Raw genomic sequence first — 72,089 nt, 5'->3', positions numbered from 1 at the left:
TCAACACACACACACACACATGTGTGTGTGTGTGTAGGTGCGGCTGCGCCTATGTTGTCAATTGTGTCGCTGTAGTGCGCAATAGCGGAATAGCACAGTGGTGAAAGGGTTCAGCGCAACACTTTTAGCCTGTGAGCCGCCATCGCCATCGGCAATAGCAGTTCTTGCGGATGCTAATTGCAGCCCCAAACCACTATTGCATCCACTATTAAGGTTTTCGAGAGAAATTCCTCAAATCTCTTTTTAATTTGTTGCCTTTTTAAGGTTATAAAGGTCAATTCAAACACTTTTAAGGGTAATGTTTTGTTCTTCATTCTGTTGTGCTCTTGCTCACAAACAATCGTTCCGTTCTTCTTCCTACATTAAGTTCAGTTTGTTATGTTGTTCAAAAAAAAAAAAAAGTTCAGTTTGTTATGTTCTACTTCTCTGTTTAAGTTTTATTGCTGTGTACTTTAGGTTCTTTCTTTATCAAGTATATTGATCTTTTTAACTTTGTATTTTTCTACTTTTTAGTATGAAAGCCAATCTGCAAGATACTCCAAGACAAAAGACATTTCATACAATCTCAGACATTACAAAAAACCAAGTTACAACTGCATCTTATTAAAAAAGAAAACTTATTGTCAAACTTAAAACAAGACAAGGCATATTAATTGTTTAAAATCACCAATCTCATTTATTAGTCTCTTTCGCACCTCAGCACAAATATTTACCTCTCTCAGGGTGGGAAACGGATTAAGTGATGCAAGTGCAGGACGCAATTTTTATCTTGACTGTCTGATAACAAATAAATGACTGAGATCGACTTATACTGAATTTATTGTAAAATATGAGCCATGTTGGGAGTTTGTTAGAATTAGTGTTAAGAAGTTAATTAGAAGTTAGTTAATAAGTTTGTTATGTGGTTGTTAAGAGTTGTTATTTTGGTTATGCTTAGAAAGTCTTCAAATAGCTCCCAAGAGTAGAGGGGAAAGATATCTTTGAATAATTAAATTGTGACTAGAGAAAGCTCTATTCAAAGGAGAGTGCTCCTTTGGAGTAGCCTTGATAGCAAGGTTATCATCTTCATTGCATACCTTCTTAACCTTCTCTTTCAATCTCACTACACAAATAAGATATTCTTCAACTGTTTCCAATCTTTATCTTCATCCATTCGAGTTTGTTTTACTTATTCCTCTAATCTTAAGATTAGAATTCTTGGGTTCCTAATACACACGATCTCAATTTAACGGTCAAGATCACTTATTGTGAATAAATGTGTGATTCACTTACTGCTATGTAATTTTGTAATTTAGGACACAACATAGTGTAATGGACATGTCTAAAGATAAATCATTGAATTCCTCATCTCAATCATTTGGCCCACACGACATAGGATTCATTTACAGATACACAATGTTTAATTAAAACGATCATAAACTAGACAAAAGAAAAGTAATTTGATTCAAACAAAAAAGAAACCAAACATGTTTAGTAAAACCAGAATCGCCTTGCTGAGCAATATCTAACTAAGCCATAAAAATGAATTACCTTTCAATCATTTCATATTTCATTAACAAATTCAAATTAGAAATGGACTTACCTTTCTTAAGACCAGGACAAACATCTTCACCTTTGATAACAACAGGAACATCAACCTTCAAATTCATACCATCTTCCGCCCAAACAAACACCAAATTCAAGATATTCCCACTCTCTTCATCCCTATGAATCTGCACAAACAAAAAACACAAACCCTAAATTCACATTTCCAAAATTCAAACAAAATTAAAAAAATAAAAAACAAACCTTTATAGGTAGAACAGTTCCACTTTCAAGCAAATGAGTGGATCCAGAACCAGCACGAATCTGAAGCGGGAAACGCGTCGAACAAAAGAACGGAGCTTCAATGGAGTTCAGCACTGCCTTAATCTGCCTTTTCTCAACGGTGAGAAGTTGCTTCCTTGAAGTGGATCGAGCTTCGGGGGATTTTTCAAGAAGGTCCTGGAAGAAAACGACGGCGGGGATTCGACCTTGTTTTCTGTCTCTGGCGGCGACTCTACTGCCGGTTATTTCCCGCGGGATTGCTTGGATTGTGTGGTAGTGGTTGCGACGGAGTGCGGATGAGGAGAAAAGGTTAACCTCCGTTGATCGGAGGTGGCTCGCGGCGGAGCGCCACCACTGCGCCATGATTGTTTTCTCCGTTTCTCTCTCTATAACGCGAAATGGGGTTTTGAGGTTTAGAGGTTAGGGGTTTTTGGTTATTGACCAAAGGAAAATTTTGTGCATTTCCTTTGGTTTTTAAATTTTAACCTAATTCTTACTATTATTTTCTTAAATTCATAATTTTGTTACAAACTACAAAAAGTCAATTTTTTGTTTAGGGTTATACGAAAATAATCTAAGAAAATATATTCGTTTAGATTTATATAGAACTTTATTTTGACTTCGATTGAATCTTTTGTAAATGGATAGTAAGATCGATCATCTTAATTAATCGGTCTTTAGGTTAGATATCGAATTAAAAAAATACACATCCCTTGGTAAGGTCATGAAACGAGTTTATAGCGAATAAGTTCGTATGACTAAAAAAATCTCGTTTGATAAACATCATTTTATCGTTTGCTACGGTTAGTAGAATATGGGTTCAAGGTGAAATGGATGAATTTAGCTAAAATTAGCTAAGATGCCTTTAAGGTGGAATGGATGAAGGTTCATAATGCATAATATATGAGTTTGAGATCTAAGTGGTTGCTTGAGTTAGTAGCAATAGTGAAACGGCACAAGTAGGATCATTAGCTCAACATAGAATTTGTCCTTGCATAGGACAAGGCTTCATACATGTCGTTGCCCTTGCCTTTTTACGCCCTTTTGCAATTTCCATGAAAGTTGTCATTTTCCTTATTTATTAAGGAAAAATATATTCCTTATCCTTACAGTGTACTATCAATCATTTGAGCCTCCTTTAACTTGAGTTCCACGCCATATGTTGAACCCACTTATGTACTTTGAACTTGACTAATTTTGTAGTACGCGAAGCTGCAGCTTTCATTACAATGTTGCAACCTTGATCTCAATAACATGAAAAAACCAATTGAATTAATAAAGACCTAAATAGACACATGTAAGGAGAAATAGGTCATACAATCACTTAAAGAACAATTGAGTATTAGGGGTAAAAGTAAAGGTAATAACCAACATTTTTCGTAGGTTATCAAAAGGAAAGGCACATGGAACTTTCCCTAAGCCATGCCTTTTCTCAGAAGAAATGGATGAAACCTTCGTCGAAGTCTCTAAGAACATGACTTCAATCAGAGCATCAGATGAGGTACTAAGAGGAGCATTTTCTAAATGAGACATCATACACTCAAAGAAAGGAGACGAAAACTAATGAGGAAATTACACAAGAAAGAACAAAGAGATGAATCAGAGACAATGAGATAGAAAAATACTTGGAAAATCATTTTGAGAAATCTCAATTTGAAAACGAGGAACAATATGAAAAAGAAAACATGGAGGGTTTATATAAGAATTTGAGTGACCGTTTAACAATGATCGACAATGATTTAGAATCATTCATTACAATCAAGTGACACGATCTTCCATCCATGAATCCAACGATTCAATCGCTTATATAAAAGTAACGAATGCATCAAACATAATTCAATTGATATGATAGAAACATGTGTTTAGAAGCTCATATCACGAAGTGACACAACCCTTGAGTAGTCACATTAGATAAACATTTAGACCTTTGCATCATCTTTGAGTTGCAAGTCTAGGGGTTGAAGGAACTATGTGAATACAATATCTCATCTCAAGAAATTTCATGTTAGTAAAAAAAATATTCACATCGGGAAAATTCAAAAAACTTTTTAGTTCATTACTCTTAGACCCATTAATCATTAAAATGACTAAGAACCTCTAGATTTTATGTAATGGTATGCGCCTAAAAGGCCCAAGCCAATTATTCCATAGAAACTAGGCCTAATAATAGGAACAACCGCAAGTCAATTTGATATGCTTATATCGCCGCGAAGCGTGGCGCAACACAAGACTATACCTCCTACTCCATTTCCATAAATCTCCTCATTTCTACATCAAGAATGCTTCAACATTGATGTGCTCCATCGCCATCAACACCAATAAACTATCAAATAATCACTAAACAATCCCTATTATCTAAGGATGCATTCATCTATTTCGAATTTAGTTGCACTCAGCAAACTGAACCATATCTTACAAGTGAAAATAGCAACAAACTCAAGTGCATCACTAGAATGCCTCATGATAAATAAAGGGTCTTCTTCCCAAGTATAATAATTAAATACTTTGCTCCCCCCCCACCACCAGAACGAGCACACAATCACTATATAAAAAAACCTTTTAGTGTGTTCCAAGTTTTGTATTTGGATAATTCTCTTTTCATTTTAGAGTGACAAAGTGTCACGATTTTGGTTTGGCTGGCCAAAACATTTTCTTCATATTTTTGGGTACGAATAAAACCTCAAAACTCTTAACAAATGTAAAAAAATTGATTACTTGTCATTTTTTTATAGATAAAACATATCACTTGACACAAATATTTATCGAAATATTAACGTCTCATTTTATACATTAGTGAAAAATATTGATCTCGTATTTGTATTAGTTCCATACAAGAACTTAATTTACTCGTGAATGATAATCCGTTAATTATTTAGGTCCTTCCAATTTTTTTATTTTTTAAATAAAGTTTTAGGTTTACGATAAAAACTAGTAATTGATTAGGAACAAACAATTTACTCGTGAATGATTATCTGTTAACTATTTAGGCCCATCCAATTTATTTATTTTTTAAATAATGTTTTAGCTTTATGATAAAAACTACTCCCTCGTCCCGTGAGCTTAGCTCAGTTGGTAGGGATATTGCATATTATATGCAGGAGGCGGGGTTCGAACCCCGCATACTCCACTTCTCCACAATTAAATTGTGTGAGCTCTAGCTACTAGGCTACTTGACAAAAAAAAAAAAACTACTCCCTCAGTCCCATAATATAAGAAAAAAACTCACTTTGTTTGTTCCAAAATATAAGTAAAAAAGATAAACTTTTATCGTATTTAATCTTGTTTTTTAAAAAAATCTTTTTTCCAAGAATTTTTTTTGTTTATTATCATAAAATTAAATGCAAATTACATTCAATTTTCTCTCTCTTTTGTTTTTTTCATAACCAATAGTCAATGAAAATTGTTTTTACATCTTCCTATAAAACTTTTTTTTAAAGAAAACACAACAAACTATACTCCAGATTCTTATGTTTTAATTTTCTTAATAAATGTGATTTTTTTTTTTGGACAAACATTTGTCTCGTGTTCCGAAAGACAAAACATTTGTCTCATGAATGGTTTGTATAATAAATTGTAATTAATAATATTATAACCTTTATCATACTTTTATTTAATACTCTCTCCGTTCCTATATTTAAGCACTCATTTGATTTTATTTTTGTCCCTAAATGTAAATTCATTTTCAAATTACTATATGCATTTATTATTATTTTCCTAAACATACCATAATTAATCCTACTAATTTGTCTTAAAATACAAAAAGCCAAATTTAATACACATACAAACAAATGACAATTTAGTAATATTAACACATAAAATAGACACATATAGGAACATAGGGAGTATTATAAACTTTTTCACACTAATTAAAATATTGTTTCATAAAAATATAAAATATTTATAAAATTCGTCGGTTGAAATTTTAACCTTATTGATTCCTTCTAGATAATTCTATTTCTTTAAATATTACTCCCTCCGGTCCTATTTACAAGAGAAATTTGAATTTTTGGATACATCGAATAATGTATGTATTTAGTCAAGAACCTAAACCAAATACATAAATTATTTAATGTATCTAAAAAAGTAAATTATCTCTTGTAAATAGGATTGGAGGGAGTATTATTATTATTATTACATTATTATTATTATTAATATTTATTTTATTATTTTGAGAAATTATTTATTTATTTTTGTCCTTTATCTGAATCATTGAATGATTATTCAAGTGCATTAAATTAATAAATTACAATCATTATTAATAATTATTAAAGGTAATTATCTATTTTTTTAGAAAAGTAATATAATTAATATTTTATAAGAAAATAAAAGTTATTTAGTATTTAATATTTTTCATATTTTATGTTATACATATTTTTTTATTAAATTCTATTTTCCATATTAAAATATTGTTTTAATAAATGATTGTTTTGAATTATGAAATTATTGCTTTTACTTTTACTTCACATATACGCCCATTCTAGAAGTGTAAAAATGATTTTTTTTTCTCATAATATTTTTATGAAATGATGGCTTTTACTTTTACTTCACATATACAGCCATTCCACTACCAAAAAAAAAACATATACAGCCATTCTAGAAGCGTGATATTTACCATTTTTGTTTGCAATAAAATTATTATATATTTTTTAAATTGCAACATAAAAATAATTATATATTTTTTATATTGCGAAGGGGGAAATTTTATTGGCTCAAGCCGTATTAGTGGCCATTTTACAACCTTCCTCGAGGATAGATAAACTCAGTTCCTCAAGGTTGCAAGACTAAGTTCTCATCTTTGAGATAAGTGATTATCTGTCATTGTGAAAAAATTAATAGAATTATTATTTCTATGTTAAAATAATTAATATGGTAGCATTTAATTTCTTCATATTTTATGTTCTATTTAAATATTCAATCAATTAATTTTTTAATATAATATATGAGTGAATATAATAATATTTTGGGAAAAACAAAACAAAAACAAGAGACCTTACATATTTTATACTCCCTCTGTTTCAAAATGAATGGCGTTTAAAGTTTTTACATGTATATTATGAAATGCATTAATTAAAAGAAATAGAGCTGTTATTTTATCAAATTATCATAATCAACCATTGGTTTGTTTTTCATTAAAGAAAAAATAATATTTTGGAAGTAGTGTACATAGTATTAATTGAAGGGTACAATTGAAAAGAAAAAAATTATTATTGCATTGGAAACCGTAAGTGATATTCATTTTAAAATATATATATTTTTTGGATAAAACGACACTCATTTTAAAATGGATGGAGTATATAAGTTTGACTTTAAATTATGAAATGATTTCTTTGAAATATTTACCTGATTGCTATCACTAATAATTATAATTTCAATTAGCATTAATATTTTTTAAAATTTATTATCTATTTTTAATAAAAAATCACTGAAATTAATTTCTGAAAATTTTATCTTATATTTAAATATTCAAATAGTTAACTTTTTTTTAAGAGTACATATTTTATATTTAAATTATGAAATGTTTGTCCTAGAAATGTAATATGAAAAGAAAAGAGTTTAATGTAAAGAATTGTTCGCATATTTGGGTCAAAAAATAATAATAAAAAAAGATAGCATTTCATTATAAATAGAGTATGAAGGCTTTCTTTGTAACATCTCATATTTAATGTTTCAAAAAAACATTTCATCTTTCATAGCACTTCTCCTTCTCCATAGTAAGATTCTTCTTTTCATTTTAAGATTTTTTTTTTCTCTCTTTTTTCTTCATTTTTAAAAATTTTGATCTTTGAAAATTGATATCCGAGATCGTTGAAAATTTTGATTGTTTCGAAATTCTTTAATATCGCATGACACTGTTAGGTCAAGAAAAAAAAATAGACAATGAATTTCGTTTTCGCTTTCTGTGTGTTTATATATTGTTGTTGTTAAATGAACTTATTAATTGAATTTGTTAATTTAATGTGCAGTAATAATGGCAAGAGAGATTATTCGCCCGTGCGCAGCATGCAAGCATCTCCGTCAGGAGTGCGACTCAAGCTGTGACCTTGCTCCTTACTTTCCACCTGACAACCCAGAGCGTTTCATCAAGGTACACTCTGTGTTTGGAAAGAACAATGTGTCGAATATGTTGAAAAAAGTTGATGCTTCACATCACGAACAAGCTATTGAATCATTCGTGTATGAGGCTGAGGCCAGGTTGAGGGACCCAGTCTATGGTTGTGCGGGTCCAGCAAAGGACCTTCAACGTAGGTTGAATGAAGTTCAAATGGAACTAAAGAGTGTGAAGAACGAACTGGCCAAATACCTCAATCCTCAGATTGTTGAATTTGTTCTCGGCTTTCCTGATTGTTTCGGCTTTAAGCCAAATGCATCTGCACCGACTATGACAATCGGTGCAGGACAATTGGCTTTTAATCAGCTGCCAGCTGCTGAGTTGACGACTCAGCAGATTCACAACTTAGAAGTGTTAAAACAAAATCTTCTTAGTGGCCCCGATGGTGATGATGGGTTGGCAGGATTCCATATGGATGTTAATGTTCCTGTTGAAAATGGTGGCATTAATACTAGCTCCCACCCTGTTGGTGGTGGTTCTGTCAATGGTAGCGGTGGCTCGACAAGATTCCAGATGGGTGCTGATATTCTTGTTCGTGATTCTGGGTTGGCAGGATCCCATATGCTTCCTGATGTTCCTCCTGCTGATGCTCCTTCTGCGCTTCCTTCTTCTAGGGCTGATACTATCGACAATGGTGGCACTAGCAACCAGTAAGAATAATAAGAGAGATATTGGTGTTGTAGTTGTTTAATATTTGGACATCTAAAACTGACATCAGATACCATAGTTTGATGTAGTTTTGGTTTTTATATTGTTTTCTCTTTATATTTACTAATAAAATCGACACCAATTCTAGATGTATTTTGTATGTTTCCATTTATCTCATAATAAAAGGAGAGATGATACATTGACACACTATGTGGCAACATACAATTCTACACCTCCCCAATGCCAATAAAAGATAATAAATAGTGCCAGCTAAAAAAAATGGAAACGTTCCCTCCGTCTCTCTCTTCCTTCACCTTTTTTTCTCCTTCCTCCTAAAACTCACCGCCGCCGGCCTATTTATTTTTCAACGACAGCGATTGAAACCGCCATTCTCTTCACCGGCTTCCTCGCCACCGTTCAACCGACCTTCCACCACCTCCATCATCTTTGTCCTCATCACCATCTCTTCATCAGTAGCCATCCCCTTCTCCCTCAAATCATCGGATCCAAATGTCTTCGTCCTCCACCATCTTCGTTGCCATTGTTCTATCGCCCTCCCTCCGTAATTTTCCGTGTCTTCATCATCGTCGCCGTTCACGGACTCACCGTTATCGTCCATGGTTATTTGGTCTTTTATGTCCACGATCTCACCGTGAGTTTCAAATCTGATGGTAGAGATAGAGAGTAGAGAGAACATGAAATGGTAGGGAGAGGAGGGGAATGTTTGAGGGTGGGTTTTACTGTTGCAGACAAGGATTGGAGAGGGCGTGTTTCTGTTACGGAGGAGGATTGGCGAGATTGAAAAAAAAAGGGTTTGTGAAATTACCAAAATACCCTACCACGTATGATATATACAAAAGTGGTATGGGAAAAACGGTGTGGATGAATCATTCCCCTGATAAAAGTGCTATAAGCTTATTATCTTGAACGCATGATGATAATTTACGTATAAGTTTTTTTTTACCAATATTATTATATTTACATAAGCTAATTATGAATGCACTTTACTAGGTGTAGTCGTAGTACCTGCATGTCATTAGTAATCGATAATATATATATATATATATATATATATATATATATATATATTAATGTAAAAAAGGAAATGTAGCATATTGTTATCTGCTGCATACAATCTTTAAGAGCACCATCCATTTGTGATGCCTAACTCAACCGTGAGTTTTGAAAGACTAACACAGTTTCTAGATTGTTTATGAATGCCAAGGCTTGTAGTACTTCTGCCTTCTACCAGCCTGCAAATTTGAATAGAAGTTTAGCTTAGAAAAAAAAGGAAGCACTTTATATTTCAAGTTTCTTTTTTTACAATAAAGGAGCATGCTTGAGATAGCCTCTTCAGCTACTTTAGCATGTCGTTTTACCAAAAATAAGGAAAATAAGAAACTTGCATATGGAATGTTAACAAAAAATACTGGAAATTATGAGTAAACCACCAAATTGATCACTGTTTTTGTACCAAATTATCAAATTGGTCTATGACTCTATTAATAACTCAAAATGATTATGTCTTTGTCAAACGTTTCTCAAATTGGTTCTTGACTCTATTAATTGTTTTGCATTTTAAGCCATTAATGTATCAAATAAGATCCAAAATGCATTATGCCATTAACCACTAAATAATATCCAAAAGAGATAGAGTCATTTGAATAGTGTTATAGGTTTTTTTTTCTTTTTTTTACTTTTGTTTTCTCTTTATTCTAAACTTGAAACTTTCACACGCATAAATTAATCAAAGTTAGTAGCCAAATGAAAAATACTTTAAACTTCAAACCAGTGTTAATTAAATACTTTAAACAATTAATCTATACAAAAATGGTCCATATTCAATTTTTTTTTCTTTGTTAACATAGGTTTCTGCATAATCCGCAGGAAAATCCTTAGGTAATTTTATGCGGAACTTAGTCCAAGGTAAATCCGCAGGAACTACCAATGTTTCCCTAGGATTTTTATGCGAAAATAAAACCCGCAGGAAAGTACTAGCTATTAGACTTAATGGCAGCAAAATCCTCAGGTATTCCTGGGATCTATTTTCTGCATCTAGTAGAAAATAAATCTGTAGGAAAAGCGGGTATTTCTCGTAGTGATATACCTGATTTACTTGAACAGAGGCATCTGCAGCAGTGAAGAGAACAATACCGCTGCATCTCTCATGTTTTCTCTCTTCAATACAAAAACTTCCAAAGCAAGAGTTTACCTTTCAAAATTAGATTTGAGATGCTCCTGTGAGTAAAGTGAAAACAAAACTCAAAAAAAAAAAAAAGAACCTATAACACTAAAAATTGAATTATCCCTTTAATATTCATTGTATCTCACTGAGAAATATTACTTGCCTCAAATAATCATCATGTGAAGAATATGTGAAGTTCTTCAAACTATTTCACCAAGAGGTGAAAGCAAGAATTGTTTTTTTAATAATACACTGAATAAATAAGATACTTACTCAAATAATAGTATCAAAATATGAGGTTAAAAGAATTAAGTGCTAGAATTTGAGTGTCCCTTGTTTTTGAATACCATTAAAATTATAGTTGTTAAAATTTTTAAAGGCAACATATAAGATACTTACTCAAAATATAATGAAATAAGATACTAACTCTTTCAATAGAGTGGAATGGTCATGGGTTAAACTTGTAATGCCTTCTTGTGAATCTATTGGATTATATAACTTAAATGACTTTATCTTTGAGTTGATGCTTTCAAAGCTGAAAACAAAAACTCAACAAGTTAATGTGTGAAACAGATTATAAACTCAATTCATAATTTTCAATCAAGAGCAATGATAGTCAGATCAAAACTAAAAGCACTAGTCATATGCAGAGACACATCAAAGCTAATTAGTAAATATTACTATGATAAAATCATTTAACTATTAGCCGTGAGGAGCCTGTTGTGGATAGAGCTAAACTCTTAGCTTGGAAGTGGTTCCTGGCTAAGCGCCCTAGCAGTTCCTGCACTTTTCATGAGTGGGAGGTGCAACCCATCCTTTGTTGGCATCGATAGGGTTTGTGGTGGTGGTATTCCTGGGGTTGTGTGGGGGTTGGGTGGGGGTTTTACCGATTCCTCCTTTCCGTCCTGGCTACCTCACCGTGTAGTTGTTTTTTCGTTTCTTTTTTGGCGGTTCAGTCTGCTTTGCGGCTCTGTTTTGCTTTTTCTGGTGGTTGTTTTTAGTCTTTTCTTTTTGGCCTTCTCTTGAAGTCCCGTGGTGTATCTTGTACATTTTATCATTATATATATATATATATATTTTTCCATTCAAAAACAAAAAAAAACTATGCTGAAAATCATTTCACTATTATTCATGTGAATCACTTTTAAGATCTACCTCCGTTTCTATTGAAAAATTATAGTTGTTGGATGTGTTTCAAAGCATTAAAATTAAGATTAAGAAGGGTTTGTGATGGTAAGTTTATGTTGATGGATTTGTTTCAAAGCATCCAATGGTATTCAATAGTGTACAAATATTGATCTAGCACATAGAACAAATATACAAATTAAATTAAAAAAAAAAAAATCAGAAACCTTTGAATCGTGATTAGTAAATTAGAACATAAACTTTATTTCATTCTATCAATTATTTTACCTTCTTTGAGAAGAAAAATAAATTCGAGCAATCCAGGCAGAGACAAAAACGATTCCAATAACAATATATGTGGCCATGACCTAGAACTATATTCACTCTTATTATTGCGATTATGCGTATAAATTACAAACAATAGTTTCTATTAAATTTTGATTAAAATTATAGGTATCGATAATCGATATTTTTCATTTTCATATGGTAACAAACTATATTCATCTTTTTCAGTGACACCAACAATATAAAAATATAATATAAATTCTTATCTTTTTAAATGACACCAACAAAATAGGATTATTATAGTCAAATCTATTTAAGGGTATAACTGAAAATGAAAAAGCCAACCTAAAACCATGTATTCATTCTAATACTTTCATGTACTCGCTCATGCTGGCCTATTCAGGTTCTAGGCATATCATTGTCATATGCCATTCCTAAAATGATTATAAAAATAATTCCCAATGATTATAAAATAATTCCCAATAAACATATATTGTAAAAAAAAAACTAACATTTAAATTAATAAGCTAAAATAAGTGAATTTATATAATTTCATGGAAATTAAACTACCCAAGGTAGGGTTTCTATCTAAAGGAACTCACCGTTAATCAATTCTAGAAAATTGCAAAGCAGCTTATCAACAGCCTGCAACTTCTGCTATCTCCAAAACTCCATAATCACTTTTCCAAAATAGCTTATGCCCTAGCTTATATCTTATGTCCTTTTTGAAACAACTCAACTCAATTGTGTTCCACTATCACTCCATCAACCAGCATGCACAAAAATTTGCATTTCAGTCCTTGCACCAGAAGTTCACTTTTTGCTCATTTAAGCACTTCCAAAGCAGCTTAATCATCATTTAATCACTTTTTACATTAATAGAACAGGTTATCATTTCACAATTACTCAGATACCAATTTAATATATCTTTCCTAAGTTGTTCATCAAAAAATTATACCCGAAACCGCTCAAATTCCAACTTAAGCTTTGCCCAAACAGCTTAACTAGCAACTTATGGCTTCTGCCATATTTAATTTCAATACAAACATTAATACAACAGTCCCAACATCTATAATCAGCCCTAAAAATAAATTATACAGCAGATTAATCCATAACTTAGTAATTTAAGTCAAAATTCGCAAAAAAGCTTAACTGACAGCTTATGATCTCTAGAAAATTCAATTTCAATTCAAATTTTCCAGAAACAAAGAAAACATGTATAAACAGCTCCTAAATCACCCATACAGATATTCTAACATGTTTAACTCAATAATCAATTCTGGTAGCTTTTGGAACAACTTATGGCAAATTAATCACAACTTAGGCTATTTATCACTTATACTTACACTTCAATTTCAATACTCATCCCTTGACTCAATCTTCTTGCCAAGCCAAACCCTAGCTCTTGGTGTCTTGCCTCAATCTTGCTCAAGCTTGCCTCTAATGCTCAAAGTATAACTCCAAACTTCAATTTCCTTTACATGATTACCAACTCAACTCTTAGCTTCAGATTTTTTTTCTAGTGAGATAAGTGATTAGAAAAGTGTAGAGAATTTTTTGTATATTTTGTCTTAAATACACCACTTAGGGGAAAAGACCAAATTGCCCTTTGCTACACTCTTCTCGTAAAAGTAGCCCGTTGGAATAATATGATTCGATCCTGAAAATTCTTATGCACAATTACCATTGTACATTTCTCATAAAAATTCCAAAGATAGAATAACTAATGTTGAATTTTTACTTGCGGAGCACTACACACGTAATGGCTAATTAGTAATTATTACTATGATAAAAATCATTTAACTATTGTTTGTGCGAATACTATGATGAAAATCATTTCACTATTATTCGTGTGAATCACCTTTAAGATATACCTGTTTCTATTGAAAAAATTATAGTTGAATGATGGATGTGTTTTAAAGTATTAAGATTAAGATTAAGTAGTGTTTGTGTGTGTTTTTGAAGAAGAAAAGGGTTCAGGTGTTGTTACGTGAGAGAGAGTGAGAGGTAAGTTTGTGTTGATGGAAGTGTCAAAGCAGCCAATGGTATTCAATAGTGAACAAATTTTGATTCAACGCATAGAACAAATATATAATTAACTTACAAAACCTTAAACCTTGAATCATGATCAGTAAATTATAACACAAACTTTATTTCATTCTATGAATTATTTTACCTTCTTTGAGAAGAAAAATAAAAGAGCAATACATGAAGAGACAAAATCGATTACAATAGCAGTAAATGTGGTCTTGACCTAGAACATTTAAAAAGATAAAATGCTTATTAATAATTGTTAGAGCAATAAAAAAAAACAGAAACCAGCCTTGAATAGTTTCATGTGTGTACATAAATTCATAAATTTCACCCTCAAGATAAGATAAGACAAGGCAAGATTAAGATTAACAAGAGATTAAGATTTGGTAAAAAAATTATAATTTTAATATGATGATGTGGCAACAAATGCTTCTAAGCTTGACCCTTATTTGATTCTACCAAAAAACATGTTGCATGCATGTATAGTATTAAGATTAAGATCTGTAACTCGTTACTTGTGACTTAGTTATATAAACAATTTTAATTGGAAAATTCATTCGGTTGAACCTTAAACTAATTAATACTCCTGTAGTGTGGTTGTTTGAACAATTTGATAGTAGCTTTATCTTAATTCGAGTAGTTTAAAGCATTTGAACCTTAAACCTAAACGTGTCTCACTGATTTGATATGGTGATTTCTCAAACATTGCTTGTGACTTTTGATTTTTTTAGTCATAATAAAAAATCTCCTTATTTAGGGAACTCAAAAATTATATTGGAGGAGGTTTTTGGGGGTTATATGAATTTTTCAAATTCAATCTATGTTTTTATAATATTCTTAAAATTAAAAGTATATTAATCATAAGTTTAGTTTATCATTCTCTAAAAAACTATTCTTTCAAAAAATGTGATTTTTTTTGTCCATTTTTCTTTATATTTCCAACCCCCAAAACCCTCCCCTCCCTTCCCCTCCAAACTCCCAAACAAAGCCTTAGGGAATAGAACGAGAGAGGGAGAGAGAGACACACAAAGGTTTTTATTTGGGAACCAAGAATAAACTTATTTTAAAAGAGATGGCGTTCCGGCTATAGGTATATCAAACTATTTACTATGAAATAACAGTACAAAAAAAAAATACTATGAAATAATGGGCCGTAGGTATAGGGTTTTGAGCTATACCTATGGATTGTTATTTACCTACCGTTCTTTGCTGTCACTAAAAGTTAAGTTTCTTGTATTGATGGATCACACCACTTTATGTGGAACCCATTTTCTAAGTTATGAGAATTGTATGAATTTATACCGATAAAAATTGTGTATTCAAAAGAGTGTTGACAAGACTTCTCATTGCATTGCATGATCTATGTGTTGTGCGAGGAGCAACTGGAATTTGAGTTACCTCTACTTTCTAGATGCAACCCTACCTTTTCAGTTTGGTATGCATTGTCTAGTTGGATTTACAAGCATTTGTAGCCTGTTTTTCGAATTTTGTGTAGAAATGTGGTACGTGTTGTCCGAAATGCTTATTAGGAACCAGAGGACCATGGAGGAAAAAGAACTAACTTGAAAGCTTGAGAGCTTGGAAATGAAAGGAAATTCTCAAAAGAATAGTAAATTATATTCAAAAGATATGTATGATGTATACAAGATACCTCTATATATAGAGCATGTTGAGAATTAACCAATGCTTACGTACTAACTACGAACAAAATCTAGTTAAGTAATCAAAATTATATATTACTCTTAACAATTCTCAACTGCAAGCCTGCAATTGTTAACCAGAAACTATAATATACGGTGGTAGTTAATGATGCCACTTTGTATTATGTCAATAACTTAACAACTTGCTAAATTGAAGCTTCTATTGTGAAAATCAAGATCATGGAATATGTAGCAAGTGCATGTAAATGTTCTAAATCTCTATTCATACCTATTGCCATATCTCACCCTTATTATACCATCTATTCTATACCAATATATAAATGGGGCGATTTTGGGCTCGCGTTTTCATTCTTTGGATGTAACCTTAAACAAACTTGTATATAAGATTGTTATGTTGTTGGTGTCATTAAAAAAAAATCTCATCATCCATTTGAGGGGCCATTTAAAAGCTTTGTATAGACCAGATCATTAAAATCAACACTATGAATCAAACTTGAGAGAATCATACCTAAGGTCTCAAACCAACACCACTAAACCAGCACCGGCAGTGCAAATATTTTTTCTTGTATATGGTTTGTATAATAAATTAAAATTAATAATATTTTTTAGAGGACTGATCAAAATATAATTTTTTTCAAAAATTCTTTAAAAAAAAAACACTTTTATCAAAATGATTAAATATTTGCAAAATTTAACACTTGTAATTATCACCTTATTGTTTCCTTCTATATATAATTCTACTCTTTAGTTATTATTTTTAATTTATTTATTTTGTAATAATATTGATTTATTTTTGTATGTATTATATTTAAATTTATCATTGATTCCTTCTAGATAAATCTATTCCTTTGATTATTACTCCCTACGTTCCTTTTTAAGTGTATTTTTACACATTTTCTTTCTATTATACCCTCATTTTAATCCACCAATAAATTCTTATTTTTTTGCACACATTTTATCTTTCCAATAAATTTAATATGTTATCTTTCTTTCGCAACAAACAATTGTCTGTTATTATCTTTTTCTCCAACAAATTTCAACTTTTTTGCTCTCTCTCTCATATCAAACAATTGTGAATTTTTTAAATATTGTGTACATCTTTTTAATTATTTTAAAGTCAATATAAAAATTATTTCAACTTCTTCTTCATTGTCATCTTGTTTTTGTTCTTGTATCTTGTCAAATGAGTCTTCAACTATTTCTCCCCCTTCACCTCTCATCAGCAGTTCTAATGGGTCTTCCACTATTTCTTCCTTTTGAACATTCATGGAGTCTTTTAATTTTCTTCTTTTAAATCTTTTCTTTTACTTTGAATTTGAAATTTTTAACAATTGTTACTCATCTTATTTATAGAATTTTAAATCTTCTTGGAATCATTGTTTGTAATAAAACATTGTTTAAATTTGAAGATAACAAGAAACAGACTTTGTTTTAAAAAAAAAAAAAACTTTGTTTTAAAAAAACAAACTTTAGTTTTCCAAATAGACATCATTAATTAGTTTTATTGAAAAAGATAAGAGTAATTGACAAAGAGTATAATTGACAAATCGTACCCTTAAAATACCAAAAAGACAGTCAAATAAGAACGAAAAATTCACCATAAAAAAACACTTAAAAATGAACGAAGGAAGTATTAAACAAAACACAAAATAAGATACCGTACATATTTTATATTTAAATTTATCATTGATTCCTTCTAGATAACTCTATTCCTTTGATTATTATTAATTTTTATTTAATTATTTTATTTGTTTTAGTAAAAAAGGATTTTAATATAAAGAAATGTTAAAATATTTTGACCAAAAAATAATATTAAAAAAATGATATCATTTCATATAAATAGGGTAAGAAGGCTTTGCTTGTAACATCTCATCTTTCATTGCACCTTTTCTTCTCCAAAGTAAGTTTTCCTTCGCAGCTTTATCTTCATAGAAATTCTCATTTCAATTAATCTTTTTCTTTTCATTTCAATATTTTCTCTCTTATTTCTTAATTTTTTTTAAAATTTTGATCGTTGAAAATTGAGATCTTCAGGAATCAGTAGCTACCACAATTTACCTCACAGATTCCATCGTTGTTATATATACATGGTTTTGATGCAATATTTTACACCTCAAAATTCTTTATATTGCATGGCACAGTTAGGTCAAGAAAAAAAAAAGATTAGAGTTAGATTTCGTTTTCGCTTTTGGTGTGTGTTTTAAATCGTTGTTCTTGAATGAAATGAATAATTGAATTTGCTAATTTAATGTGCAGCAATGGATAGAGAGATTATTCGCCCATGTGCAGCTTGCAAGCATCTCCATAGGAAGTGCCACCTTACCTGTGTCTTAGCTCCTTACTTTCCAAAGGACAACCCGGAGCGTTTCATCAAGGTACACTCGGTGTTTGGAATGAGAAATGTGACTAATCTGTTGAAAAAATTGGATGTTTCACATCATGAACAAGCTGTTGAATCCTTGGTGTATGAAGCTGATGCCTGGTTGAGGGACCCTATCCATGGCTGTGCGGGTCCAGCAAATGACCTTCAAGGTAGGTTGAATGAAGCTCAAACGGAGCTCAAGAGTGTGAAGAACGAACTGGCCAAATACCTCGGTCCTCAGGTCGTTGAATCTGTTCTCGCCTTTCCTGATTGTTTCGGCTTTAAGCCAAATGCTTCTCCATTGACTATGACAGTTGGTGGAGGACAATTGGGTTTTAATCAGCTGCCAGCTGCTGAGTTAACGGCTCAGCAGCTTCACAACCTAGAAGTTCTAAAACAAAAGCTTCTTAGTGGCCCCGATGGTGATGATGGGTTGGCAGGATTCCAGATGGGTGCTGATGTTGATGTTCCTGTTCGTGATTCTGGGTTGGCAGGATCCCAGATGCTTCCTCATGTTCCTCCTGTTGATGCTCCTTCTAGGGCTGATACTTTTGACAATGGTAGCACTAGCACAAGCAACCAGGTTCGATTGCCGGGTAGCCGCAACGTTTGAGCCTGCGTCGGCGATTGGAGTATCCCCAACATCAGCAAGAATAATAAGACATATTAGTGTTGTAGTTGTTTAGAAGCTGATGAGATAAAATATTTGGACATCTAAAACAGGCATCAAATACCATAATTTGATGCAGTTTTGATTTTTATATTGTTTTCTTTTATCTCATAATAAAAGTGCTCTAAGCTTATTATCTTTACCTTAACCAATGATGATAATACTTATGAGTTTTCATTAACAATATTATGTTTACATAAGATAATTATGAAGGCATGTGGAGTCTCTATTGATTTTCTTCATGTGACTGTAATTTTTAAGTCTTTACTTGTGACTAAGTTAAGTTATACAAACGATTTGAATTGGACAATTCATTTGCTTGAACCTTAAACTAACATAGTGTGGTTATTTGAACCTTAAACTAACCTTAATTCGAGTAGGTTAAAAGCATTTTGAAGTTCTGATGTGAATAGAACGGGTGAGATATCAAAGTTTTTTTTTTTTTTTTTTTGGTACAAGATATCAAAGTTTTTAATTGTCACACGAGAATAAACTTATATTAGAAGAGATTTTTTTACAATTTTGATGATGTTGTTTGCTAATGACAAGATATTTTCTTGAAAAATTTGACGATGTTGTTCGCTATATGATTTGAGCCAATGGTTCAACTTCGATCCACTTTGTAAAATAACATACAACGATAAGAAAAAACTTGATATGGCCGACAACTTTATGGAACGGATGATGTTCATCCCCCACCTTGAAAAAGGTCGCGGCGTGGTAAGCGTGCTGAGTTTCGAGGACGAAACATTGTGGACGTCCATATACCTTTGACATTTAACAAAATATTAAAATATTAAACTAATCAAAATATTATTTTTAAAAATATGAAAGTATTTGCAAAATTTGACCCTTGAAATAATTACCTTATTGTTTCCTTCTATATATATATATTCTATTCCTTTTTTAATTACTAGTCTTAATTTAATTATTCCTCTAAATCATTGAATGATTAATTATCCATATCCTTTAAATGCATAATTTATAATGAGTATTAATTATTTTGAAAAGTAATTATCTCAAACAAAAAATTATTTTAAAAAATAATAATTTTTACATTGTAAAGGGTGGATTTTATCAGTTCAAGCAATATTAGTGGTCATTTTACAACCTTTTTCAAGGATATTCAAACTCAGTACCTCGAGGTTACAACACTAGGGTCTTATCCATGAGATAAACTATTATCCATCGTTGTTAGAAAAGTAAAAAATTATCCAGAAGTCCTAACTCAATTAGCAAAATGCCGAAATTGTTAGGCCGGATGCCATGACCGGGGTTCGGACCTCGGTACCTCCACTTATGTGTGTGAGTTTATAATAGCTTTGCCATTTCGTCTATCTATCCAAAAAAAAGAAAGTAAAAAATTAATATTTTTATATTAAAAAATTAACGTGTATTATTTAAGTTCTTCATATTTTATGTTATACGTAAATATTATATTAATTAAACTTTTATTATATTATGAGTGAATATAATAATGGTTTGGGAAAAACAAAACAAAACTACCATACGTATTTTATATTTACATTTGACTTTAAATTATGAAATGATTGTTGTTATTTACCACATTGCTTCCTTCTAGATAACCCTGTTCCTTTTATCTATATCAATACTAGATATAAAGAAAATAGGTAGTTTCGGTTTGTCCTTTTTTTTCTTTCAATTATACCTTTAAATAAATTTGACTATAAAATATTATTTTGTTGGTATCATTAAAAAAGATAAAAATTTATTATATATATATATTTTAAAGTAATTATATTTGTTATATTGTTGGTATCATTTAAAAAGATAAGTATAGTTTGTTACAATATGAAAGTGTAAAATATCTATTATTTATACATATAATTTTAATCGAATAAAATTATTTTTAAAGTTAAATGGTGGTGGGTTGACAGTCTAAAACAACTTGGCACACACGACCAATCAAAACATTCTAAATTGCCACATAAATTAAAAATATTAATTTATATAGCGATTCTAAATGTTTTGATTGATTGCTAATGCAAAATTATTTTGAACCGTGAACCTACCACCATTAAACTCGGTCCTTGAAGCCTTGGCATGTGGTAACAATGGGAACTTATACATAGAAATAAAACTAAGTGAGCAGCGAAATTTTATTGCCATTTCTTTTGATTTCATTTCATTGCAACATCTTTTTCTATACTTTTTTCTTAAACAAATAATTGAATGGAAGAATAAAGGGGTGTCACTGAATTAAGGACCAAGGACTTATTTCTTTACATTGGTTCAAACAACAGTCCAAGATCTCTCATTTGGGCAAACACTTTGCTTCATCCTCTCCATGACTGACATCATAGACACCCTAGGAAATGTTAATGCAAGGGCAGAAATGGTGGATATGGACGTTAGGGAGCAAAGAAGAGGGTAGGAGGAGGATGAGAAAAAAGATGTTTGTGATCTAATGCAGGGCCGGTCCTAAGATTTTTGATGCTCTGGACGAAACAATAAATTGTACCCTTTTAATTATTTTAATTTTTTTTTCGTGCATTTTTTGTTGATAAATATTCATTTATAATCAAAATTATCTTTCTCTAAAAAAAAAATCAAAGTTATCTGAAAATATATTTTCAATAGAATTAATCAAAGCGGATTAAAAAGAAATATATCTATATAGTACTAACTACTAAATAAAAATAATAGTTTTGGTGCCCCTAACAAAGTGGTGCCCTGGGCTGCCGCTCCTCGCGCCTGCCCTCAGGGCCACCCCTGATCTAATGCATGCAGTGTATAATGAGATGTATAAGTATGGCTAATATAATTGCTCTAATTTATGATATTAAGGGGTAAAATTTTCATTTTTTATAGAGGGACAAAATCACAACTTTTTGAAATTTAGGGGGAAAAATACACTTTAGCTATTATATATTCAAATTTGACTATTTTCTTGAAAGGATATTTAAATTTGACTTTAAATTATGAAATGTTTGCTTTTACTTTTATATTGCATATACGACCATTCTAGATATGTGATACTCCCTCCGTCCCAAATTGTATGTTACTTTAGACAAAAATTTGTCCAAAATTATATGTCGCTTTACAATACCAATGAAACATTAATGTTGTTTTTCCTATTATATCCTTAACTATTTATTACTCTTTATTCTTTCAATTATTTCATTTATCTTTCCCATATCATTTATTAAGGATAATTTTGTAAAACAACTCATAATATCTATTTTCCACACAATATTAATTACATTTCTTAATATGTGTGAAATGTTCAAAACGTCATAAAATTTGGGACAGAGGGAGTATTGTTTTAATAAAATAAAAAAAGAGTTTAATGTAATTCTTTTTGACCAAAAAAAAAGTGTTGAATGAAAATAAATGTTCACATATTTTGATAAAAAAAAAAGAGAGAGAACATTTCATTATAAATAGCACAAGAAGGCTTTGCTTGTAACATCTCATCCTTCATAGCACTTTTCCTTCTCTAAAGTAAGTTTCCCGTCTCCGCTTTGTTCTCCTACAAATTATCATTCATTTTAAAAAATACTTCTTCTTTTTCTCTTTTGTAGTATCCTCTGTTGGTTTTTCAAGACAATTTCTCCTTCATTTCATTTCAAGATTTTCCCTTTTATTTATTTATATTGCATGGCACATCAAGAAAAAAAAAATTGAATAACTATCATGAATCATATCTATCATTTTGATAACAATGATATTGTTTTTGCATTTTGTGTGTTATAAATTGTTGTTGTTAAATGAACCGAGTAATTGAATTTCCTAATTTAATGTGCAGTTATGGCAAAAGAGATTATTCGCCTGTGTGCAGTGTGCAAGCATCTCGGTCGAGGGTGTAACTCAAGCTACAACCTAGGGTTGATTCTCGGTTGGCTGGGTTGGCACTTGGCAGAATCCGAGATGCTTCCTCATGTTTCTCCTGTTGATGCTCCTTCTGTGCTTCCTTCTTATAGGGTTGATACTTATAAGTTTCTTTACCAATATTATATTTACATAAGATAATTATCAAAGAAACATCCAATCATATAAAAAAAATATTCAGTTTTTTGCGGTTTTCAATTTTTTTTATCGGGCGATTTTATTTTGGATCGTTTGGATTTAAACACCCATAATTATGATATTAGTATGGTTATTCAGCGGGCAATGTATGTATGCATGGGGTTGATACTTTTATCAATCTTTTGCAAACATGGTTATAAGTTATAGCATGTTCGGCTGAATATTTGCGAAAATAATTCTTAGACACCCAATATCTAATCTATCAATAGAGAGAGAAAGAAATAAGTAAAATGATGGACATGGATCTCCTATATTTGCTTCACACAGTTGATGATCTCAACCGTAAAAAAGTGATTCAACGATTTAGATTTGTTTGAGCAGTTTTCACACAGCTTGATCTCAGCCATCAATTGAAGATCAACTTTGAAGATCAGCTATGAAGCTTAGATACCTATACCATAAGGAAATGATACGCCGATACGAAAAAAAAATTAAAATCCAAGATACGATACGGTTGTGATACTTTAATAAAAAACTAAATTTAAACTACGTAGTAAAACTCAAAATACAATCTACGGGCTAAAACATAGAAGAAGAAAAAACAGGCGCAAAACATAAACAAAAAAGACATAGAACAATGATAAGGCACAACAATAAAATTGTCTTCACATGACAATCAACAATAGCATTGTTCTCAAACAAACAAAAAGACACAAAACAGACGGGCGGACAACAACAAAAATATAAATATAAGTAATATTGATAATAAATAAAGTGACAATCATTCAATTACATATGTGATATATCCCAAAAAGAAAACACCATTACCGAGTCAATTACATATATCTCAAAATAATAGAAACATCATGTATCCGCACGTATCGATTTTCCACCGTCAATCGCCCACGTATCCCCGATGTATCTGAAAAGTATCAAACAATTGTTTTTTTAAAAAAATAAAATTTAATCGCCGGATACTCTCCCGATATGTATCAGAATAGGATACATATCTGATATAGTACGTCGTCCATTTTAAAGTATCTGGGCTTCATAGTAAAATGATGTTCACTGTTACTAGGCACGACAACAAAACTCATACCCGTGGTTATCCGCCCGAACCAAACTCAAACCCAATTTGACGGGTTTTCCTCGTTTTGACTGGGTTTGGGTATGTGTTTGGTTTTCCCCGATTTAAAAACACGGATATAGGACATGTAACAGGTATATAGGTACCCACCCCGAACCATACCCAAACCCGTCCCGAATGCAAAAAAATTACTTTATGTTGATAGACCATGTTATTTTGTTTGATAATTGTCGTGTTATAAAAACTACCATTGATATTTAAAGGAGTAAACAAATCAATCGGTCTAACAAATGTTAAAGTGAACATATTGTTGGATAATGCATTATAACATTTCTCTAGGGGTTGAAAAAAAAACTTATATTTTTTATTAAAACAAAAATATTCAATGCGGGGACGTGGATGAGGCGGGGATAACCGAACCCATCGGGGACAGGGGTGAGGTTCAATTTCTCATCCCGTTGAGTATGGTTAGGATAACAGATAAGTATATGAGAATCATGTATGGGGATGAAGAATGTAAAATCCGTCCCCACCCCGCCTAATTGTCATGCCTAACTGTTACAACACAATTTTTTTTTTTTTTTTTGAGAAATACAGCACAAAATCTTGTTCCTAAAATGATAGAGGTATGTCATAGATCGGTGATGTTATAAGAAAAGAAAATGAAGTGTTGGATGTGCTTATGAAAAGTAGTCGAATATTTAATTTCCTTATTCATGTGACACTAGTTGAAATAGATAGGGATTCATGAATCATTTATCTTTCATGAATCACTTCCAATCAATAGATAGTGATTCATGATTACTCGAAGGCTTAAAATAGTATAGTTACTCATTTAATTATGACATCGAATGGATTGGATCCTTTCTAAGCGTAAGATCTACTACTGCTACTATTGCTATTATTAATTATTACTGTTTTTGTTATACTTTCCACTTTTGATTTTTAGTTAGATATTTTATTCTCCTTAATAAGAAAGTTGTAGTGGCTTACAATAAGCCAGCTTCTTGTTGCTGGTGCACTTCGGAACTGGAAAGATCATTGGCAATGGCAGGCTCTCCTTGGTAGAGGACGTCCTAAACAGATATAAAATAGAATGTATGAGTACAAAATGACATATAACCTCATTCACTAAAAGCAAAAACACAAATTTAATTGAAATGGGTAATACGGTACAACCCAATGAGTTAAGAAATCCAAATGGGTAATACAATACAACCAATACGAGTTAAGAAACAAACATAGAAAAGCTAATTCAAATTCAGAGGCCCTACCGATGCAATAATCAACTGTCTTTGACTAACAACGTCTTTATGATATTGGCTTCCTCACGTTCGGCTTCAGTCTCTCCCTCATCGACAAGTTCCTTTTGTGCACGATTCCGTTGGAGATTGTGTCATATCTGTCATTTCTCGATGTTATTGACGTTGAGAGTAGGGATCGTGAATTTGTCACATCATTTTCCAGTCCCATTACATTTTGACTCAGTTCTGAACCTTTTACAATCCATGTTCTTAGTTATTAGCCTTGAGAAAGAATCATCTCCCTCATAATTTTTTACAAGCTATAAATTTAATCCCTCATGGTTGTTTTTCTTCACTTTTAGTCCATATCAGAATTTAATAAAAATTATTTTGAGGACTAAAAATATCAATTTTGTGTAATTTTTTATAAAATATGGACTATTGATCTTAAAAAATAAATAAAAAAATTTGAGGGAAACTATTCTTAAAAACTATAATATTATAGAGCACCAAATTTGACTGAAATTTTAATATCGAAAGCTCTTGATTTAATAGAGACCAAAATATGTTTAACTATATTATTTATATGTGACAATATCCTTACATCTATCAAATGTATGCGTGTCATAACTACTATTTGGATTAGAGAAAACTTATTTTTATGTGTATACAAGTTGATTACACATTGCTAAAAAAAAAAGTTGATTACACATGAGGTGTTAGCTCAATGTTTTTTTTTTTTTTTTTTAACAAGTCAAAATGAAATATATTATTATTAAAAATGTAATTGTTGTAGTACAAGGAGTGTTAAACAATCACATAAGAACAAGGTCCTATCAATGTTACAAAGTTTTCAGTCGTTACCCATACATAACAAAGGGCTCGACCACCAATTATGAGTACCAAAGCTAAAAACAACATTACTAGCTTTTAACCACCACAATGAAGATGATTTTACTTTGTCTAACATTTGTCGTAAAGAGCTCTACTTATTTCTAAAAATTATGTCATTCCGCTCATTCTATAAGACCGCAATACACTGAAGCCAAATCAAATGGAGCAAATATCTACGGGATTTCAAACAACCTGCATAATGAATAAATTGCAAAAAATGGTCCAAAATATGCTGAGGGTCAACAGCTTCAACCCCTAGCCACTCCCTCACCAATGGCCACAAGGCACCAAAATTTGGGCAAGACAAAAACAAGTGATTCACATTTTGAACGCACCCACAACCAGTAGCACACAACCGCCCCTCCACAGGAATGATACCGCGGTTTGCCAAATTTTCTTTCGTAGGTAAACGATCCATCATAAGCCGCCAAGCAAGAATAGAGACTTTGAGAGGTACCTGTTTATGCCATGGGTGGTTTCACCGTCTGGCGACCCCGAGCGGTCGCCCGGGCTCGATCGATAATTTTTGCACATTAGACTCAACCCAAAAGTCAATTAACACACTTACAAAAAGAAAAATTTGGGCAATCTGAAAATTCTCACACGCAAATAGGTCTCGAAATTTTATTTAGCACACAATTGATGGGTTCATCTCTCTTATTTTAACGGGTTAATTGTTCAAATTGACTCCGTAATATACCTTATGTCTGAAAAATGACCCTTAAAAATACAAAACATATATTCTAGCATTGTAGCTTGAATTTCTTCTTATTTTTGACCACCCTATAATATACGTGTAGTCTAAAAATGTGACCTACATGTTGAATTTTTTCATTATTTTTTTCATACATGATTAGCACGTTAAAATATAGCTTTACATAAAAAATTAAATTTCTTCGACCAGAGATAAATTAATTATGAATTTTCATTCCCTCATAATTATGAATTTTCATTCCCTCATAATTATGAATTTCTTAAACAATTTATAATTAATTTGTATCTCGTTTAAAGACTACAAAATTTCACTGTGAAGGTTCTTATCATGCTCTAGTCATGCCTACAAAATTAGGGAACTAAATTTGACTTGTGAGTATACGCTTACGCGGAACAAAATTTCAATTTTGCACGTTTTGGTTGAAAAATCATAATAAATTTAAACGACTTCGAAATGCTATGAAAGTTTACATATCCTTTTTATATATTTTTATAGATGTCTCTACAAATAGTGAGCTCAAAATTCGATTTATAGGTCGAGATTTCCATTGTTTTGTTTTTTGAGCTTTTGACACTTTAAAAATTCATAATTAATTTGTCGTTTGTCGAAAATTTATAAATTTTTTGTACAAAGCCGTATTTTAACGTTCTTAACTCGCCTCTAACAAATCATGAAAAAATTCAATCTCTCGAATTCTTTTTTGGACTTCATATTACAGGGTTATAAATAATAAAAATTTCGAATTACATGGTCAAAATACATGTTATTTAATTACAGGGTCAATTTTCAGACTTCACATATATTACATGGTCAATTTTAATTAATAATCCTATTTTAAATTGTACTTTTATTGACAAAATGATAAACATCTTTTATTTCGATTTTTTAATTATTAAAATAAAAAAAATTGATTTATGACTGTTGATATAATTTGGGATAAATTTTTCGCCCGGGCTCCATAAATTTTCTGGCTCCGCCACTGGTTTATGCCAAAATAACTCCATAGATGGATGCAACTGAGGCTGTTCTTGTGATGTCAGCATGTCATACACACCACAGACTGAATATCCGCCTCCCTGATCCGGTAACCACACCCATCTATCAAGCAATGCATCCTGTAAAAAAACTGTCAGTAATAAAGCCTACACTCCTCTAAGAGGTTCTCCTCCCACGCCCAACCTCATAATTTTATATGAGGTTCCTTCAAATTAAAAATTATATGATCAGGTAAATATAAAATTATAATCTTGACCACCAAATATATTAAAATTAATAATATATGTTTATTTCTTTTGTCAAAAAAAATTAATAATATTTATTTCGTGTATGATAAATTATAATAATAATATTATAATCTATAAAAAAATATTCATAATAATTTTTGGTCAAACCAAAAAAATGATAGATTTTCACTATAAATATAGGATAAGATGAAGGCTCACCATCGCTTAAGATTTTGACTCTAGTCAGAAGAAATATTGCACTTCTCCATCGCTTAAGTAAATTTTTTTTCTCGCTGCTTTCTTTTCCTTACTTTTTTTTCTTTTGACAAAATTTCTTTTCCTTCCTATAAAATCTCATTGCTAGGAAAGTTGAGATATTGATTGATTGTTTAAAATATTTTCTTCTTTTCATTTCAAAATTTTATCTTATTTGTTTACTTTTTAAATTCTTGATTGTTGAAAGTCAAGATCCAAGATCGTCTTGAATCGTTGCAAATTATGTCAAATCTATGGACCTAAATTTTTTTATATTGTAGTGATCACTTGTGTTTTTACTCTCTATGTAGCTCCTTTTTTTTTTGGGTACAAACTCTCTATGTAGCTCTTTAATTAGTATGACACAGTCAGTTCGAGAAAAAATATGTTTATTATGGTCACACATTTAATTTCTTTTTCTTTATTCAAACATTTTCATTGACTTTTTTGAAATCCTAAAAATCCATCAAATACTTTCAAATTTTATAAATATCCCAATTGTAAAAAGTCTTTTAAAATCTCATAAAATCAATATAATCTCACAAAGTGTTAACATCTTAAAAAAAAAATCTTTACCAAAATAATCTTTTAAAATTGCAATCAAAATGCACCCATTAATTAAATTATTATTAGTATAATTTATTATATCACTCATTTTGATAACATAGATCTTGTATTCGCTTTTTGTTGTTGAATGAACTGAGTAATTGAATTTGTTATATTTAATTTACAGTTATGGCAGAAGAGATTATTCGCCCGTGTGCAGCGTGCAAGCATCATCGTCGAAGGTGTGACGAAGCAAGCTGCAACCTAGCTCCTTACTTTCCAGCGGACAATCCGCAACGTTACAACCTTGTACATTCTGTGTTTGGAAGGAGCAAAGTGTCCAAAATATTGCAAGAACAAGACATTTCCCATCGCAAACAAGTCGCTGATTCTTTGGTGTATCAGGCTGAGGCGCGTTTGAGGGACAATGTTTATGGCGTTGTTGGTCCTGCATCCTTTCTTGAAAAGACGTTGAAGGATGTTCAAGATGAACTCAAGAAGGTGAAGAATGAACTGATTAAATACCTTGATCCTGAAATCATTCAAGAGGTTCTGTCCAATCCTGATCGTTTCGGCTTTGCACCAAGCCCTAATCAAAATCCACAAGGACATCTTGTTTCTCAGCAGCCGCCAACTTTAGATCAGTTGACGACTTCTCAGATCATTCACTTACTGCAATTGAAAGAAAATATTGTTAGGTCCGACACCGGGATCAACTCTAGTGGTGGTGGTGGTGGAGAAGGACAACATATTGGTGCTCCTGCTGCTGATGCTGTCATTGCTCCTTCTTTTGACAATGGCAGCACTAGCAGTTGCCAGATTCAATTGCAGGGGGAACAACAACAAGTTCAGCAACAACCTGATCAACAAGAATAGTTGAAGACAAATTGGTGCAGTGGTTATTTTTTAATATTTACCGTCTTGGCTTAAGGGTTTTAGTTAATTATTATTGCTTATAGGCATATGAGAAAATATATATTTGAACATCTAAGACTAATATGTATGGTAAAATAAATAAGCTAGCTTATAAATTTGTATTATTGATGCTATTTTTAAGGATATGAAATAAGTTTGTTTTGTTAAATAAAAACCTTTAATATTATTTTTATAAAGAGAAAAAAAAATGTCCAGCTTATCATTTTTTTTATAAACCAACTCTTTGTATATTGTATTTCTTTTCTTCATTTATTTTTTATATCGGGTACAATACTTTAGTGGATACCAATGTTTTTTTTTTTTTTGACAAGAGTGGATTACTATGTTCTCTCTCAAGATATTTAACACAACTGTATTTTTGGAGCTATATTCGAATCTATAACCTTTGGTTAAGTTGAAAAAGTTTTTTTATCTTCTCATCTAAGTGTTCTTGAGTCTTTATATATATCAATTCCGTAAAAAAATATATATGATAATGAAGTCAAACGATACTTCCTCCGTCCCGGATTAACTGAGCCAAAAGCTCATTTCATGCATATTAAAAAAATTATAAATAAAGGAGAGAGAAAAATAATTTTAAGTGCACTTGTTAAGTATTGGCGCATTCTCCACTATCATAAATGTAAAATGAAATATATTGAATTGGATATGATGAAAGTAATATTAATTGGAGTTATAAAAGGAAAATAATAATTAATATTGTATTGAAAAGTGTAATGACTCAGTTATTTTGAAGTAATTAATATTGTATTAAAAAGTGTAATGACTCAGTTATTTTGGGACACATTTTTTTTGTAAATGGTTCAGTTATTTTAGGACGGAGGGAGTATATGTTTAAAAAAGTCAATTTCATATATCACATTTATGACAATGAGAAACACTTGAAATTAATTCAAATATTTAAGATATATTAATTATTTTATTTTTAAAAATAATTTATAAAAAATTAAACATGCATGTATTTTTAAGTTATTTTTTTATATTCCCAAAAAAAAAGTTATTATTTTATTCATCCGTATTTTACCAAATATTTTAAATTCAATCAATTAGCTTTTTCAGCTATAAGGTAACTTTTCGGTTATCTTTATAATTTGCTTAGCTTATAGCTTAATTTTATCAAATAGACTTTAAAACTGACTCTTATATTATTATTATTATTATTTTTTTTTTAACAAGGTAAAATGAGATATATATTAACACATCAAAGCCCTGCTGCACAAGTGTGTTAAGGGAGGACAAAAATAGTTGTTACAAAAGCAGCAAACAATAGCGAGCTGCTGCAATACATCAAGAACAATTACAAAGAAATGCTGAGACAAAATAAAGGGTGTCTCTACCACTCATGATAATTGTAGGCAAAGGTTGTCAATTTAGCTTTGAACCATGTAAAAGAGTGTAATTTGATTTTATCTAGCAATCGATGAAGCTTCAAAGATTTGTTATTGAATATCTGATTGTTTCGTTCTTTCAAAATTGTCCAAGCACATGAGAACCAAATGAGTTTTCAGGAACGTGTGCGTTTGTCTAGGAAAACCACCTAACTGGTCGAAGTGAAGATAATGATCTATAGCACAAAAAGTATCGACTGAAGAGATGCCTAGCCAACCGCGAATGAGAGACCATAATTGACCAAAATGACTGCAAGTAATAAAGAGGTGATCCGCTGACTCCTGAACTCTGCAACCACCTACAGAACCATTAGCTTCTGCAACCATTGTCGATATCTACTTTATTCTAACTTAGCAACCTTTAATGTTAAATTTATTAGAAAACAAATCAATAAAGTTGCTCATAGTTAAGTTAAAATAGTTTCATATCATGCTAGTTTCCGTATTTTCATTCGAATGAACCGAAATCAATTATAAAATGTTGGTCGACACCGATTTTCTTACATTAGTTGTAGATATTCACCACTCAAGCGTGTGCGTGACACTATCATTGTCAATTTTCTAACACGTTGACCATGAGACCGTCCTCTTATCTTTCCCAGCTCAAAAGCCCCCTTTTCTTCTCTCTATATCCATTAGAAGCCAAAAATCCCTTTAATTGGTTGGTTGTTGTTGCCGTACCTTGACAGTAACACACACCCAACCCATTCCCCAATCTAATTAATCCACACCATTTTCTTAAGTAACCAAAAACTAATTAATACTTGTACTTAATTTTCAACAGTCACAAAGTACAAATTATTCCTTACAATTTTGGGTATTGACCAACTATTTACCTTTCGCAATTAGAGTCTATAGACACTACACACTCGAACTAAACGAGATTTTTTTCTCCTAATGAGACACTACACATTTGAACTAAACACAAATTTAAATCATTTAGACACACAACAATACACATTAACAATGTTTTCAATAATAATAATAACAATATTTTTTTTTCTTTTCATATTTCTATTTGTATGTGTGTCTAAAACAATTATATTTGTGGTTGTGATCATACAAAAATTGCTCCCATTGTATATTAAAGAAGCAAAAATAGAACTTTTGTATTGAAAAACATGATTTTTAAATTTTTAAAAAGTAGATTACATATTTTCTAAGATAAAATTTCTATAAATTATTTAATGAGACATATATCATTAATGGAGAAATAAAAATAAAGAAGTTATTTAAATCTTTTTTTTTAGGTAAAAGTTATCTAAATCTTCAAAATTCAATAGTAGACAAGCTTTGTAAGACATAAAATTACACTTACGACTTATAACTTATATTTTCGTATAATTAAAAAATACTCGTTTGATAACTGTCATTTTTACACGATAAATAAATATTAACTAAATACAATTTCTTAAAAGTTGTAGTGTGCTCACCATCTACTCTTTACTTGAAAAAAAAAAAAGTTACTACAACAGCTAAATTTATTAAAGATTATAAATCTAGTCAACTAGTTTATTTTTTTAAACAAAGCCTTAATCTAAATTTTCACATCAAGAGAAGAATTCGAACTCAAGCTTAATGCCTTACCACCAACTAAACCAAGCTTAAGCAAATAATTCCTCCTTTTCCAATCTCCTATTTCACATTTCAAATACAATTTCCCCATTAAAATAAACCAAACAAAGAAGAAAAAAATCAAGAAAAAATAGAAAGAAAACAAGATAGCTTACAACACAAACAGCAAAAAAGACGTCATAAAACCAAAACGGCGCCGTTTTCTTCTCCACTTCTCACACACACACACACACACAGTTGCTTACCTTTCGTTCCAACCCAATCCATCCAAATATATTTTATCTAAACCAAACCACCATTTCTCTTTCTCTAAAAAAAGTCTTCTCTTAAACGATGCCGTTTTCTCTCCCATAACTACTCAAATCACAAAACCCTCTCTTTCTCGCTTTTTTTTTCCGGTTCGTTTTTTTTTTCTTGATGGATCGAGCTGCTATGACGGTCGGACCGGGTATGGATTTACCGATCATGCACGACAGTGATCGGTACGATCTGGTTCGTGATATCGGGTCCGGAAATTTCGGTATTGCTAGGTTGATGCAAGATAAACAAACCAAAGAGCTTGTTGCTGTTAAATATATCGAACGTGGTGATAAGGTTAATTAATTTAAACTTTTTTGGTTCTTGTTATGGAAATTTTTATCTTTTTCACGTTTTTTCAATTTTTTTTTAGTTAGTATCACATGATCATCGTTTTTGCTTTAATTGTTCGTTGGATGAATTTTTAGGTTGTTAGTTATGTGACGTGGAATGCTATTTATATCATGTTTTCGGTTTCCATTTTTGTTTTAAATTCTACCTAATTATGAATTACTATTTTTAATTTATTTTTTATATGCAAAAAAATTAATTTTTCTTTTTTATTAGTTTAGTTATGTTTATGAGGGTTGATATTTCATTAAATTAAGATTTTTAATTTATGGATATATTGTTTGTGATTTTGTAAATAATGGATTTTTTTGCGTATTAACCCTTTGGTTTTGAGAGGAAATGGACCCTGGTAAGTTGGAGTTCGGCCAGGAAATAAAAACTGACCAAAAAATTGTTCTATTCTGGAAATCGAACTCGGGTTTTTTTTGAACAATTTGTCTTTATGGTTTGTAAATTTGCCTTTCAGTTGGTGGGAATAATAGTTTGGTTTAGGTGTATTTTTGGTTTAGAGATTCAGAGTAGAATTGTGGAACAATGAATATTATTGAGAATTACTAAGATTTCTATTATGCAATTTTTGTTGTAATTTTGTTAGTAACTTTATGTTCTGAGTGATGGACTAATCTAGTATTTTTCTATAATGTTATTGTGTTTTGAAGATTGATGAAAATGTGAAGAGAGAAATTATTAATCACAGGTCTCTGAGACATCCTAACATTGTTAGGTTTAAGGAGGTTAGTATGCATTTTTATATTTATATAGATAGAAGGGTAATCACATGTATGTGTAATGCTGTGTAAAATTTTACTCAGGTCATTTTAACACCTACTCATCTTGCTATTGTAATGGAGTATGCATCTGGAGGAGAACTTTTTGAGCGAATCAGTAATGCTGGCCATTTTTCTGAGGACGAGGTTCTCATTTAATTTTCATACTTTTGCGGCACCTGTTTATTCAGAGTGTGAATTTGTACTTATAATATGTCCGCTATACATCATGGTAATATATTGACATGATGCAGGCTCGTTTCTTCTTTCAACAGCTCATATCTGGGGTCAGCTACTGTCATGCAATGGTAATTAAACTTTTTCTATTCTCCGCTGTCTGATCTAAATCATGTTTAGCCTATACCGGAATGTAGTGTAGGTAATGAATAAGTTTTCTGAATATTATGCCTGATGCATCAGTCTTATCTTATGTGTAATGTGTCTCTTCATGAAGCAAGTATGTCACCGGGACCTGAAATTGGAAAATACTTTGTTGGATGGAAGCCCGACTCCTCGACTGAAGATATGTGATTTTGGTTACTCCAAGGTAATCTCACTAGTTCTCCATGGTTTGAGTTCTGTGCTTAAACATTTTACTGGGATATGTTTGGTTTAGTAATGTTTTCGTCCAACTACTTCCTGCATCTGAGTGTTTTGTTGCTTTTGTTCTTCCTGAGTGGACTCTGATAACAATCGAATTGAGTAGCTAGCTCCTTAAGTTACTAACTTGTATTTTCAGTAGTTTCTGCTTCATTTTGCATTCCCATGTGCTAGAGTTTAGCTTGTCAAAAGCTATAAGCATGTAAGGTTGTCATATATAGCTTTCATTAAAAAACTAATGCTCCATCTATTACCAACTGATGAATGGGGTGATAATCCACTTGAGAGGAGGCAAAATAACTTTTGAATTTTGATGAACACTTGAATGGTTGTTTGGTTCAGCTTAGTTTTGTGGAAATAATTGCGTGTCTTTTTTAAAAAACCTTTTTCCAAAATAAGCAAATCTAAACACCTATGATTCACTTGAATTTTAATGTCATCCTTTTAACTATTTTTTTTCGATTTTCTTCTCTTGAAACACTATTTATTTTCATTAAGTTTTATATGTTATTGCTATATCTTGCAATCTTATTTTTAAACTTCTAAAAAATATCTTGTAATCTGATTGCTGGTGTTATTTTCAGTCTTCAGTGCTTCATTCACAACCAAAGTCAACTGTGGGAACTCCGGCATATATTGCTCCAGAAGTATTACTGAGACAAGAGTACGATGGAAAGGTAGAGTGTTTAACCTCATGGTATTATTCTTTTTCAGTAGGACTATTACTGTCACATTTGATTAAATGAAGAAATCTGTTGTCAATAACTTGTCATAGTTTGTATGCATGTGAGTTCTTGATTTTTTGCTCTATAAGAAACGAAAACCATGATATTTTGATAGCCAGTCTGTTTTCACCCTAATCCAATGATCATTTTGGTCTGCAGTCCAAACAAGATCATGTTTCTGTTCTAGTTTTCATCTCCATGTAATTCAGGTCTTTTGGCACTAGTTGAAAAATCTTTACTTTATTGACTGTTTACAGTATTGTCGTATATTATTATTAATTAATATTAAGGGTCTTGTTAACCAGTGCCCCCGGGGCAATGGTTAAGAAACTAAAAGTGGAAAGAAAAGGCATGATTTACATTGAAAAGAGCAATATTTTAACTTTTAAAAAATAGAATACACAATTTCCAAGAAATATATTTCCTTTTCTAATTCCTTAACCAGTGCCCCGGGGGCACCGGGGGCACCGGTTAACATTTCCCTAATATTAATTACTCCCTCCGTCCCTTAATATAAGCACCTATTGCGTTTTTCACTCTTATTAAGAAAAGTTGGTAGAAGTTGGTGTGTAGTTAATGTGTCTATTTTATGTATGAATATACCTAAAATGCCCTTTGTAAATATGTGTAGTAAATTGTGACATTTCCAATTCCAAAGCAGTTAGTGGTATTAATCAGGGGTTTATTTGGAAAAGAAGCAATAAATGTATCTAGTAATATGAAAAGAGGCTTATATTTAGGACAAATTTTTAGTCAAATGCTTATATTTTGGGATGGAGGGAGTATTAATTAAGGGAATGGGAGGTAAGTTTCATCCTAATCATTTTGTGCTTGAAAACTATGAAGCATGGACTTTGACACATACAACAAACACGACACCGACTCAGACACCTGGACACACCTAATCCAAGGAGTGTCCGTGCTTCATAGCTTGAAAAGCTACTAAAGGTTCTTATTCTAGTAGTAGTATCTTCTAGATAGATCAAAAATATTTACAATGTTCTTTTTTAAATCTAAGGTTCTTGTTCTACTAAAATTGTTTGTGTTATCTTGCATTTAATATCAGATCGCAGATGTTTGGTCTTGTGGGGTAACCTTATATGTGATGCTAGTGGGATCGTATCCCTTTGAAGATCCTAACGAGCCAAAAGATTTCCGGAAGACAATACAGGTACGTCAGTTCTGAAGATAATATTCATTTTCTTAACGAGTATTGTCTGATTGATAGTGCACTTGTGGTTGCTTCCTTGCAGAGAGTACTCAGTGTCCAGTATTCCATTCCAGACAATGTTCAGATAACTCCAGAGTGTCGCCACCTTATCTCAAGGATCTTTGTTTTTGACCCTGCAGAGGTAATTCAATTTCAAATTACTAACGTAATTTTGCATGCATACCTACTGTATGTCTTTCATAATAATTCATTGCACAAGAACATATTAGAAGTATAATGTTGCATATTGTGACTTAAGCTATGCCCTATTGACTGCAATATAGATTTAACTTCTAATCTTGCCAGTAATTCTTTATGTCAATCTTATGCCTTTGGCCATGTACATGACAGAGAATTACCATGCCTGAAATCTGGAAACATAAATGGTTTCTGAAGAATCTTCCCATGGACCTGATGGATGAGAAGATAATGGGTAACCAATTTGAAGAGCCTGAACAGCCCATGCAGAGCATTGATACAATCATGCAGATAATTTCAGAAGCTACTATACCTGCAGCTGGAACCTGTTCTTTAGACCAGTTTATGGCAGATAACCTTGATATGGACGATGAATTTGATGACTTGGAATATGAATCCGAGCTTGATATAGATAGCAGTGGGGAGATAGTGTATGCCATGTACTAATTTGATCATTACCAGTACTTGAAATACAGCATGTTAAAAGGAGAGCATTCTTATTATTGGGCCTTATAGAGGAATATGTGGTGCCTGGATTTTCTGTAGATTGTAGTATGGATAATACAAAGAAGTGCATGTTAATTTTTATGTGTGCGTGCTTCTTGGAGGTTCCTACGTCTACATATTTACGAGTATCGCCTTTGTAGAAGTGGGGTTGGATGTTTTCTTACATGCTGAAATGGTTGCTGGTTTAGGGAAGAAAATGATTGTTATACTTTACTCACTTCCTGGTGAATACTTGCTTAATATATTATATTTACATTTACACTAGCATTGTTGTTGCTACTTGGTCGGTTAAATTTGCATTAGGTGAAATCATATTTCATGTCGATACTTATATTATACACACCTACTCCATGTAAACAGTAAATTTTTATTAGACACTTCCGTAGTTAGTGTATGTTTTAGACACTTTCTCTATCATGTGTGAGGAATAGCTGTCCCTCTTCTATTCCATTCCTCTATAAATTCACTGAAGTTATTAGTACGAATAAGATGGAAGTTGTAAATACTATTTGGCAAACAACAAAGTTCAGGGAAAGAGTATAGAATCAGACTTTTTTGTTCACTTAAAATCATGTTAGATTGTTTATAATATTTGGTTATGTGTTTGTGTGCGCGTGCCCGTGTGTGTGCGCGCGTGTGTGTGTAAGGTTCAATTAAGTTCGTCACAAAGTTATAATGTTTGATTGTTTACATCTATCCCCTGCTTATAATTAAAAATCATGAATTCCACACAAGTCCTCCAAGCAACATTTTAACTAAATTAAAATTTGGGTCCAACTTTAGGAAGCCACTTCAATCTAATATCTGTTTTGGATATCTCAATCTTCATCATTACAGATAACATTACATGCTTTAATAATCCACAATTCATGACAGAATGTGGAACTTCACTTAACCTTAAGCAACCCAACACATAAATTTTTTCAAGACTAGGAAAATCACCAATGTCTTCAGGTAATAGGAAAATCACCAATGTCTTCAGCTAATTATGTGATGTTTAGCAATCCAATACAGCGTAGCATATAGATTCTTCCAATTGATTACTCTATCAAATTCTCTAGATTTCCAATTTCTTGTGGCAGTGTAGAAAGCTTGTGACAGTTGGTGATGCTAAGTTTCTTCAAGGAGGTAATTTTACAGATATCAGAAGAAAATTCTAAAATATCATTACATTAGTATACTCGAATCCACTAGACTTGGTAGTGTACCTAAAATTTGGTTGAAACTGGTTCCAAAAGCTTTCTTTGTATCACAAATGTAAATGGATAACTTTTGTGTACTCTTTAATTTATGTAGGTTAAGGCTGGGATTATAAACCTTCTATAATCTGATTCTTTTTAAGTAAAGTAAAGAACTAAGTAGCTTAAATTTGTCTAATTCTTTAAGTTTTTCCATCCTGTCTGTAAACTCAGGTAATGCAATTTTCTTTGAACATGATCTTTGATTTGTCACTTTGCCTTGTTGAAGCAATGTAACATATATAAAAAAAACATAGTTAGCTACAAGAAAAAGACAAGGTTTCAAATAAATGTATACAAGGATATATAGTATAAATGGAAATTGAAAATCATTGAGTTCATTACAGATATTACCATGACAGCAAACAAATGAAAGAATATATAGTATCATACAATAATGAATAAGTTAACTTCAGCCTCTTCTATTTTCAGATTTGGAAGGCTAGGCTTGAAATTTTCCCAACATACAGCAGTCTCTTGGTCACATATTAAATGCTTTAAATTCTTGAGTTTTGTGACTGACCCTGGCAATGTGTCTAATGAGAAACCAGTCATGTGAAGCTCTTTTAGATTATGCAAGTTTCCAATTTCTTCTGGTAAACTGTGAAAGCTTGCGCAACCTGATATATCAAGAAAATGTAGCTTAAGAAGCTTTTCAATTGAAGTTGGTATCTCCTCCAACTCAGCACAGGAGCTAAGTCTCAATACTTTCAAATTCTCGAGGTTTCCAATTTCTTGTGGCAGCGAAAGAAAATTTATGCACCTTGTGATACTAAGCTTCTTGAGGGAAGTAATATCACAGAGTCCGGAAGGAAGTGTCACTAAATCTTTGCAATAATCAACACATAATTCTTTTAGATTTGGTAGTATGTCCGAAATTGAAACGGTGTTACTTTGAAAAGCTTGTTTCGTTTCACAAAAGTAAAGGGACAATTTTCGCAGATTAACCAATTTGCAAAGGGAAGGAACTGAAACCTGGTGCAACCTGATTCGTCTAAGGTTGGGTAGACAGCCAAGTATCTCAAAATTGTCTAACTCAGCACAGTGGAAGCCTTTATAATTGGTAATTATCAAAACTTTTAGTTTTGTCATTTTCTTTATGCACTCTGGTAAGGTGTACTTTTCAGTATGGAGATTCAAGATCAGAACCTCAACTTGTTTAATTTTTTCAACATTGCTCCAATCTGAGGTTAATATTTTGTCTACAAAAACATTACATTTGGTGTTAGAAGTGAAAATAATATATATGTGTGTGCGTTTTAGAGAGGAGAGGTTAACTAACCAGGTGATATGGACAATGTGCGAGCAATGGTATTTTGTTGGTTCTGTTGATCCCAGCTATTTTCATTGACGTCGAAAATTAACCTTTTTCTTAGTTCAAATGGTTCCTGTCTCGCTTGATGAATAGAAATCTCCTTAAGAAGGTCATGTTGAGTAAGGAAATGGTGGTTGTAGTAATGGTCAACGTGAGTTGTCACTTCCCTGGTTAATGAGCAAATGTTATATGCAGAGATATATATATAACTATACATAGCCCTAAAATATATTCTCTAGATTAACGTTTTCTATTTCTTGATCGGCATGATTGTTATAAAATGAAAATAAGTAGTTAATTAATGTACCTTGAAACTACAAGCTTAACCAAATGCCAGTTGGCTAGCTTACGAACAATGTTCATTCCTTTTATGTTGTCGTCATCTAGGTCATACAGTTCTGTCCACATGTCAATTAGAGCAGCCACAGGTATTTTTTTGTCTTCAAAAAACAATCCAAGGTCCATGAAGCACTCCTTGACGATGTGATTATCTTGCAATGCATTCTCCAAAACTTTTTGCAGGCGATCACGCAACTCATCATTAGAATCAACAATAGAACCACCTTCGGACAGCATGTTCACCATTTCTTTCCATGCCTCAATATGTTGCCCATTGAGTGATCCCCCAATCGATTCAAGTGCCAGTGGAGAACCCCAGCAACCCTTTGCTATCTGCAAATGAGTGCGAGAAAATTAGGTTAGCTAATGAGGACTTGATCAGATCGACATCTTGCTACAATTTAGTTTAAGTTAACCCCCAACACTTTCTTCCATTATAAATTTGAGAAATCAATTATATACACACAAGACGAATTTGAAAAAATGGTAAGAATCTGATGGGACAAATATAACAAACCATGAAAATTACTTACTATTATTGATGAAATACAAAAGAGTGTGTAACTCTGGTTACAAAATTTGATAAATGTTAAGATTAAGACTATTCATGGGATGAATATAACAAACCTGTTGTACATCATCTTCATCAGGAACGTAAGATCCTGTGGTTCCATCATTTGGTAGTGCAAAGTGACGGAAAACAGTAACAGCATCATCATCGCTAAGAGGCTTTAAGAATAATGAAGTTTGAAACCGTGGAAACTTAACTCTAGAAGTTATCAAAATTTTATAATCTGGAACTTGAACCTTGAAGGCATTGACAAAGGATTCTGAGCCTTGGAAAACATTATCTAGAACCAACATCAATGGACGACGATTCTCTCCAATTTTGTTGAGCAAACATCTCAAGTTTTTAACCGCATCATCATGGTCTACAAGGTAAGGCTTTTTATGTCCACAATGTTCAAACAATGTTTGCACAATGTTCTTCAAATCTGGATTTTTCGCCACATGAAAGAACAATATATTTTCCCCAAATTTTCCTAGTCCAAACAAACAAAATATAAGCTATATCATGATTTTCAATAATATCAAATATCACGACGCGACCACAATGATTTCTGCAACTTTGATTTAAAACCTTATGAATGAAGTTAGTTAGCCAATTAGTTAAAAGGTATTTATGAAGTACTAACACAAATACGAAGATCAGACACTACAGACACTACACTAATACGTAGACACAAGTAATAAAAGTGAAGCGTAAATAGAGTTATATATGTTACCTATAACTTTGTCATCGCAACATAGCAACGTAGCCAAAGTGGTTTTCCCGGATCCAGCCAAGCCAGTTAACACATGTACAGAGTCTACAGACACATCACTACTGAGCACCCAATTCTTCAACTGATGCAGAGGCACATCCAACCCAACAGTGAAATCAGGTTTTACAGGAGGATCACATTCACATAACCTCTTGAAATTGAATTGTCTCCCCTTCAAATCTCTCACTATAGAAAGTGTCTCTTTAACATCTCTTGCCGTGTTCATCGGGGTAACAAGGCTACAGGTTCTAGCAATTTTCTCTTCCTTAGCTTGAAGTTCTCCTTGGAAGCAAGGTAGACAACAAAATTTCCACCAAGGAACTTTGGAGTGTTTGTTAACTACCTCTTTCCCTTGTTTAAGTTCTTCCATTAGCACTTTTGTTTCTTCCTTTGGACGATCCAAGTTTTCATTTAATCGTTCAATTTCTTCTGCTGCTGGCTTGATTCGTTCCACGAGAGAGTCAACGATTTTTCGTGTTTTTTTGAACTTCAAACCTTTGGATATTTGATTTGTGAATGGTTTTGCTCCTTCTTGAACCACTGCGCCAAGAAATGCCCCTCCAACCAACTCTCCTGCCATAACTGGATATGAAAAATGAAATGAAATGAACACCTGTTGATGAAGAAACTTTCCAGTTCAATGATCTCTCAAGTTCAATGAAACTAATATAATATGAAAAGGTAGCTTCTAGGAAATTCTTGTCTAATAATGCTAGTAGTGAAAGATTAAAGATGTTTATTTATTTTTGGCAGAATTTCTTAAGAATTAAGGAAAAAAATAGACTTACAAGTGTGAAAAGCACATAACATAGTCAACTCAACTGAGCAAAAATTTCCGCGTCTAAATTTCATGGTACAAATCTTTATCTTAGATGACATCCCACAAATCTTTTGTATTATTAACATAGATTTTACTATATGTGCTATTTATGGTACTAATGTTCTCATAATCTATGATATGACCACGTTTGAATGTTACATCATTTGTAGCTGGAACTGGAATATCTCCAATTCTTCATTAACAAACTTCACTTTGTTATTTGAAAATCGCACCTTCATTGTATTTTAACCCATTCACTTTGCTATACTCAACAAATATAAATAACTGCTTCACAAACTATTTCTTCAAAATTAGTGGCTATTTCAAATTGTGATGATCGAGTTTATCATACACATGATATGTTGCATCTTTGCCACATAGATTTTTTTTATGTTATTTGCCAACACTCAGAATTAAAATAAAGGAAGATAAAATTCAAAGGGGATTATCTAAGAAAAACAATTCAACAATGTATAGTCAATGATGACAAGAAATCATATAAGGTATTTAGTCCACTTTTAGAGACATAGTAGTTAATTTATGTGTGTTTTAGTTGAGTTTTGTAAAGAAATAGTTCAAAAGTCATGAAAGAGAAAAAATGGGAAAAATACCTTGAAACATGTTAAAATCATCCAAACGAGACAATTGTGTGACTGTAATATGCTTACAACGAAGTTCATAATGTTAATTCTTACGACGCATCGCGGGAGCTAGAAAAATTCGAAAGAGGCTCGTCATTGCTCAACTTGCATCTCGTGTTAAGAGCCACACGTCGCGACAACTAATTACGAAAGGGAGTGCAAATAGAAATGTTTTCACTTATTTGGGTTACCAAACCTTATTTGGCTGATCCAAATAGAACATTAGATTGCTTAGAAATTAGAGTATTACTTTTTCCATTCTATGGAATTCTCGCGCGCCCTATTTTTTTCTTCCAAAAATACCCCTAGTCCGGATTGTATAATCCGAACTCCTTTCGAAAAATGATTTCTGGACAAATTCGTGGATTTTAGCGCTTATAACAGCCTGATGGATCCTGATGCCAATGTGCAATGAATGGATTCAGATTCCACAATTCAACAATGTATTGTCAACGATACAAGAAATCATTTATGGTATTTAGTCCACTTTTAGAGTCATTTTAGAGATATAGTAGTTAATTTATGTGTTTTAGTTGAGTTTTGTAAAGGAATCATTCAAAAATCACGAAAGAGCAAAAATGAAAAAAATAATATTAAAATATGTCAAAATCACCCAAACTAGACAACTTTGTGACCGTACTATACTTATTACAAGTTTTATAATGTTAATTCTGAAGGTATAGTCGCTACAAACGTTTTGGTGAAAAGAAAAAGGACAAGGAATGAAGAAAAGCAGAAGAATCAACTATTTCCTAACTCGCGTCGCGTGCTACGAGTCACGTGTCGTGACATTAAAGGAATTAAGAGGTGTTTCATCACTGCCTCACTCGCGTCGCGGACCATAAGATAACATCGTGGGAGCGAAAATTCGAAAGAGTCTTGTCACTGCTCAACTTGCATCGCGTGCTAAGAGCCACACGTCACGAACACTAGTTACAAATTAGAGTTCAAATAGAAATGTATTCACTTATTTGAGATACTGGACCTTATTTGACTGACCGAAATAACATTATATTGCTTAGAAATTAAGAATACTCTTATAAATATAAATACAATAGGCAAACAACATAAGAAAGCATCCATGAAAAGAGAATAGAAAAAACACAAATTAGGAGGAAGAGGAGGAAGAATGCGTTAAGTAAAGGATCTTCTATGTAATTGTTCGATAATATAACTTTAAATTATCCTATGAATTTCAGTTGATTACTTTACTATTTTATTTTTAATATTGTTTTTAATGCCTTCTATGCATCTACGAATGTCCATAAATTGATCTTGGTCACAATGAGTACTAACCATAACTTTGTCGGCTGAAATTATTTTTATCATTCCACTATTTGATTAGATTTAGACATAAACTAATGATAATTGTTAATTAACTTGGCGTTCTTAAATCTTCGAGGGTTATGAGCTTCACCCAGACATCAAGAGGCAGTAATTGAAGAGTGTAAGTGACCAAGACATTGGTCTAACTTGCACGTCAAATGAGGAGCTGCCCTCGTCATGGCAACAAACTCATCAAGATAGGGTGAGATGGCAACAACCACCCAATAGCTTCGTAAAGTGTAATGTTGACGCTTCATTCTCTGAGCACTACAATAGAGTGGGTATTGGAATGTGTTTAAGAGATGAATTTTGTATGTTTGTAGGAGCTAAAATGATATGGCTGCAACCGATTATGTTAGTTGACACAGGAGAAGCATTAGGATTACTAGCAGCTCTGGAATGGGCAAGAGAATTGGAGTTTAAGAAAATTATCTTCTGTTTAAATTCAAAAGGAGTAGTAGCCTCATGTAACTCACATGTTCGAGATGACACATAGTGGTAACAATACCATATTAAAGTGGTTTCATTATTAAAGAGTGGCCTTAGTACCATATTCGAAGGTGTAAATCTCGAACAGTTTTCTACGGTGCAGTAGTTAACAGCACAGTTGTAGCTGGGCTTGTTTTATCCTAAAGGCGACGTGGTTGATAGTCTGCCTTGCACAATTTTGGGCAGTGCCATGAAACGTCTTAAAGAGAGCGACCTGGTCGTGACTCAACCTAGTAACAACTTCAGTAGATAATAGAATTTGGAAATCTAAATACATTAGTTTGGAAATCCAAAAACAACAATTTTAAGACGTTTCGATCTGCTATGTCTACCGAAGAAGTTATTTATTGAGGTTCAGTTGTCCCTAAATACAAGAAGGATAAATCAAGCTATAGAAATACATCTTTCAACTGAAACGATGAAGTGTTTACTGTTATAACAACGAAACTAAGAAATCCACATACACAGTTCTAACTTATTGTGAATAAAAACTCCAACTGTACGTGATTATCATTGATAATGGTAAAAATTGACAAGTTTGTTATAAAACAAAAAAAGAAAGGTTTGGATCGGAAAAGAAATCATGAGAGGCTGTTATTTGATGAAATAAGGTTTTTCGGATGAAACTTAAATCGCATGCCCATTTGATGCCTTTCAAATCGGCACCATATGAAATGCCTATGCTTAGTTTTTATATAATTCTCATGATAAGAAACAAATTGTCCAAAGCTTTTGAACAGTTGGAATGTGTCGTGGAACAAACCGGAAAATGTTGTACAGTGCAGTGACAAGTAAAAAGTATGCCAAGGTTCTAATTTGAAAGTTGAGTGTATCTTAGAAGCATCTCTGCCTTCTCTACCAAAGCTCAGCACATGAACTAATTTTTTTGGTAAATCAATGCAAACGTTCTCGATTATAACTGTATGCTAGAGCACCAATTTTGGTAGACAATATAAACTCGAGCACTCAATTATAACTGTATGCTCGAGCACCTATAAGAACATGTTGAGTGACTTGTACACCTTGCATTCTTGTGGGGAAAAGACTGCACTTTAATGGTATGTTCAAAATTAAAATTCTCCTTCTATTTTATTAGTTGTGTGATTTTAATATTTGATTCGTGAAGAAGCGTTTAATTTTAAACTTGAGTAACTTGGACTTAATTCCAAAGTTATATGATTAAACAATTTTAATTTTTGCAGTCAAGATATATGAACTAAAAGTTCATATAAATCAGAATTTAGAGAATATGAATCTCTAAACATAATAAATTATGATATGTGTGAACTTGATGACACATAAACTAGAAATGATAAAATGATATTTTATCATATTTATTGATGACTGTGAATATTGAAAAATAAAATCGATATGTTTGATATGTTCAATTTCTATAAAGAAAATTGAAATTTGTGTTGGAAAGAGTACCCAAGTCTAAGAACGAAAATTTTAATTAAGAATTTTTTTAAGAAAAGACAACCAAACTTGTGTTAATTTTGAACATGGGATTATCTGGACTATATTTGGATTCTGGACTCAAGAAAGTTGAACTCACTAGTAGAGCCTATGAATGTGTATTCATTGGGTATGTTATAAATAGAAAATCATATAGGTTTTATGACCTAAATGCTAAAGTGATCATAGAATAAAATGATGTTGATTTCTATGTACATATTTACCCCTTTAAATAAAGAATACTGGGGCGTCAGTGGGAGCACGACATTAGTGGGGCAAAATAAAAGCTATGATTGAATACAACCAAATTTTATCATTAGAAGTATATTAAAATCATAAATAAAACACCCATCAAATTGAAAATTTAGAACATGAAAAGTGTTAGAAAGTTACCTTTGGTTTTGTGTTTCAGTTTTAACGTGTCTTTGCTTTGTTAATAGCTAGCACAACTGAAATGTTTAGCTATACGAGAAATGAAACACACAATCTTCTTGCTAAAGTAATTTTTTTAAATCACTAAAATATTCTCAAAATATTCACCTTACAATTATTGTTGTAGGAAGATTATTAGAATTGAAAGAATGGAAGCGCGAAACATAGGTATATATATTTATCCACACAAAGAAATAACGTAGCAATTTTCGCAGGGAATATCACGTTCTCTGATTATGATGTTTATCAACTTTTTGCAGTTTTCATAATAGGAAAATGATGCTTGTTACGAAAGAAAATTTCGTTGCACTGCATACATGACCATGTATTCTGTCAATGTCAAAAATGCGTTGAGTCTTATCTTTATTCTTTTCGTTCTTTATATATGACTAGTAAACTAAAAACGTACTATCCTTCCGTCCTTATATCTAAATATCTTTTTTAAAAAAATTATCTTTAAATATGAACTCTTTTTAAATTACTAGATATATTTATTTTATTTTTTCCTTAAACATATCTCTAACTAATACTACTAACTTGTCTTGAAATTTAAAAATCCAAGTTTAATACACAAGGTGTTTACATATAGATAGGGAGGAAGAAAGTAAATACAACGTGAGTACGTCACCCATAGTCAATTGCTGTGTTGTTAGAACCCGGTACACTACGAACTTTCCTGATAAAATAATGATGTAAATCATTAACTGTATGTATATTCCAATGGTGAGGGGTGGGCATGGTTCGGTTAACCATCAAAATCAAATCGGACCAAATCAAATGGCTGAAATGGTTTGGAAAAATCGAATCGAATCATTTAAAGTTATCCGATCTTCTATTTCAAAATTTCATTCACATTAAATAATTATATTTGAAGCGTATCAGATGTTAAATATGGATACCTTCAAACATTGATTCAATATATTGTAGGAGTCTAGTCCTTCTGCAAGACTCTTGGAAGTCTAATGGAATAAGTTATACTTTCACATCGTTGGCAAACAAATGTTTGATTTTCAACTAGCGAGATACTCATTTTGTAGTCTCAAATATGTTTATCTTTCCACAAGAAAAACCAATTAATGAGAAAAAAAAAAAAAGTTTACGAACAGTAAAAACCGAAAAGGGGAATTGTGGGTTCGAACCCCCACCTAAATATATTAAATATCTCGGCAAGCTTTTATCAAATCAATTTGATATTATATATATATATATATATATATATATATATATATATATTGATTAGATCAACGCTAAGTGTTTATTCCTTTTCTTATCAAATTTATGGAAATTTATACCTCCTAGTATAGAAAAATATAATTAAGATACTTTTTTTTTTAGCAAATAAATTTAAGATACTATCATTTGTTCCGGATAAACCAATGTATTATCTTGCACCAAAAAAATAAAAACCAATGTACTATAAGCACATACTAATTATTCGAGATAGCTTTCTTCAAAAAAAAAAAAATTATTCGAGATAGCTAAGATAAAATATAGATTCCCTCAAAAAAAAAAAAAAAAGATAAAATATAGATATATGCTAAATTTCACCGACCTAAACCAAAATCATAAGACGCTTTATATATTAATCATTAATTTTTTGAGTTAAATATGTTTTTTGTCCCTATAAATATATATCAATTTTTCGTTTTAATCCTTCTAAAATTTTCTTTCAACTTTTAGTCCCTAAAAATTTTTCCATCTTCACTTTTGCTCCCTATTTTAAAGTAAACTCATATGTAGAATACATATTTTTGAATAAAATTTTGCATAAAAATTCAAAATATTATAAGAATCTCTCCAAAAAAAATTAGAATTTTTTAACAAAACATGAATTTAATATGAATTTTTATATGTTTGATGGTTAAAAATTCATAATTAATTTATGTTTTGTTAAAAAATTCTAATTTTTTGGAGGAATATTTTTTACAATATTCTACACATTTCTGCACAATTTCATTAAAAAAAAAAATACAAAACTTAACTTAAAAATAGGGACTAAAAGTAGTGATTGAAAACTTTATAGGGACTAAAAGTTGAAAGAAAATTTTAAAGGAATTAAAAAGAAAAGTTGGTATATTTATAAGGACCAAAGACATATTTAATCCTAATTTTTTTTAGCAACAATCAACCTCTATAAATCAACTCATTTTAGCTAATCAACTTATAATTATGAGTATGCTAATCAACATTAGTTTGTGTGGGATTAATAAATACTACTTCCGTCCCTAATTATAAGACCATTTTGAATACAAATATCCACTATCTTAATCCCCGTTATTTATTCTATAATTTCCGTTACTTTTTATTACGCAATAAAACTGTGCACTAGCTGCTTATCACTCTCTTCATGAGGTGTTATTGATAAAGGATACTCTACGGTTCCATCATTAAGCAAATCTTTCGGAACTTATTTAGTATTATCTTGCAAAAGATTGGATTATTTATATTCATCATATCATTCAGGAGGGTAACTCATGGGCAAATATTCTTACTAAACTAGGAGCTAAAAGTTAAAACCATCCTCTTACTTTTAATGAACCATTGTCCTATTTATCATTTGTTATATTAGGTGATGTTTTAGGTGTGTCCTTTTCAAGGACTTAGTTTTCCTCGTTTCTTGCTTTTTTTTTTCTTTCTTTTTCTTATCTAATGTGACCAAATATATATATATATATATATATATATATATATATATAGTCAAATTCTTTAAAATGTCGTGTTAAATTTTAAAATAGAACTTAATTACACTGAGATACTAATTTGCTAGTTTATTTAAAGCTATGTCAAATTACTTATTTTACAAATATTATTTCTCTATGAAATATATTTTAAGTTGGTAACTCAACATACCCGATTTTCAAGATCACACTTAGACCTAAAACTAAATTGGTATCTCAACATACCAGATGCAACCTTTGCAAAAGAAGCATGGATAACCTCTTCAATGCGTTTTCAGGAGCAGATAAACTCATGAAGGTTAGATTGCAAACCTTGAAAAGACGGTATGCGAATCAACAAATGGAGAAGGAAAGCATTGCAGAATTCTTCACAAAGGTAGTTATTCTGACTAACAACATGAAAACTGTGGAGAAACTCTTAAGAGATCAAGTAATAGTGGAGAAGTCTTACTCCAAGATTTGATCATATGGTTATCACCATAGAAGAAAGAGATCTGTCAAGTATGAAGGTTGATGAGTTGTAAGGGATCTTGGAGGCACATGAACAAAGAATGAATGAGAGAAGCACAAAGACTGAGAAAACAAATGAAATAGCTTTGTTATCTCAATCAAAGAATGAAGGAAACGAGAACAAGAAGGTAAAAGGAAAGTGGAAGGGTGATTATGGTAAGAAACAACAATTTAGAGATGGATGAAAGACTCATTATGAGCAATCTTCATCAATTCAGAGATGAGAAATTAGTAATTCAAGAGGTGGCTCAAATTCAGGAAGAGGAAGAGGAAAGAAGGACAAGAGTAACATTCAATGTTATAATTATAAAAAATGGGGCCATTTTGCTAGTGAATATGCTACTTCAATGATAAGAAAGACCCTCGGAAAGATGAAGCAAAGTTTGCTAAAGAAGATGTGTTTTAAAAGGCCAATTATAAACTCATAGGACTAAAATTAATTCTGTCTAATTAATAACTTTTTTTCTCACGAGCTTATAATATTTTCCTCATGAGCTTATAACATTTATAAACTAACCCGCTATATGATTTAGCTTAACCATAGAGAGCCCTAAATACACTAACCTCCGCCCGCCTTAGCTCCTTTAAACTGATGTTAGAGAAAGAAAACAAAAGAATCATAAAAGACCTTCTTCGTGGAAGATCTTTTGTGAACCTGATGTTCATTTGTTACTATTAAAGATTCAAGTTTAATAATCTTTTCTATAAACTTCGGTTATGTAACTTTCTTAGAGCATTATATTTTTTTTCTCACATTGGCTTGTTGATGCTATGTAACATATATATATATATATATAAGAAAAAAAAAACATAATTAGATAACAAAAAATGACAAGGTTTCAAATAAATGAGCACGCATAGACGTTATTTTACAATCGTGCATAAGGATATATTGTATAAATGAAAATTGAAAACGATTGAGTTCATTACAGATGTTGTCATGACAATAAACAAATGAAGTAATATAGTACATCATACAATAATGAATAAGTTAACTTTAGCCACCTCTATTTTTAGCTCCGAGAGGCTAGGCTTGAAATGCTCCCAACATTCAGCAGTCTCTTGGTCACATATTAAATGCTCTAAATTCATGAGTTTGGTGACTGACTCTGGCAATGTGTCTGATGAGAAACCAGTCATATGAAGCTCTTTTAGATTATGCAAGTTTCCAATTTCTTCTGGTAAATTGTGAAGGCTTGCGCAACCTGATATATCAAGAAAATGAAGCTCACTAAGCTTTCCGATTGAAGCTGGTATCTCCTCCAACTCGGCACAGGAACTAAGTCTCAATACTTTCAAATTCTCGAGGTTTCCAATTTCTTGGGGCAGCATTCGAAAAGCAATGCACCTTGTGATACTAAGCTTTTTCAAGGAACTAATATCACAGAGCCCGTAAGGAAGTGTTACTAAATCTTTGCAATAATCAACGCATAATTCTTCTAAATTTGGGAGTACCTCCGAAATTGACACAGTGTCACTTTGAAAAGCTTGTCTCGTTTCGCAAAAGTAAAGGGACAATTTTTGAAGACTAATCAATTTGCAAAGGGAAGGAACTGAAACCTGGTGCAATCTGATTTTTCTAAGGTTTGGTAGACAACCAAGAAACTCAAAATTGTCTAACTTAGCACAGTGGAAACCTTTATAATTGGTAATTATCAAAACCTTTAGTTTAGTCATTTTCTTTATGCACTCTGGTAAGGTGAACTTATCAGTATGGAGGTTCAAGATCAGCACCTCAACTTGTTCAACTTTTACAACATTGCTCCAATCTGGAGTCACCATTTTGTCTGCAAAAAACAACATTTCATTTGGTGTCAAGAGTGAAAATAGTAGATATGTGTCTGTGTGCAATTGTGTACGCATTTTGGAGTAGAGAGGTTAACTGACCAGTTGATATGGACAATGTGTTTGCAATCGTATTTTGCTGGCCATGGTTCTGTTGATCCCAACTATCTTCCTTCATGTTGAAAATCAACCTTGTCCTTTGTTCATATGGCTCCTGTCTGGCTTGATGGATAGCTATCTCCTTAAGAAGGTCATGTTGAGTAAGGAAATAGTGGTTGTAGTAATTATCAACGTGACTTGTCACTTCCCTGATTAATGAGCAAATGTTACAAAACTGTGATTGTTATAAAACTATGATTCAACTATTTTTAACCGTGATTCTCTGTTATATAAAGAATTGCAACAGCGAATAAAAACCGTAAGTATGACTAAAAGAATGAAAAGTAGCTAATTAATGTACCTTGAAACTACAAGATTAACCAGATGCAGGTTGTCTAACTCATGAACCAAGTTCATTCCGTCTACGCTATCGTCGTCTAGGCTGTTCAGTTCTGTCCATATGTCAATGAGGGCAGCCACAGGTATTTTTTTGTCTTCAAAGAATAATCCAAGGTCCATGAAGCACTCCTTGATGATTGAATTACCTTCCAATGCATCCTCCAAAACGTTTTGCAAGCATTTACGCAACTCATCATTAGAATCAACAATAGAACGACCTTTAGACAACAAGTTCACCATTTTTTTCCACACCGCAAATGGTTGTCCACGGAGTGATCCCCCAATTAATTTAAGGGCCAATGGAGAACCCCAACAACCTTTTGCTACCTGTAATTGAGTGCAAGCAACTAAGTTAGCTGTTGTGGTTTTGATCATATTGACAATTTTAGTATAAGTTGACTAATGAGATGAATATAACAAACCTGTTTTACATATTTTTCAGCAGGTACATAAGTTGCTCTTGTTGCATCATTTGGTAGTGCAAAGCTACCAAAAAGGGTAACTGCGTCATCATCTCTGAGCGGCTTTAAGAATAGTGAACTAAACCGTGGAAACTCAACTCTAGAAGTTATCAAAATTTTACAATCTGGAACTTGAACCTGAAAGTCCTCAACTAAGGATTCTGAGCCTGGGCAAACATTATCCAGAACCAACATCATTGGACAACTTTCCCCAATTTTGGTCAGCAAACTTCTCAAGTGTTTAACTGCATCATCGTCGTCTATGAGGCAAGGCTCGTCATGTCCACAATGTCGAAATAATGTCTGCACAATGTTCTTCAAATTTGGAATTTTTGACACAGTGAAGAACAATATATTTTCCCCAAATTTACCTAGTCCAAACAAACAAATAAGATTCTTAAATATCATGTTTCACGTCGTTTGCAAAAAAAGACTTGTCATTATGAATGAAAGAGTAAGGTTTCAAAAAAGTGTACAATATCATAGTTATCGAAGTCTCCACAACAACAACAGAAGTTGCATCAACTATATTTTATCATGATTCTCAATAATATCAAATAGCATGATGCAACCACACCAGTTACTTAACGAGGTTAGTTAGTTAGGTAAGAATTATTTATGAAGCACCGACACATATATAGACATCTGACACAATCTCGACAAACATATATACACACTTTCAATAAAAAGTGTAGATAGAGAGTTATATTATGCATTTTACCTCTAACTTTGTCATCCCAACAGAGCAACGTAGCCAAAGTAGTTTTGCCAGATCCAGCCAAACCGGTTAAAACAAGTACAGACACACCACTGCCGAGTAACCAACTCTTCAACTGAATCAAAGGAAAATCCAATCCAACAGTGAGATCAGGTTTTACAGGAGCATCACATAACCTCTTGAATTTCCTCCCCTCCTGCCTATCTTTCAATATAGACAATACCTTTTTAACATCCCTTGCCGTGTTCATCGGAGTAACAAGACTGCTGGATCTAGCAATTTTCTCTTCTCTATCATAAATCTCTCCTTGGAAACAAGGTAAACAACAACATTTCCACCATGGGACTTTGGAGTGTTTGTTTACTGCATCTTTCCCTTGTATCAGTTCTTCTATTAACATCTCTGTTTCTTCCATCGGATGATCCAATTTCTCGTTTAATAGTCTCATTTCTTCAGCTACTGGCGTGATCCGATCCACCAGAGAGTCGAGGTTTTTGCGTGAGGTTTTGAACATGAAAGCTTTGGATATCTGGTTTGTGACTGGTTGCATCCCTTCTTGAACCACTGCGCCAAGAAATGCCCCTCCAATCAACTCTCCTGCCATAACTGGATATGAAATGAAATGGGATCAACACCTCTTGATGAAGAAACTTTTCAGTTCAATGATTTCTCTAGGTTTTTCTTTCTTCCAATCAATGAAATGAAACTAATATAATATGAGAATGCAGTTTCAAGGAAATTCTTGTCTAGTATTGTTTCGAATTAAAGATTAAAGAAATCTATTATTTTTGGCAGAATTTATTAAGAATTAAGAAAAAAGAGACCACAAGTGTGAAAGCTCATAACATAGTCAACTCAATAACATAGTCAGCTCATAACATAGTCAACTCATTAACATTTCTCAAGAGTTTCTTAAAGATGTCTATTAAGAATTTCTTAATATAGTATAATAAGACCACGTTTGAATGTTACATCATCTGTAGCTGCAACTGGAATATCTCCACTTTGTTCTTTGAAAATAGCACCTTCTTCATTGCAGTTTTTTTTATTAACATGTTATTATATTTTTTTGTCACTATATTTATTTCCTGTGAACTTTATATGATATTCTATAATGAATTTTTTTTACTCAATTTACTTAGCCTTTAACATTCAATTTTCTAAGCTTAATTACAATAACTATTGTTTATAATAATGCATAACAATGAAAAATAAAGTAAAGTTTTGTTTGCAATTGACAAAAAACATATTCCTTAATGAATATCAATTTATGATTCCTTTTTTTTTATTTTGTGAATCTTTTTTCTCCTTTAATGCATGCAGTGTTATTTACACACTCTCGTACCAACGATTTAGTGCTCGTAATTTTATCTTCAATTTATCATCTTACCTTTGCATTTTGTTATTTCATTTTTTCTTTCTTTACTATTCAAAAATCTTATTTAGTCTCGTTATACTAAAACGAGTCTCTCATCTTTCTTATGTTTTTGAAATTTTTTATAATTTTTTAATATTGTTGGTGATTTCCAAAATAATGGAATCACTTTAGAACCAAAAGTTGTAACTCTTCATGGGAACCATTCATATACATTGGAACATTATTATTTATTATTAATAATGAACCATGACATTGATTCAAGTATATATGGTTATAACCTTTGGCAAAAGGGTGCTTAATGAATCATGACATTGATTCAAGTTAAAGAGGTGCTTTCTCTCATGTGAAGAGTCATATAATGCACTATAAATGCTTGACATTTGGGCATTAGTTGAATATATACAAAAACCACACAACTACACACAACTTGGACAGAATTTTGTTACATTAACAACATAATTCTTCATCATTCTATTATTCTAAATCATCCATCAATTCTCTAATGCATGAGTGAATTGCTGGAACCATAAATCTGTAAAATACTGTTAGGAGATACGCTTGGTGTGGTTGTGCAATACACGTCAAGGAACTCATAGTATCCTGAAGGGGATTCGCCGGTCATTCCTATTGCATCCAATATACATTTATTGGTGGGGGCGAATCGAACCTAAAGGTTAGTGTGGCAACCCCATACGCTTTGATTTTTACATGCATGATCATTAAACATTTCAGGTTTCAAGTGCAGCAGCCTCTTCCCAACAAACAAGATATATAACAATCTTTAGGTTCGATTTCTATGGCTGCTTCATTGAAAGAAATGACTTCTGACTTTGTTAAGTTGGAAAAGTTTGATGAGGGAAATTTCATCTGCTGGCAAAAGAATATGAAGTTTCTTCTTACAACATTGAAAGTGGCATACGTTCTGAACATGGCAAGGCCTGAGGAGAAGGATGATGAAACCGTTGCTGAGACAAGAGACAGACAGAAATGGGACAACGATGATTACATCTGCTTAGGACACATCCTGAATGGTATGTCTGACTCTTTGTTCGATATCTACCAGAGCAGCCCTTCTGCAAAAGACTTATGGGACAAATTGGAAACCAGATACATGCGTGAAGATGCAACAAGTAAGAAATTCCTTGTCTCTCATTTTAATAATTACAAAATGGTAGATAATAAGTCTGTTATGGAACAATTATATGAGATTGAACGTATTCTTAACAACTACAAACAACATAACATGAATATGGATGAAACAATTGTTGTATCATCCATAATTGACAAACTTCCTCCTTCTTGGAAAGATTTCAAACGAACCATGAAACATAAGAAGGAAGACATTTCTCTTGAGCAACTTGGCAATCACCTTCGTTTAGAAGAAGAATACTGAAAACAAGAAGGTATTAAGAATCATGTTACTCAAGAGAAGGTTCATGTTATGGAAGAAGGAAATTCAAGCAAATCTTCTAAAAAGAGAAATCATGAAAATGATAAGTCTCATCATAACCACAATGGTAATAACAACAAAAAGAAAAGGAAAGGTGAATGTTACTTTTGTGGGAAAGAAGGACACTTCAAGAATGAATGCAGGTTCTTTAAAAAGAAGAACAAAGAAAAGAATTCAAGGGCAACAAATGATGATTTTGTTGCGGTCATTTCTGAAATCAACATGATTGAAGATGTTGATTCATGGTGGATAGACTCTGGTGCTACTCGCCATGTGTGCAAAAACAAGAAAATGTTCAAGACCATCAATAAAGATGTGAGTGTTTTGTACATGGGAAATGATTCAACTGTGCAAGTCCAAGGAAAAGGGACCATAGAGATTGAATTCACTTCTGGAAAAACACTTACTCTTAAAGATGTATTTTATGTTCCTGAAGTTAGGAAGAACTTGATTTCTGTACCATTACTTAATAAGAATGGGTTCAAATCTGTATTTGAGGGAGATAAATTTATCCTCTCAAAGGGGGGTGTGTTTGTAGGAAAGGGATATTTGTGTGAGAATATGTTCAAATGTAATGTTGCAAATATTAATAATAATAATAATATGATTTCTGCTTATATTGTTTAGTCTTGTGATTTATGGCATATGCGATTGGGACATGTTAATTTTAGAAAATTGGAGGATATGATGAAATCAAATCTAATTCCTAATTTTGATAAAAATTTTGATTCATGTACTACTTGCATGTTGACTAAAATTACAAGACAACCTTTTAAAAGTGTTAAAAGAAGTTCTAGGGTGCTAGATTTAATTCATTCAGATGTATGTGATTTACATGGTTGGCCCACCATTGGTGGTAAAAAGTATTTTGTTACTTTCATTGATGATTGCACTCGATTTTGTTATGTTTATTTAATGCATTCAAAAGATGAAGTTTTAGATAAATTCAAAATATTTAAAGCACAAGTAGAACTTCAACATGAAACTTTCATTAAATGCTTTAGAAGTGATAGGGGAGGAGAGTTCTATCATCCGAGTTATTTTGAATCCACTGGTATTGTGCATCAAGTAACTGCACCATACACCCCACAACAAAATGGAATAGCAGAAAGGAAGAATAGAACTTTGGTAGAAATGGTTAATGCCATGTTGTCCTATTCTGGATTATCTAAAGGATATTGGGGTGAAGCAATGCTAACAGCATGTTACATCCTCAATAGGGTTCCAAACAAAAGGAACAAAATAACCCCATATGAACTTTGGAAACAAAGAAAGCTTACTCTTAATTATTTGAAAGTTTGGGGTTGTAGAGCAATTGTGAAAGTGCCTGAACCAAAAAGAAAGAAATTGGGTGAAAGAGGAATTGAATGTGTATTTTTAGGCTATGCAGAAAATAGCAAAGCATACAGATTCTTGACTATTGAATCGAATGACTCATATTTTGTTAATACAGTAATTGAGTCAAGAGATGCAATTTTTCAAGAAGATAGATTTAACTCAATTTCTTATCCCAAGGATATTGTTCATTCTAATGTTCAAAATTTAGAAAACAATGAATCTGATATAGATACATTGGATGGTTCAGAACTTAGAAGAAGTAAGAGGATCCGGAAAGAGAAAGATTTTGGATCTGATTTCTTCATGTTTCTTGTAGAAGGAACAGGTAAATCCATAAATAGTTATGGACCAATTTGCTTTAACCTTGAGAGTGATCCGGTAACATATGAAGAGGCTATAAAATCTCAAGATTCAGCTTTTTGGAAAGAAGCTATTCAAGAAGAAATGGATTCAATTATGGGTAATAAAACTTGGAAAGTGGTAGATCTCCCACCCGGATCCAAACCGATAGGCTGTAAATGGATCTTTAAAAGGAAAATGAAAGTGGATGGTACCATTGATAAATTCAAGGCTAGACTAGTTACTAAAGGATTTACGCAAAAAGAAGGCATTGATTATTTTGATACATATGCACCTGTTGCAAGAATTGCATCAATCAGAATGCTAATTGCACTGGCATCCATCCATAAGTTTGTAATCCATCAAATGGATGTTAAAACTGCTTTCCTAAATGGAGAGTTGGATGAAGAGGTATATATGAAACAACCGGAAGGGTTTGTGATCAAAGGTCAAGAAGATAAAGTGTGTAAATTAACTAAGTCTTTATATGGGTTGAAACAAGCACCCAAACAATGGCACCAAAAGTTTGACCAAGTTGTGTTAGCCAACGGATACATCATAAATGAATCTGACAAGTGTATTTACAGTAAATTCCAAAATGGAAAAGGTGTCATGATTTGCTTATATGTAGATGACATGTTGATCTTTGGTACAAATATAAATGAGGTTGAAGAAACTAAAGCTTTCTTATCCAACAATTTTGATATGAAAGATTTAGGAGAAGCTGATGTGATTTTAGGAATTAAAATCATAAGAGATGGTAACCATATTGGTTTATCCCAATCTCATTACATAGAAAAGGTGCTTCAGAAATTCAATCATTTAGATTGTAAACCGATCTCTACCCCATTTGACCAAACTGTCAGTTTGCAACCAAACAAAGGTTGTCCTGTGGCACAACTTGAATATTCTAAAGTAATCGGATGCTTGATGTATGCTATGACTTGTACTAGACCTGACATAGCATATGCTGTTGGAAGGTTAAGTCGGTATACTAGCAATCCAAGTAAAGAACACTGGCACGCTGTGAAAAGAGTATTAAAATACTTAAAGGGAACAATGAATTATTGTTTAACATATAGTGGAGACCCTTCTGTTTTGGAAGGATACACAGATGCTAGTTGGGTAACGTATGTTGAAGATCATGCTTCCACAAGTGGATGGATCTTCAACCTTGGTGGAGGTGCAGTTTCTTGGGGTTCAAAGAAACAAACATGCATTGCCGACTCCACCATGGCTGCATAATTTATTGCATTGGCTGCAGGGAGTAAAGAGGCAGAATGACTAAGAAATTTATTGTATGACATACCAGTTTGGCAAAAGCCAATGGCGCCAGTATCCATACATTGTGATAGTCAATCCACACTATCAAAAGCTTATAGCCAAGTTTATAATGGGAAATCAAGGCATATTGGTTTAAGACATAGCTATGTAAGAGACTTGATTTCTAATGGAATAATTTCCATCATGTTCGTAAGAACAGAGAAGAATCTTGCAGATCCTTTGACGAAAGGTCTGACAAAGGATATGGTGTTGAAGACATCATTGGGGATGGGACTCAAGCCCATATCTAATTGATTACCAATAGTGGAAACTCAACCCACACTTGAGTAGCATCAAGTCTTGGGTTCAATGGTGAAAGTACACTATTAGAGTAATTGTAGTACTTGACAATAGATACATCCCAAAGGTAAAAGTACTTGGACCATAAGAAGAAAAAAGGTAGGATGAGGTTTTCCTCTTAATGGACATATAGCATATATTTGTTGGAATGCATACTTATGGGGCATTCCCGATATAGTCTACCTATGTGAGAATGAAGTTTGGCCGCTTCACGGAGTTCAAGGGCTTGACTCTTAAATTCTCATGAAAAGGGATATATGACACAAGGCCTTCTTAATGTGTCATCTTACAAGTCTCTTTATCAATGGTACCGAGATTCTATGTGTAAGTTATGCACACTTGTTCTAATGGATAGTTGGTTCAAAGCTTGCCTACCATACTATTTGGGAATGAGCGAAAACTTAACTTACTAAGTAATGGTTCAAATTGCGAGATACCATTATCTGAAGGCATGGAATTTCCGGATTTATGTGATTTAGTATTTTGAAAATGGTGGGGGATTGTTGGTGATTTCCAAAATAATGGAATCACTTTAGAACCAAAAGTTGTAACTCTTCATGGGAACCATTCATATACATTGGAACATTATTATTTATTATTAATAATGAACCATGACATTGATTCAAGTATATATGGTTATAACCTTTGGCAAAAGGGTGCTTAATGAATCATGACATTGATTCAAGTTAAAGAGGTGCTTTCTCTCATGTGAAGAGTCATATAATGCACTATAAATGCTTGACATTTGGGCATTAGTTGAATATATACAAAAACCACACAACTACACACAACTTGGACAGAATTTTGTTACATTAACAACATAATTCTTCATCATTCTATTATTCTAAATCATCCATCAATTCTCTAATGCATGAGTGAATTGCTGGAACCATAAATCTGTAAAATACTGTTAGGAGATACGCTTGGTGTGGTTGTGCAATACACGTCAAGGAACTCATAGTATCCTGAAGGGGATTCGCCGGTCATTCCTATTGCATCCAATATACATTTATTGGTGGGGGCGAATCGAACCTAAAGGTTAGTGTGGCAACCCCATACGCTTTGAGTTTTACATGCATGATCATTAAACATTTCAGGTTTCAAGTGCAGCAGCCTCTTCCCAACAAACAAGATATATAACAATAATCCCATACGCTTTGAGTTTTACATGCATGATCATTAAACATTTCAGGTTTCAAGTGCAGCAGCCTCTTCCCAACAAACAAGATATATAACAAATATATCATATAATTTCTTGAATATATTATGCATATAAAAATTTATTTTATGTTTACTAAGTTATACTCTTAAATTCGATCCCATCTAAACTAAATTTCTGACTCCGTCCCTAGCAACGAAGACTTCCCATGCTTTGGTATTCTCCAACGTGACACTTTTTGAGCCAACTAGCTTAACTAACTTGGAACATCCATAGTGCAGTATATCTTAAAATGTAAATTATTGGTAGAAGAGCAACTAGTAAAAGAATAACGAAACGTAAATAGCAAACAATGGAACAATAGTTTGTTTGCACAGATCGGCCAAGTGTGCTATAGAGCTGCTAGTTACGTATATTACTTGAGTGAATTAATGTTCGCAATGTTTCACTCGTTGCTCCTCTTTTATTTATATTACTTAACAGATATAAATAACTGCTTCACAAACTATTTCTTCAAATTAGTGGCTATTTCAAATTGTGGTGATCTAGTTAATCTTACACAAGATATGTTGCATCTTTGCCACATAGATTTTTTATGTTATTTCTCAGCAATCAGAATTAAAATGAAGCAAGATAAAATTCAAAGGGGATTAACTAAGAAAAACAATTCAACAATGTATTGTCAATGATGACAATAAATCATATAGGGTATTCAATCCACTATTAGAGTCATTTCAAAGATAGAGCAGTTAATATATGTGTTTTAGTTGAATTTTGTAAAGGAATCGTTCAAAAATAGTGAAAGAGCAAAAATGCAAAAAATACCTTAAAACATGTACAAATCACTAAAATCAGACAAACCCTATGACCGTATTATGCTTATTACAAGGTTTATAATGTTAATTCTTGGGATATATTTGTTACAGACCTTTTGGTGAAGATATAGGACAAAGAATGAAGAAAAACAGAAGAATCAGCTACTGTCTAACTCGAGTCGCGTACTACGAGACAAATGTCGCGACCTTAAGATGCATCAGGGGAGCTAGAAAAATTCAAAAGAGTCTCGTCACGGCTCAACTTGCATCGCGTGCTAAGAGCCACACGTCGCGACAACTAGTTACGAAAGGGAATGCAAATAGAAATGTTTTCCCTTATTTGGGCTAGTAGACCTTATTTGGTTGATCCAAATACAACATAGAACATTAGATATTGCTTAGAAATTAAGTTAGAATACTCATATAAAAATAAATACGAGAGGAAAGCAACATAAGAAAGCATTTGTAACATCCCAGACGATTGGTTTTCTCTCTTATTTATTTTTATACATTTCAGATGACTTTCAAGATTGCTGACTGCCCCACAAACATACTCGTGTCTTTTTAGCGTGTTTTGTCATCACTCGCACGTTTTTCGGAAAACTTCCCATATGGTCACCCATCCAAAGACCACTCCAAGTCAAACATGCTTAACTGTGAAGTTCTTATTCAATGAATTACCGAAAAGACGATGCATCTTATTGATATAGGTATTACCAAACAATTCTTATAAGCATTCCTTCAACACTGCAGTCCTATACATGCACGATATTAGGATCCCTCTTGTTCCGATGTGATTCGCTTTCCTAAAAGCTTCCAGGAGCCGCTCATTGTCATGCCTTTTGCACCGGCGACCACTCTCCGTCCTCGTCAGCCTCGGGCATTATAGCATGCATAAAAGAGAATAGAAGAAACACAAATTAGGGTTTTACAGAAACCTCAAAAGGAGGTAGCCTTGACAAGGAGAGTGGGAAGAATGGGTTAGTAGAGGATCTTCTCTGTAATTGTTTGTTCATGTAACTTTAAATTATCCTATGAATTTTAGAAGATTACTTTGCTATTTTATTTAGTTAATATTGTTCTTAATCCCTTCTATACATCTACGAATGTCCATAAACTAATCTAGGTCAATGAGTACTAACCCTAACTTTGTTGGTTGGACTTATTTTAATCGTTCTACTATTTGATTAGATATATACATAAACTAATGATAGTTTTGTTACTTAACTTGGTGTTCTTAAACCTTCGAGGGTTATGGGCTTCATTGAGACATCAGGAGGCCGTAACCGTTTGCAGATAGTTAGTGCTCAAGACATTGGTCTAACTATTTTGATTAAATGTATTAAAATCTAGTAATTAGTCCAAATTGTATTCATAGTATTTAGTTACCAAACAATTCAGAGAAGGGAATCAAATTGACTTAATCATTTTTCTTTCGTTGATCTTATTCTTTTATTTCTTTTCTGCAAATAAATTTTGTGCCTAGTGCAAAATCCCCCAATTCAAACATTCTATTAAGAATCGATATTGTTGAGTAGAAATTTTACAATCCCACTAAAAATGAACTTTTTATAAATATTACTAATTGTCGACACACTAGTACACTTGATAATATTTTGTCAATCAGTCAACTAACTTTATATATATTCCAACTCTCCTACCTATTTTAAGCAACAAAGTAGCAAAGTATTAACAAGAAACTTTTAAATATATACTACTAGATAACTATGGAAACATGAGCTGATTTCCAGCTTTCTCACAATCATATGCAACACATCAAAGGAACATATTATTAGAAACTAAAGAAAGAAAAACAATATTGGGAGGACTAGGTCAAACCCAAAGGGAACAAACATTGTAGACAACTGCCTCGTTAAAAACCTTACCAGAAGTGTGATAAAACCTGGTGTAGGAAAAAAGAGTGCAGTGCATTTATTGAATACATAAAATTCTAATGTAATTTGAAATTTAGAAGATCACATTTTGTATCATACCTATTTTAAGAAACAAAGAAGCCAAGTATATACAACAAATAAGAGGTCTTGGGAGATCATTTACTGAAGCCAATTTAAGTTAACATCAACATGAGGAACCTCTATCTTCATATTGGGAAGCATAGGCTGAAAATCTTCCCATGAGGCAGCTGTCTCTTCATCGCAAGTTATCGTCTTCAAGTTCTGAAGATTGACAACTGAGAATGGCAATTCAATACTTGCACAACTTGCCATGTACAGATTTCTTAGATTGCAAAGATTACCAAATTCCTCAGGTAAACTTGAAAGGCTTATGCAGTTTGAGATGTCAAGATGTCTTAAATTGAAAAGCTTTCCAATGGAACTCGGTATCGCTTTCAAATCAGTACAGGAGCTGAGCCTTAGAAGTTCTAAATATTTCAATTCTCCGATATCTTGGGGAAGTTCAGAAAGTTTGTGGCAATTAGTAACACTAAGCTTCTCTAATGAGATGATATCACATATACCAGTAGGAAATCTCACCATATCTTTGCAGTAATCAATGTTCAATTCTTCTAGATATGGAAATGCATCTGAAATTAGGACGCTACCCTTTTCGAAAGCCAGTCTTGTATTACACATGTAAAGTGATAGTTTTCTCAGACTCTTCAATGTGCCGAAGGAAGGAACAGAAATTCGCTCCAGTCTAATTCGTTTCAGGTTGTGTAAAGAGTCAAGTAGCTCAAAGTTATTCAGTTCAGAAGGATGGAAACCGTAGTTTGTGATTATCAGAACTTTTAGTTTACTCATTTTCTCCATCAACTTGGGAAGCATATACTGCTTGGTATGAAGATTTAAAATTAAAACCTCGGCCTGAGCTGGTTGCATTTGGGACCAATCTGGCGCACAAGTTTCATCTGCAAACGTGAAACATACAAGATCAATTGTTGAAAAATAAGGAATGAAGATTGCATCATGTGTTTAATACCACTTTCTAGTTTTATGTTAGTGAATATAATTTTGATGAAGGTACAAATATTACTAACCAGTTGATACTGACAATATACGGGCAGCGAGCTGTTGCAGATTTTGTTTAACACACAATGTCAGAAGTTTTGACAATATACAAGTCATCAGGCTTTGATGCTTCTCCCCTAAACACCGTTCATGTTTGTTTTCATTCATGTCAATAATCAGCCTTTTTCTCTTCTCAATTGGTTCTTTAGTGCATTGGTAAATTCCAAGATCTCTTAGAAGATCATGAAGGATGATGAAGTGGTTATTGTAGTTGTAATTGTCTGCATCACTTGCATTTTTCCTAGTATATGAGCAGAGGTTAATTTCTGAGTTAATATCATTCTTGTTATATATTTAAGGATCTAAGTTAGCCTAGAAGAAAATATAATTGTCATTGTACCTTGCTATTATGACATTAGCCAGATTCATGGAGCCTAATTTGTTTATGATTTCCATTGCTTCTATTCCATTGTCATCTAGTTCATACAATTCAGCCCACATATTAATTAGAGCAGCAACAGGAATTCTATGGTCTTCGGGAAATAAGGCTAGGTCCATGAAGCACTCCTTGATTATGAGATTATCTTCGAAAACATCAAAGATCTTTTGGAGGCGAGTAAGTAACTCAGTATTAGAATCAAGTATAGAATGACCTTGTGACAGTTCCTTCACTATCTTTGTCCACAAGTCATAAGGTCGATTTCTGAGTGATGTAGCAATCACTTCAATCGTAAGCGGTAAACCTTTGCAACTTCTTACAACCTGCATTTGAGTGCAAGCAAATATGGTCAGTAAAACAAGTACAGATAACATCATATGTAAGAACAAGTACCTTTTCCACAAGATCTTTGTTGATAGTATCTGAACCGTTTTTCTCCATCTCAGCATAGTGGCAGAAAAGTATTGATGCATCTTCCTGAACAAGAGATTTTAAGATACATGTTGTGCTAAGTCTTGGAAATGCAACCCTTGAAGTCACCAGAATTTTGAAATCTGACATCTGGAATTGAAGTTTCTCAACAAAGGTTTCTGAGTTCGGCCAAACGTCATCTAGAACCAACAATAGTGGACTTCCCTCAAATTTTTTCAGCAAAAGTTCCAATCTATGGACAGCATCTTCATCTCTTTGAAATTCAGGCCCTGGATATCCACAATGTTCAAATAGTCTCTCTACAATAGTCTTCAACATGGGTGTTTTCGATAAGGTGACAAATATAATATTTTCCTTGAATTTTCCTGTTAAAACAAAGGACAATTGTAAGACAAGAGAATTTGATGCCTTGTACCATTTTAAAATGCATGTGTTGAAGGTAACCATCATTATGTTTATGTGCTACCACAAAATAATATATTACTACATTTTACATGCTCAACTAAATGAATACTCATCAAAAAAGAAAATCAATTTTAACCAAGCAAAGTAAAATGCTTCTTTAATATGTTAAAACCAAAGTTTTTAAAATTGAACCAGACATTGAATTGGCAAGACCAATAGGTTATGGTTCAACCATGTTAAACTGTTTGAATCGGGATGAAACAGCTATCAAACCACCAAATTAATTGAACCATTGTAAATGATGGTTCAAGGTTAAATAGTCCAATTCGGTTTTTATATTATAATCAAACTTTGTAGATAATATAAGATGTCTACAATGTGTTCCTATGATGTTATATGGACTACAACGAACCTTTTGTAGACAAATTGTATAATGCACATAGAAACATGATAGATATGTTTGTAATCACGGAGAGTTTCACAAAATCACGATGCCACTGTGATTTTTGTTTAAGTTTCAAGTTATAGTGGTACAACGCGATTGTGTTTGACACACCGCTAATCCAAAGATGCACAAAGAAAAACAAGTCAGCCCATAATTAACATGCATGAGAAAACCAAAGAAGATTTTACCACTTACCCTTGATTTGTTCATCCCAACAAAGATTGGTAGCCAGAGTGGTTTTTCCCAACCCTCCCAAACCAGTCAACACAAGGGTTGAGCTTCCATCTCTCAATAGCTCCATTTTCAACTTGCTAAATGGTATATCAATCCCAACAATGAATTCTGGATTTTCTGGAACACCAAAAGGACCCTTGAATATTGGTGGTCCATTTTCATTAAATTTCTGTTCAAAATTTTCCTTGTTAAGAAGTTCAAGAATTTCTCTGGCCTTGTAAAGTGTCTCTTTAACATCATTTACCGTAAGAGATTGGTTATCATCAACGACATAGGAATCACTCCTGAGCCAAGAGAAACAATTGTTCAACCAAGAATTCTTGCATGTGCAATCTTCTGCAACATTTTCTTCTATTAGTGTGCTTATTTCTTTGCTGGGGTGGTCCATGTTTTCATTGTATTGCTTTATGTCTTGAACCACAGTAGTTAAACCCTTCAAGGTTGACCTCAACATTTTCCTTATACTTTGATTCTTTCTACCTTTTTCCACCAATTGAGATGTTTTGTTCAAGATATCTTGATATCGTGTTGAAAGGGCAACAAAATGTGTCGTGTCTACCATGATTATGTTTCCTTCCCTTGAACAAGGAACACTAAGTTATAAAATGCAGAAAAACTATTAAAAAAATAATAATAAAAAATCCACGCTATTTGTAAAAACTATCAAAAAAACCACATGGCAGTACGCCACAGCACTGATAGAGAGGAGTTAACGGTTGGGACTATTTGTATGGATGAAACAAAAATTAGGACCAAAACTCTTAGAAATATTTTGGGGACTAAAATAAAAAATTGGACTTCTATTTAAGGGGTCATTCACTTGGTTTAAGAAAATTAATATAGAAATTTTACATTGAGAAATGGGGAAAAATAAAAACATTGTTTTAAATGAAAAAAAAATAATTTTTAATTTTCTTAACTATTGTCCTGAAACACTAGTTAGTGTGACTCTTTAAATATTTAACCCATAATTTTAACAACTTTTAACATTTTTTTTAGATTTTTGTAATTAGAATTCATATCATAAGATTTTATGACATGTTTGGTGGTTTGGAGACATGATATGATAATTGTATCATATCTTATCTCAACTCAAGGTTTGATAAGACAATAATATGATAAGTTAATCCTAGAATTTATTATATCATGTCTCTCAGGTTAAAATCATTATCTTAGATATGACCCGGTTAGAAACCAACATATAATATATACATATATAAGAAAATAAATTAGTAATTTATCCATCTATAATACTATAATTTAAAAGTGCATTAGAACACTTGTTAAGGATTCAAAAAACAAATTGATAAGTTTCGTCTAAAAATACTAAAGTTTTAAGGTGTTGAACACACCATTCCAAAGATGAAATTTATTGTTTGAACTTCTTTATTTTTAGAGGCATGTTTAGACTTCTCATCAAATGCTTTAAGGGCACTTGATAAGACACTTCTAGCATTTTGCAATTTAAAATGTAAAAATTGAAATATAATAAAATATTGATAAAAATAAAAAATAAAAAAATTAATCTGATATAAATTTCAAATATTAATAATTAATTTATTTGAATACTAATTTTTAAAATTAGAACATTTAAATGAAAAGTATAATATACAACATATCTTTTTGGTGTTAACCCAGTAGTGGAAATGGGAGTAATCCGGAGTTCGGTCAAGGATAAGTAAAGTATGATCAACAATTATTTTCGTCAAAATATGTGTATTTATATATCTTTGTTTGGCTTATATTACATATGTAATAGAATTATTTATCCACTCATGATTTTTTTCTTAGATATTGAAATTATTTATTAGGTTGTGTCAATGTAAAGTCACATGAGACAATACAATTGGAATAATAAAATTTGAATAAAGTAAAGTTAAACCAATTATATTCTTCCTATTTGAAAGTGTGTTAGCCATCATTATTCCATCAACTTTCCTCAAAAAAACATTATTCCATCAACATAATGATCAATGATATATATAAGGATGGAGGGACAATTCATTTTCATTTTGAGGGTTGTTACCCTTTTTTTTTTTTTTTGAAGGAAGAGAGTTGTTACCCTTGTATGCAACATTTTACTCATTATCATCTCGATCACATTTTTCAAGGATTATATTGTATTTTTATTTTAAGAGATATTATCATGATATACAATATCTCAGACGATTTTATCGTACACCTTAAATTGAAGTGGAACTAAAACATTAACCTCATTTTAAAGAAGTGAAAAAATTATTTTGTTTTTGTTGATACTGTCTTTTTTGGTACGAGTTAGGTATTTATTGTGTGCAAATGCATAAACTAATTGTTTGAACCGGATAGAATTACAATGAATTATATCTTTGTAATTATACTTTAAAGAAAACTATATTCGATGACGACCAAGGAAAAATTAGCTAAATATTTTAAGAAATATAAAGAATTGAAAAATAGCAATATCACCTATGCGCTTGTTCCGAGGGATAACCAGAAAAATTATTCAAAGAATTCATAAAATTTCATGATTTGAGAAAAGACCTTTTATTGCTAAAAGCTCGTTTATTAACCAAATGGTTTAATAAACTCTATCAAAGAACGAATCGTTTGAGAGAACATCTAATTTATTTCTTGGGTGGAAAAATTCTTAATCACATTATACTTACATCAGAGCCGAACTTCATATTAACAAGAGTATTTTTCCATAAGAACTGGATTAATTTTTAATTAATTTATTTGCAAGCCTTTTTAAGTTCCAAACATATCTTGATTAATTGAATACCTTTGGGCTTAGTATTCTTATAATTAGTTTAAATTTTTTAGATTATCCCAACTGAATACACAACAGTTATTTAGATCAAATAAAAGCGTTGATCGAATTTCACTAGCTAGGCATTTTTATCATGAAATAAGCCTTTTAAAATTCTTTCAAATCATAATTGAAAACACCTCCTAATTAACACTAAAAACTCATTAGAAGTAGAAAGCATAACCAAATCCACTAAAATCTCATTTATTTAACAATCCGTCACAATTAGACTTTTGTAAGTTTTGAAAAGTCATTATTGAATATCACGAGATTTCTAGACTCGGATTTGAAAGTCTAGATTATCCTAATTAAATATGACCAAATTGTTACATAAACTTAATTAAACTAAATAAAAGCCAAGATCGAATACAGCCAAAAAAAATTTATCATAAGAAGTATATATTAAAATCATAAATAAAACCCTTAAAATTGAAAATCTAGAACATGAAAAGTGTTTGAAAGTTACCTTTGGTTTTGTGTTTCGGTTTTAACGTGTCTTTGCTTTGTTAATAGCTAGCACAACTGAAATGTTTATACGAGAAATGAAACACACTATCTTCTTGCTAAAGTAATTTTTTTAAATCTCTAAATTATTCTAAAAATATTCACCTTACAATTACTGTTGTAGGAGGATTATTAATAGAATTGAAAGAATGGAAGCGCGAAACGTAGGTTATATATTATCCACACAAAGAAATAACGTAGCAATTTTGTTATCAACTCTTTGCGCAGGTTTTCATAATGGAAAATGATGGTTCTTACGAAAGAAAATTCGTTGCACTGCATGACCATGTGTATTGACTAGTATACAATAAACGTATTAAACTTATTTTTTTTTTAAAAACGTATTAAACTATAAACGTGACCCACATCGTCAATTTCTGTGTTGACTTAGGTCATTGCATGTGACTCACATCCTCAATTGCTGTGTTGTTAGGACCGGTGTACACTACGAACTTTCCTCGTATAAAATAAAGATATGACTTGACCAAAATAAAAGATATGAATCATTTACTGTAAATTCTAATGGTAATTACTTTGTTTTTAGTTCAAAACAAGATTTCATTCTCAAATATGGATACCTTCAAACATCGGTTCAACGCAAGGTAGGAGTCTATTTCCTTCTGCAAGACTCTTCGATTAAGTCTAACGGAATAAGTTACATTTTCATAACTCATTTGGGTTGGTTTGATGATATTGGTTTGAGATTTAAGAGTGTGCTCCTTCTTGAAGTTTCAGGTTCGATTATCTCCGATGTCAATTTAAGTAGGTTAATTACTTTCTTAAAAAAAGTTAGATTTTCATATCGTTGGAGAACAAATGTTTGATTTTCAACTAGGAGAGATATTCATTCTGTATCAGACATTATCTTGAATATGCTTATCTCTCTAGTAGAAAAACCTATGAAAAATAAAAATAAAATTAGCGGCAAAATTTACGCATAGTAAAAGCCGAAGAGGGACACTGTGGGTTCGAACCCCCACCGAAATATATCAAATATCTTCGCAAGGTTTTATCATATTTAAAGTGTATTTATCGGACATTATCAATGGACTATTTTAATACTAATTAATATACTAAATCAATTTGATATTATATAGTGTATTGATTAGATCAACGCTAAGTGTTTATTCACTTTCTTATCAAATTTTTGGAAATTTATACCTCCTAGTATAGACAAATAAAATTAAGATACTATCATTTGTTTTGAGTAAACCAATGTATTATCTTGCACCAAAAAATTGAAAACCAATGTATTATCACCACAAAATTGAAAACTAGTAATTTCAAAATAGAACTTAATTACATTGCATTATTAGTTGGCTAGTTTATTTAAAGCTATGTCAAATTACTTATTTTAAGACTAGTATGAAATATACTTTTAAGTTGGTAACTCAACATACAAGATTTTCAAGATCACACTTAGACCTCCCTCAAACAAAAACAAAAAAAAAAAAAAAAAAATCACACCGAGACCTAAAAATAAGTATATGATAGATAACATGTAAGGTTTAGACTCTTTTTTTTCAACTATTGTTAAACTTAAAACTTTTTTTATGAAAACTCGAGCATAAACTTTGCAAGTCTATCTTAGTTCATCTATAATATTTGACATGGTCGTTTTTTAGCATTTACATAACGTCTTGAATATTTTTTTGAATGAAAAAAATTGATAGTTAGTTTGTTTGATTAATATTATTCATTTGTTTGAATTTGAACTCTACACCTCCAGCTATTTTTTTCTCTTAACTCAAACCAGTTAAATTATATATTTTTCCTATCGTGGAAACTTGTTTTTGGCTGGTTACAGCCGTTGCATCCGGTGTTTTACAAATTAGAATTGTCTCCCTGTTAAATTGAATATGAGTGTAAAGTCTCATACATTATCTTTATATCACATGTGTGATCTTTTAAACACAGAAAAGAAAAAAGAAAAAACCTTGATATCGTAAGCGCATTTCTTCCTTTTATACCCACTACTGTCATAGAATAATCTCTCTTTATTTGACAAAAACTTTTATTTATTCTCATGAAATTAAAAATGCAAGTTATATTTAATTTACTCTCCCTCCAATCTTCTCTATAACCAATAAAAATTATTTTTATATCTTTTCATAAAACTTATTCTAAAGAAAAAACAAAAAACTACTTTCCAAATTATTTTGTTTTCGTTTTCCCTTCCTATTTATAAAACTTTTTGATAAAACTTCCATAGAGGCTTAGTAGTGGTTGATGTTTATAGTTGGCCAACTACTTTCACTGGTATTGGTGGCTGGAATTTGGTAAACGCACTATAAAATTGCCAGGAAATAATTGGGTTATTTCCATCGATATTTCGGTCAAGTACCATA

The 72,089-nt window shown here is 32.0% G+C and overlaps 8 protein-coding genes across 9 annotated transcripts in view; 4 read left to right on the top strand and 4 right to left on the bottom strand.

Annotated features, from left to right (window-relative positions):
- Positions 1-2,260, bottom strand: part of LOC11419020 (50S ribosomal protein L25) — a 4,067-nt gene extending 1,807 nt beyond the window's left edge. The window contains exons 1-2 of the mRNA XM_003629531.4: positions 1,789-2,260; positions 1,583-1,712 (exon numbers count right to left, since the gene is read on the bottom strand). Of these exons, the coding sequence (XP_003629579.1) occupies positions 1,583-1,712; positions 1,789-2,169 (511 nt within the window). The 5' untranslated portion in view covers positions 2,170-2,260. The remainder of the gene's footprint in view (positions 1-1,582; positions 1,713-1,788) is intronic.
- A 5,220-nt stretch (positions 2,261-7,480) lies between these two features.
- Positions 7,481-8,646, top strand: LOC11411349 (LOB domain-containing protein 36). The gene is made up of 2 exons (XM_003629529.3): positions 7,481-7,517; positions 7,770-8,646. The coding sequence occupies exon 2, from the start codon at positions 7,775-7,777 to the stop codon at positions 8,567-8,569; it is 795 nt and encodes a 264-aa protein (XP_003629577.1). The 5' UTR covers positions 7,481-7,517; positions 7,770-7,774; the 3' UTR covers positions 8,570-8,646.
- A 9,465-nt stretch (positions 8,647-18,111) lies between these two features.
- LOC11408293 (LOB domain-containing protein 28) lies at positions 18,112-18,828 on the top strand. Its single transcript, XM_003629525.1, has one exon. The coding sequence runs from the start codon at positions 18,112-18,114 to the stop codon at positions 18,826-18,828; it is 717 nt and encodes a 238-aa protein (XP_003629573.1).
- Positions 18,829-29,028: 10,200 nt separating this feature from the next.
- On the top strand, positions 29,029-29,715 carry LOC11417963 (LOB domain-containing protein 36). The gene has a single exon (XM_003629521.1). It carries the CDS (start codon positions 29,029-29,031, stop codon positions 29,713-29,715), a length of 687 nt encoding a protein of 228 aa, XP_003629569.1.
- A 3,252-nt stretch (positions 29,716-32,967) lies between these two features.
- On the top strand, positions 32,968-37,928 carry LOC11417962 (serine/threonine-protein kinase SRK2I). The gene is made up of 9 exons (XM_003629519.4): positions 32,968-33,332; positions 34,046-34,120; positions 34,199-34,300; positions 34,408-34,461; positions 34,608-34,700; positions 35,338-35,430; positions 36,545-36,649; positions 36,732-36,830; positions 37,040-37,928. The coding sequence occupies exons 1-9, from the start codon at positions 33,156-33,158 to the stop codon at positions 37,331-37,333; spliced, it is 1,092 nt and encodes a 363-aa protein (XP_003629567.1). The 5' UTR covers positions 32,968-33,155; the 3' UTR covers positions 37,334-37,928.
- Positions 37,929-38,911: 983 nt separating this feature from the next.
- On the bottom strand, positions 38,912-42,517 carry LOC11415836 (probable disease resistance protein At5g66900). Of its 2 annotated transcripts, XM_024771767.2 has the most exons (6): positions 42,399-42,517; positions 41,572-42,223; positions 40,913-41,328; positions 40,254-40,618; positions 39,914-40,113; positions 38,912-39,833 (listed from the first exon to the last, which is right to left on the bottom strand). In XM_024771767.2, the coding sequence occupies exons 2-6, from the start codon at positions 42,188-42,190 to the stop codon at positions 39,019-39,021; spliced, it is 2,415 nt and encodes an 804-aa protein (XP_024627535.2). In that variant the 5' UTR covers positions 42,191-42,223; positions 42,399-42,517; the 3' UTR covers positions 38,912-39,018. The 2 variants fall into 2 exon arrangements, with proteins under 2 accessions (XP_024627535.2, XP_024627534.2); XM_024771766.2 differs by lacking the exon at positions 42,399-42,517 and having other exon boundaries at positions 41,572-42,370.
- Positions 42,518-50,798: 8,281 nt separating this feature from the next.
- On the bottom strand, positions 50,799-54,220 carry LOC11409726 (probable disease resistance protein At5g66900). Its single transcript, XM_003629515.4, has 5 exons — positions 53,427-54,220; positions 52,667-53,076; positions 52,207-52,571; positions 51,849-52,054; positions 50,799-51,748 (listed from the first exon to the last, which is right to left on the bottom strand). The coding sequence occupies exons 1-5, from the start codon at positions 54,025-54,027 to the stop codon at positions 50,934-50,936; spliced, it is 2,397 nt and encodes a 798-aa protein (XP_003629563.1). The 5' UTR covers positions 54,028-54,220; the 3' UTR covers positions 50,799-50,933.
- A 9,027-nt stretch (positions 54,221-63,247) lies between these two features.
- On the bottom strand, positions 63,248-69,862 carry LOC25480999 (probable disease resistance protein At5g66900). The gene is made up of 6 exons (XM_013586517.3): positions 69,704-69,862; positions 66,411-67,027; positions 65,327-65,730; positions 64,895-65,256; positions 64,524-64,795; positions 63,248-64,394 (listed from the first exon to the last, which is right to left on the bottom strand). Exons 2-6 carry the CDS (start codon positions 67,009-67,011, stop codon positions 63,580-63,582), a joined length of 2,454 nt encoding a protein of 817 aa, XP_013441971.2. The 5' UTR covers positions 67,012-67,027; positions 69,704-69,862; the 3' UTR covers positions 63,248-63,579.
- Between the last annotated feature and the right edge of the window lie 2,227 nt (positions 69,863-72,089).

The sequence above is a fragment of the Medicago truncatula genome, chromosome 8 (genome assembly GCF_003473485.1).
Source record: "Medicago truncatula cultivar Jemalong A17 chromosome 8, MtrunA17r5.0-ANR, whole genome shotgun sequence".
Lineage (NCBI taxonomy): Eukaryota > Viridiplantae > Streptophyta > Magnoliopsida > Fabales > Fabaceae > Medicago > Medicago truncatula.
This window is presented reverse-complemented; position numbering and strand designations above follow the sequence as displayed.

Excerpts from the sequence above, each read along its gene's own strand:
- LOC11411349 (XM_003629529.3), top strand. The coding sequence starts at position 7,775 with ATGGCAAGAGAGATTATTCGCCCGTGCGCAGCATGCAAGCATCTCCGT.
- LOC11408293 (XM_003629525.1), top strand. The coding sequence starts at position 18,112 with ATGGATAGAGAGATTATTCGCCCATGTGCAGCTTGCAAGCATCTCCAT.
- LOC11417963 (XM_003629521.1), top strand. The coding sequence starts at position 29,029 with ATGGCAGAAGAGATTATTCGCCCGTGTGCAGCGTGCAAGCATCATCGT.
- LOC11417962 (XM_003629519.4), top strand. The coding sequence starts at position 33,156 with ATGGATCGAGCTGCTATGACGGTCGGACCGGGTATGGATTTACCGATC. Across the intron at positions 33,333-34,045 it reads ATATCGAACGTGGTGATAAG|ATTGATGAAAATGTGAAGAG; the intron begins GTTAATTAATTT and ends TGTGTTTTGAAG. Across the intron at positions 34,121-34,198 it reads ACATTGTTAGGTTTAAGGAG|GTCATTTTAACACCTACTCA; the intron begins GTTAGTATGCAT and ends AATTTTACTCAG.
- LOC11415836 (XM_024771767.2), bottom strand. The coding sequence starts at position 42,190 with ATGGCAGGAGAGTTGGTTGGAGGGGCATTTCTTGGCGCAGTGGTTCAA. Across the intron at positions 41,329-41,571 it reads TTGCGATGACAAAGTTATAG|GAAAATTTGGGGAAAATATA; the intron begins GTAACATATATA and ends TGTTTGGACTAG. Across the intron at positions 39,834-39,913 it reads CACATTGTCCATATCACCTG|ACAAAATATTAACCTCAGAT; the intron begins GTTAGTTAACCT and ends ATGTTTTTGTAG.
- LOC11409726 (XM_003629515.4), bottom strand. The coding sequence starts at position 54,027 with ATGGCAGGAGAGTTGATTGGAGGGGCATTTCTTGGCGCAGTGGTTCAA. Across the intron at positions 53,077-53,426 it reads TTGGGATGACAAAGTTAGAG|GTAAATTTGGGGAAAATATA; the intron begins GTAAAATGCATA and ends TGTTTGGACTAG. Across the intron at positions 51,749-51,848 it reads CACATTGTCCATATCAACTG|ACAAAATGGTGACTCCAGAT; the intron begins GTCAGTTAACCT and ends TGTTTTTTGCAG.
- LOC25480999 (XM_013586517.3), bottom strand. The coding sequence starts at position 67,011 with ATGGTAGACACGACACATTTTGTTGCCCTTTCAACACGATATCAAGAT. Across the intron at positions 64,796-64,894 it reads GCTAATGTCATAATAGCAAG|GAAAAATGCAAGTGATGCAG; the intron begins GTACAATGACAA and ends CTCATATACTAG. Across the intron at positions 64,395-64,523 it reads TATATTGTCAGTATCAACTG|ATGAAACTTGTGCGCCAGAT; the intron begins GTTAGTAATATT and ends TCACGTTTGCAG.